Source organism: Periplaneta americana, chromosome 3 (assembly GCF_040183065.1).
Source record: "Periplaneta americana isolate PAMFEO1 chromosome 3, P.americana_PAMFEO1_priV1, whole genome shotgun sequence".
Classification (NCBI taxonomy): domain Eukaryota; kingdom Metazoa; phylum Arthropoda; class Insecta; order Blattodea; family Blattidae; genus Periplaneta; species Periplaneta americana.
Window position 1 is genome coordinate 38,488,986 of NC_091119.1, and position 72,089 is coordinate 38,561,074.

The window sequence follows — 72,089 nt, forward strand, 5'->3', positions numbered from 1 at the left end:
AGGCCGACGCCAGTAAATTTGTTTTGTTTATGCCACGAAAGATATTTTTATTGAGAATAAAATCTTTTTTCTTTCCATTTGCAGCCACAATATCATAATGATAAAGTCATGGCATAATATATTAATGAACCTGATGTTAATTACTAAAATAATCGTAAAAGAGAAAGGAGCCATTATGTATAGTTTGTCTCTCTCAAAAACATAACAAAAAAGAACATAAAAAGCACGAGGTTGTAGTCGAACGCAGGACCTCACGAATAAGAGGTCTGAACGCTACCATTACGCTATCGAATCACAGAGAGAATACTTCAATTATAACTGTAGATATCAGGCAACGTGGTCCAACAACATGTAACATCGCCTGTCTCCGAATTATAGCGAAGATACCCGAAGGGAACTTTGTTTCAGGAGAGCGGCCACTTTTTCTTTTGACAGCTGTACACTTTTACATACAAAAATTTTTCTTTTACATAATTTTGCTCTGTAAAATTTTTATACAATTGAGAATGGTACCAGAAGGAGGATGAAGTGAACAGATCCCTTGAAATTATGTCTAAATTGTTTATAAAAATTATTTTGTTCATAATACAACTTGAAACATGATAGCTCATTTAGTTTTTAAGTTAGAGCCAAAATTTCTTCACTGTTTTATAGCTAAAACTATTCTTTAGTGCCTGACATAGAGCTATTTTTTATTTTCATTTACATTAATTAAATATTACCATATATGTAACTTATACTAATATTTTATGTTGCATAAATCATGTAAAAAATCCATAGATAATTATTAGCTATATTAATGTTATTTTACTCATTGTCAGGCACTAGGGGACATTTCAAGCTTCAAAATGACACCAATATCTTCTTGGTATCACCATATTTGGCTGAGATATCATGTTTAAAAGAATTAAATATTCTAAAATTACTATTTGCAGGAAATGAGCCACTAACTTTCAGAGCCTAGAAGACTCCATCATCATGTCACCCCTTAAGCAGCTTCATGTCGGTCCAGTTTCAGCTTCTTTCTGCCTCTCAAATACCTCCTCCTTGTTTTAACTTCAAGTGTTGAATGTTTTTTTTTTGGCATTTTTGTCCTTATTTTCCACTGATGTAACATATCCTGCGATGGTGTTTGTCCCAGGGTTTATGCCAATCCTCCTCAGAATTTTAATTTCTACTTTTGGACTCTTATTAAAATGACGTACAACACCACTGACACACAAATTTACAGTTTTATGACTAACAGTAAAAGATTATAAATTACTTCATTATGTAAAAACGTGTTTTCAATCTAATGATCATGCCTTGATATCTATGCATCTATTTTGGGACTAGAAAGAAGTTTATTTTGTAAGCAATGCTGGACGAGGGGATTGACAGTTACGAGGATCACTCCAAAAGTAAAAAAGTAATCCACAATATTTATTTAAAAATTACATTTTTATCTTACAGCTTTGCTATTTTCATAGAATGTAGATACATCCTTCAGAAACAATACATCACTTTTCCACATAATCCCCGCATCTTTCAAATGACCTCCATAAATTGTAAAGGTTTAGAATAAAAAATAAATTTAAAAAAATGTTGTGCATTGTTTTTGGAGTGATCTTCGTAGAAGTGACCGTGCCTGATGACGCAGAAGTTTGGAAATTGGGACTTATCTGGAAAACCATGAGGCATAAATCGAAAATTATTATATCAATTTAAAGGGGAGAAAATTCTCTATTCAAATAGTTATATTTTTAAAATTGTAATTTTTCATCATTTTTTGCGTTTTGTGGGTGTACATAGACCTTAAGTACCAAAGTTATATTTACTCAAGCAAGGAAAAAAAAGTTTAAATTAAATATAATCATGGATACATACGCAGAAAAATGATGATTTAATCATTAGCTATAATTCTTTATTGCCTATTTGTAATTTCCAATATTATTGAATAGTTCTCCTGCAATTTAAATTGCAAATTTAAAATAGTGAAACGATGTAAGTACCAATGTATTTACATGAATAGTGGGGTACGTTCACTAGGAACAAAATAAATAATATGATGTATGTACCAGAGATATTAATCAAAAGTTGTATTAGAGAACAAAATAATTTCACTCTTTAACACAGTACAGACAGATTATTTTGTCCTGACAGCTCGACGACGCAAAAGAGGGGAAGTAACAGGAGTAGTGGGGAGAGCTCCGGACTAAAGATAAGAGTGAGCGGTCAGTAAAGAAGTGAAATACAGCTTAACTGTACTGAAAACACATCGCTCTACCGCATACGTGACATCCGATCTCTCTGAATGCAAGAGACTGACTAACCCGAACACCCCTTGGCGTAACTTTATGGACTCGCCTGACCCAGGCGCACACTGTCGGCGATTGTCAGGACTAAATAACACTACTCAACAAATTTGAACTTTTTTTTCATAACAGTAATAAAATAGGCTCATCTTAACTAATTTGCATGCGCTGAACATGAAAATGACAATGAAAATTTCGTAACACGTCACGTTTTTATGCTATACTTACTTGATACATTGAAAAATAAGGATTTTTGACCTATTACAAATTACCGGTACTTTGTTCTCATTTTTTGTGTATAAATTTCCAAGGGCAGCTTAGATATGATAAAACTGATACATCAATAACTGACCAGCTATTAAGACTTATAAAAACCACTCTTCGTGCAATAAAATAGAGAAAGATAAAAAAAATACCTTCATTTTTTCTCTTATAAGAACTGGAATCTTCCCTTTTTAAAAACTGGCAATAATCGCCCATCATCGCTGGATCCCATATTCCTAGATCGCGATTTTTGGATTTTTACATTGAATTGTAAATATTGTTGTGAATCATTTCATCAAGTTTCACCTGCATATTCCGCTTCTAAGAGATGTTTTTTTAAAGTCGTGCTCTACCTACAGTATTTTAATTCCACGATGGGTCATGCCTACTCCTTCTGCAAGGCTTCTCTTCTCTTTATTTCAAAATTACTGTGGGTTTTCTTAATTTTCTAATACTTGTTTGCACACTGAGACAAAGAGTCCGTTTCAGATACTATATATGTGTCCAACTGATAGAGTTTCAAGATGTATGTAGAATACATAGAAGCTTTGGTGTCTATTTTCTCGGTTTAAATGTTTTCTACGCATTCTCTTTTCCAAAATCTATCTACTCCCACATTTATTAACATATTGTTCTGAATTTTTTTCTGCTGTTTCAGTGTATTCCAATATTTAATAAATTAGCATTCAGTATTGTGTACTCGTAAAGTATGGTTGGGTATAAAAATGTTTAATTGCCTAAATTGCATGATTTTTTTTAAATTCTGAAATGATTAAATTAAACAATTTTTAATTCAAAACAATATTTAAAGCTTGAGCAAACTAAATGCCAATTATATTTTACCATATCATAAGCTACCTTGAGAATAAATATTATTGAAAAGTTTATGAAATTATGGCACAAGATAGGAATTATATTGATATAACAATGTACTTACTTGCTTACAAATGGCTTTTAAGAAACCTGGAGGTTCATTGTCGCCCTCAAATAAGCCCGCCATCGGTCCCTATCCTGAGCAAGATTAATCCAGTCCCTACCATCATATCCCACCTTTCTCAAATCCATTTTAATATTATCCTCCCATCTACTTCTCGGCCTCCACAAAGGCCTTTTTCCCTCCGGTCTCCCAACTAATACTCTATATGCATTTCTGGATTCGCCCATACGTGCTACATGACCTGCCCATCTCAAACGTCTGGATTTAATGTTCCTAATTATGTCAGGTGAAGAATACAATGCATGCAGTTCTGCGTTGTGTAACTTTCTCCATTCTCCTGTAGCTTCATCCCTGTTAGGCCCAAATATTTTCCTAAGAACCTTATTCTCAAACATCTTTAATCTCTGTTCCTCTCTCAAAGTGAAGTCCAAGTTTCACAACCATACAGAACAACCGGTAATATAACTGTTTTATAAATTCTAACTTTCAGATTTTTTAACAGCAGACTAGATGACAAAATCTTCTCAACCGAATAATAACAGGCATTTTCCATATTTATTCTGCGTTTAATTTCCTTCCGAATGCCATTTATATTTGTTACTGTTGCTCCAAGATATTTGAATTTTTCCACCTCTTCGAAGGATCCGGCATTGGGATGGGAATCCGGTGTGGCTTAGTGGATAAAGCGTCAGCACGTAAAGCTGAAAACCCGAGTTCAAATCGCGGTGCCGAAGAGAATTTTTCTCTGTTCCACTCTTCCATCATTAACGGCTAGGGTTCAAAGTCCTGATCACACGATAGGGTACTTTCATTCCGGTTGGATGGTCGTTCACCTCTCCTGAGATATGTGGACGTGAGGCCAGCAGTCGGCCGGTTGGTCTTGGCTCTCCATGGGCTGTCATGCCATCAATTTAAAAAATATATATACGGTATTATTGTTTGTTGTGTTCGGGCTAAATCCAGACAAATCACAAGCTATAATAATGGGCCACCAACGAGCATTAAACAAGATATATCTAGCCACTGTATCAAATACAAAAATAAATAATACTACAATTACATATAGTAAGACAGTAAAAAATTTAGGGGTATATTTAGATTCAAATTTAAATTTTAAAAGTCAAGTGGCCTACATATGTAAAAAACTTTTTCCATAATTCATTCCCTCAGACACTTAACCAACGTTTTACCTCTCAGCCTTAAAAAGAACCTGATCCAAACTTTAGTGATGCCCCATTTGGATTATTGCGATTTTTATTCACGAATCTAAATACTGATCTTGCCTATAGACTACAGCGTGTTCACAATATCTGCGTTCGTTTCGTTTGTAACATTAGAAAATTCGATCATGTAACACCGTCACTAGAATTATTGTTGTCTTGGAGTCCACTTAAAGAAAGAAGATTCTTCAACTCCCTCTTACTACTATTTAAAATCATCCACACCTCCGCACCCTCTTACCTAGCATCTCGTTTTGTTTACCTTTCACTACCTCCAACCCGGAACATGTACCTTCTCTCTATTCCTCTGCACAGAACATCCTTCTATTCATCCATCTTTCAGCACATCTATTCCACGCCTCTGGAATTCTCTCCCTGACCATGTCAGAGACTGTCGGACAATATCAAAATTCAAATTTAAATTAAAAAATCACATTCTAGTTCATGGAATTGCTTGTTGAACACCTGTCAGGTTGCGCAACTTCGACTTAACCCATGGCATATAGTAGGGTAAACATTGGTAATTTCGTGGCAGTGGTTATTTCGTAATACTTTTTTTTTGCTCTTTTGTGAACTAACCAATGGTGTTACGAGATCCAAATTTCCGCCAAGGGATTGCATATGATGTCCAGTTTCCAGAAACATACAGCTAAGCTTTGTGTGACTATTGTAGTTGCTTCAGTGAGCTTTTATGTTTGGAGAGAGCAAGTTTGCGTCGACTTCTCAGGCATACAAATTTTGTGAATGTTTGTAATTACATTACAGGCTTATTACTAAAGGTAAGCATATGATATTTGGTACAAAGATTTATTGTATCTTCATGAAATTTTAGGTAATGTTTTTGGAATTTCAGATACCTCTGTAGTCGCCATACAGGCTTAGCTTTACTGATAGAAATCTTAGCTTTTTGAGGCGAAATTTTGTTGAGCATTAAGTGTTACAATTTTTAAAATAGTATAAAATGTATTACAATAGAAATTTTAGATATCTGAAGACAAGATGTGATAACAAAAAAGAAAATGGAGACGCAATGGGTTCAGTATAGCTTCTGTTTGATTTGTTATCATGCTAAGTGCCAATGATAAGTGCTAGATGACTTGTAAGAATTGTGACAGCAGATGGAACATGGCTCCACCATTTTGGACCGGAGACAGAGGCAGACAATGGAATGGCATCATGCAAATTCACCAAAGAAATAGAAATTCAAAAGTACACCTTCGGCAGGAAACGTTATGGCTACTGTGTTTTTCGATTCAGAAGGACTCTTGCTTGTGGACATCATGCCACACGGAACCACCATTAATTCTGACGGGTATGTTGCAACTCTCAAGAAACTTCAAGTTCGACTGAGTCGTGTTCGACGACATCGGGAGAAGCAGGATGTTCTGCTATTGCACGACAACGCACACAGCCATATGTCAGTCACAAGTCCACAGGCCAGATCAGAAAATTCGGGTAGACAACACTGAAACAGCCGCCTTACAGTCCTGAACTGGCACCGTGCGATTACCATCTCTTTGGTAAACTGAAGGATCCCTTCGCGGAACGAGGTTAGAAGATGACTCCCTTGTGCACGCTGCTAAAGAGTGGCTCAGACGTGTTGGTCCAGACTTGTACCGTGCTGGTCTACAGGCCCTCGTTCCTAGATTACGTAAGGCAGTTGAAAGGGACAGGGATCATGTGGAAAAGTGACATTTTGTTCCTTAAGGATGCATCTATATTCTGTGAAAATAGCAAAGCTGTAGGATAAAAATTTAATTTTTAAACAAACGTTATGCATTACTTTTGGAGTTACCCTAGTAATATAGGCTATAGTAAAGTCCGTAATAAAAGTGTTCACCCTTTCAGGGCAAAGAAGATCCCTTTTCAATTTCAATTTTTACTTTGATTTCATTCTTATTATGTGTTGATATGTATTTTTATGTTTTGTTGCTATGAATATTAGACGGAATTACTATGTTTGAAGTCTTGTAACAATAAATGAGAATTTCATTTGACTTTAATGAATTTTCCACAATTCTTCTACCTCTCACGAAATTATCAATGCAATATCACGAAATTACCAAGGTTATTATCAAATAACCAACCTTTCAGCTTAAGTTGTAAAAGTGGTTTTTGGGACATATTCAAGAACGTATCCAATCTTTTATGTCTCCAGATTTGTACAGCAAGTTATCGTCTTTTAGATGTAAAAATCGGAATAAGGATATATTTACACATTTGCATTTTAAATTAGTTTTCATGAAATTATCACGAAATTACCAATGTTTACCCTAAATATTGTAACTATGCTGTTGTAAAATTGACAAGTAATATGTAATATAATGTATTTATTATTATTATTATTATTATTATTGTTATTATTATTATTATTATTATTATTATTATTATTATTATTATTTGTTATCAGTTATCACTATCATCATTACTATCTCTGTTTTTCTTTCTTTTTTTTTTCCTTGTATTAGCTCGATGAGAGCTCTATAGTGTTCTTTTGACTCTGTTGACCCTCTATAGGGCTTTAATTTAATGTGTATTATTTTCATCAGTGTTTGTATTTCTTTTTTGTATTTATATGTGCTATCTGATAGGATGGAAGAGAAGGCCTTATGGCCTTAATCCTGTCAGATTAAATAAATAAATTATCATTATATTGTGCACGCGACTAGTCTTCAGAAAAAACACAACATTCAAATCTGTGTTCAAGAAAACTGCTTATACTTGCATTCTAAACAGACAAATAAGCACTCTCCGTGTGAGAATTGTAATGATGGGATCAACTCTGGTCCCAGTCTAATATGATGCGAGATGGCAGAACTCTCCTTTACCGGCCGACCCAGTTGTTGGCGGTCACAACAATACATGTCCAGTAGCAGTTGTCACTTTCACATGTTAAGTCCTTGAAATTGACAAGTACACGATCTGGTAACGTAAGATGTTGTACACCCTCACATACGTCCTCCCCCGTCCCGCCGTGTCTGTGGCTGAAACTCTAGGGTGGGAATTTGGAAGGAACGCCCATCATGTCAGTGTTATCAAATAGGAATCGGCGTAGGCTTGTCGCTAGAAGTCTCGGTTATCGGCTAGAATTGAGGTGAGTATATGGGTTATGTGATACTTATTACTAGTCTAGTACAGCTATCTCAAACTTTTTTGAAGTGTGAACCACTTTTTTAAGTCAGAACAGTTCCGCGGACCACCTTACTCTTGTTCCCTTCGAAAGCAAATTTATGATTTTTGTAGCATATTTTAATACCTGTATACTTATATTTTATATTAGAATTAATTAATTAAAATTAATTTAATATTTTATAACACTTATGCCACATTTACAATCTGTCTATAATAGACAATAAGTAAATATTTTAAAGGAATATGACATGAATGGAGATGTTATCCCATGACAACACTCCAAAAGAAAAATAACAATGTTTTAAATAGTTGTAGTAAAAATGAATGGAAGGTCAAGAGCGTTGGTCCTTTTAAGTCTTCTTATTGTTTGACTATTATCCAGCAAATTTAAAGCATGATGATTCGGATGTTGATTTAATCGGTGTAGGTATCTTTTACTGAACTTGGAGATCTCTTCTTTTATAGTTGAAATATTAAGATCATGATGAATGACATCATTACGTACATACCATGGTGCAGCGACAATGGAATGTAAAGTTTTGGACTGATACCTCTGCAGTATTTCAATGTTTGAGTTGCTAGCAGTTCCCCACAGTTGGATGCCGTATGTCCAGATTGGTTTTAGTATGGCTTTATAAACAAGAAGTTTATTTTCTAATGACAGTTTTGATTTAGGTCTCAATAACCAATAGATTTTTGATGTTTTAAAATGTAATTCTTTACGTTTAGTTTCAATATGTTTTCGCCATGTTAAGCGGCGATCTAAGTGCATACCTAAATATTTAACATCGTCTGCTTCAGGAAGTTATTTGTTGTACAGTGTTACAGGAGGACAGTTTTCAGTTCTGGTTCCAAAAGTAACATGAACTGATTTGTTTTCACTCGCTTGTATTCTCCATTTAATTAGCCAGTCTTCTGTTTCTTTCAATTTATTCTGCAGGTTTTCAGATGCTGTTGATGGATCTTCATGTGAAGCAAGAATAGCAGTGTCATCAGCGAAAGTAGCCACCAATACTTCATTAGAAATTGGAAAATCAGCTGTATAAATTGTATATAGTATAGGGCCTAAGACTGAACCTTGAGGTACATCTGACTTTATATCATAGAATGAGGAGAAATATTCTCCGAACTTTACTTGAAAAATTCTCGATGTTAAGTACGAATGAAGTAATAAATAATAGGGTTGCGGAAGTATGACTTTCAGTTTGTAAAGTAGACCAAGATGCCAGACTTTATCGAAGGCCTGTTGAATGTCTTAAAATACAGCTGAACAATACTTTTTTGTTTCTATGGAATCTTCAATTTTATTGACGACTGTATGAATTTGTTCTATTGTAGAGTGTTCTCTTCGGAATCCGAATTGATGGTCAGGTATAATATTGCTGTCAGTAAGAATTGGAGTCAATCTCTTTAAAAAGAGCTTCTCAAATAATTTAGATAGTATTGGTAACAAACTAATTGGACGATATGAAGCCACTTCATTTGGTAGTTTCTCTGGTTTTGGAATCAAGATAATTTGAGAAACTTTCCACTTTGCTGGATAATAAGAAGTTCTAAGAATTCCATTAAAAAGAGTTGCAATAAACAAAATTGCTTTTCTGGGAAGTTCCAAAAGAATTTTAGCAGTTATCAAGTCGTAGCCAGGGCACTTCTTTGGATGTAGTTCTGTTTCTATTACTTTCTTAACATCGTTTGGAGAAAAACTCGGAATTGGTAAACACATCTGAAGTGGGACACTGAGAAATTCGTTAATTTCGTTATCGTTGGAATTTACTGTAGATGCTGGATTTGGAGTGAAAACATTTGCTAAATGACTTGCAAAAAGTTCAGCTTTCTCTAAGTCACTTCTGGCCCAATCACCATTGCTTTTTCTAATTGGAGGTATCGCTCTCTGAGGACGTTTCAGTTTCTTAGTTATTTTCCACAGGGAATAGTCATCTCTATTTGTAGCACTAAGATTTAGAAGATAATCGTTGAAGGTTTCATTCTTTAATTTAAAGAGAAGATGTTTTAATTCTTTGATACTTTTATTTAGTTTGGTTTTGTCTTTAGGTCGTCTATGATTTTGCCAAATTGCTCGTAGTTTTCTTTTTTCTGAAATTTTATTCTTTATTTCTTCTGGATAATTGATGCAAGTTTCTTCTTTGGGGCTCAGAACTGGAGTAGATCTCCAAGCAGCTTGTTGAATTAATTCTGTTAAATATTCAGTGGCAGTATCAATGTCTGTGTCTGATTTGAGGGGAAGGTTAAGGGTGATATTATTTTCTATCCAACTTCTAAAAGAGTTCCAGTCTGTATGCTTGTTGTAAAGCGAAGGGGAGTGCATTTTCTTAATTACCGTTACACTTATTGTGGCTATAATTGGAGTGTGATCAGAACAAAGATAAAAACAAGATTCGACATCAATATAATTGTTCCCTGTTCCATTGACAATAAAGAAATCCAATAAATCAGGTATTTTGTTTGGAATGCTGTGAGCTTAGTGTGTCTACAAACAAATAGCTGTTAAATTATTTGCTTTAATTACAAGTTGTGGGAGTGTATTATTTTAATTTTATTGTGATTTCAGTTCATAAATATGTTTTCTTCGTGTTTGACTACTTAATTGAAGTGGATTTCAAGATTTGTTTTAAATTAATTATAAAAACTGTTTCCTGAAGTGTTGCCAAGTAAACAAGTTCCTAGCAACCCATTACTCTGAACTCTTTCAAGTATATGTTATACTAGTGGCTTGTGCAGCAAATGCTGCTGCAAACTAAGTTCGTTAGACGTTCAAATAAATTTTTTTCAGATTTATTTTCAATGAAGAATACTTGTCTTTTTGATAGTTATTTGCTTCCATAATAATTAAACATACTCCCTCTGAATGGATTTTTTTTAGGCCAAATACTTTTTCTTGAACCTACCCAACTTCAGTTTTTGAGTTTCAACGCGAAAACGCAAGTATCAATGTCAGGACGATAGCAGCAGCTATTTCAGGTCATTGTGGATTGTAGACAAAAGTTAAAAAAAAAAATGTCAGGTTTGCTAAGCTTTCGAACAATAGCATTTTCGTATAGCTGCTGCATGTAGAACTTGAAATGTAGAGCGTAAAATAATTTTATCCTACTAAGAGATCTTGCTGAAATGCTCTGGAGACTACAAAATTTTCTAGACCTCTTATTTTATTAGTAAGTAATACCTTTTGATCTTTCCTTAGGAACTGTAATTTTTGCGCTCTCTCGAGCCAATATTGAAGACAATGACACATATCAATATCTACACTACACCGCCATTAAGTATATGAAAAAAAGACCCAACCCCACTGGGTTAATAAGTATAAAAATATTTGATTTTTAATAACAATATTATTATCTTACTTAAGTTTTGTAGTTATATATAGCAGCCACTCAGTAAATTATAGAAATGAAGATCTAAATTAAGATTTCTCTACATTTACTTACATAACCTCAAAACGTTTCACTTTCATGTCATCAATATAGTATCAATATTATGTACAATTAATGAAAAATAGACGCATCATGATATTAACTATAATAATATTTAATTTGTAATGGTAATAATGTCATCAAACCACCTCAAGTTTCGTAGATTTGAATATCCAATACACAGCTGTACTCAGAAAATTATACACTGCAGAATCAGTTTTTAATAACAAATTGAATTGAGCTCTAAATATGTCGGCAATCCTGCAGGTCATGGCCTTCGTGTAATAGCCTATTGTTTATTGTAGTGTGTGTTTTGTTCTGAAATTCAATCCCTTCGCTTTTTTGTATACGGCCTAGACAATAGTAATGTTTTCTTGAAATTGGATAATTTCTCAATTCCACCACGAGGCGCTGTCTGCTAAGCTCTGGTGACCACAGAAGAAATACTCAATATGAATTAAAATAAATGATTAAAGAGTAATAATAACACTTATAAATAATAAATAAGAAAATAATAAGTGTTATTATGTTTAGTTCTGTTAATTATGGTAAAAGCGTGAGTTTAAAAGCAGGGAATATAACACATAGTAACCTTTTCAGTTTAAGTAACATGATGACAGAGGTGTAATTTTGTAGTTCATTCGCTGAGTAGCACCCCTAGCCTAAACTGCGATGTTTCTAAATAATCATTTAGGGTAAATATTTACCATAACTTGTACTAAGTTTTATAATTTCACTCACTGCACTGGTACATTCCACTTGATATTGCAGATTCAAGAATCATAGTTTCAGGATTTTGCGACTCAGTGGATTATAAGCCACATTCTTCGAAGGAACAAGCTTTTCAGTTAAAGCTGGTGCAATGTTATCTAGAAGTGGCCTAACAAATTTCACAGTAATGATATTAGCAAGTCGTTTTTGGCCGTCTTCGTCACAAATTGGGCATTGCAAGAGAGGGCACCTACACAGTAACGGCTCAATTTCCGAACACAAATTTTCTAATATATTCTTGTTTGGTATGAATGGTACTGCCCGTTCAACAAAACGATGAATGACTGATAACACTGAAACAAAGGTAGGTTTCGGATATAGCAGAGCTCCTAAATCTTGATTTGCAATAAGACTCATCAATGGAGAGCTATTAGTGTTTTCAGCTATACAATCTAAGCACCCTATGCAGGAGACCCTTTCTTCCACTATTCGTACTACATAGCCACCAATGTATGTCAAACTTGCTGTTTTCATTGTTGGTAATGGTATGTCTGTAAAAAAATCCATTACTGGTTTACAAAAAATTGCAATAATAAATAATAAAAACCACAGAAAATTTTAATGAAACACTGTAACAGTTACTAGTAAATCAAATGACTAATTGTCATTGAATATGTCTGTAGCTTACCTGATTGGTTTAGTAGCTGTTGCAGGATGTTTAAAACTGACTAAGGAATACTATATGGTGCAGCAGCGGTATCTGGCATATCTAGTTCTTGAATAGGTCGTCCATCTGTGATGTCAGATGCATGGTTCTCTACACTGCTAAAGTTTGACATGCACAAAATACCCGTTTTCAATATCTTTTGCAAACTGAAGTTCACTGCCCTTGCATCCAACATGTCATTTGATCCGGACATACGGCGCAATGTACTAAAGAGCGACTCAACAGGATCATTTGAAAATGCTCTAGTAAGAACATAATGGTACCCATTTTCTAAAAGATATTTAATGCAGAGAACAGTCGATTTTGTTGTCAACGTGATAGCTTCATATGTCTCGTTAGTTAGGAAATCTTTTTGACGTGTGCTACTTGCACACTTCGTTGTATGGATATAAGAAAGGAAATAATTTTCTAGCCAATCTAGACGATAATTATCCAAAGAGAAGAACTGTTGCTTATCATGATTTCTACTTTCCACATGATAATGTGTATTGCTAATATCATGCATTGCGAACCACTTGTTGATATTTTCCATAAAAGTCAATGTCGCATCAGAATCTTTGAATTTGTGGGCTTCAGGGTGTGAGCTTGCATTTTCTTTCAATGTTCTGATAGCAACAATTACACATGGAGAAAATATTTCTTTTGCCCTTCGAACGTTCATTTTTTCAAATGCAGTAGGCTCAACGTGTTTTTTCGTGAGATATCTGACAGGTTTCACTGTATCATCTTTTTGGAGTTTGTGTAACAATTTCACATATTTCTCTGATATTGTTCCAGTACCATCAGACATTTCACGTTCCAGGAATTAGGTTCTGATGTTTTTCAATATGTGGCACTGGTCAAAACTTAGAAATAACTTTCTGTTTCCATCACAAGGATGTGTGGTCACGGGTTTCAATGAACCACCTGAAAGATGCTTCATCATTGTAGTATTGCTTTTATGGTTGTCAGAAACAATTCTAATAACTATAAAACCACATTTCTCGACTTCACTAATCACTTGCAATGTTAGTATATGTAACTCTTGCCCTGATAATTGTTTTGTGAAGAAAAATGCACATGGTATACGGTAGCTGGTTGAGAGCCCCCTTAAAACAAAACACAAGACTCGATTAGCCACTACTTCTTACTTGGGAATATCAAGTATTTCATCCTCATTTCTTTGTGCTTCTGTTTCCCTTATAGCCAAAAAAAGTATCAAGCTTGCGATCGTATATTATCTTGGGATTGACTGCAGCCTCGTCTACAATAAGTGATGAAAACCGCTCAACTACAGTGAGGTTTTTTGCTTCTAAGAGCAACCTTTCTTTAATCAAAGGAGTGACACCAGACGAGCAATCCGTAGGGCCAGAATATCTCGTGAGTGTTCTCTTAGAAGGCAGTTTAAAAAAAAAAACCTCTTGATCGTATATGGGAATAACCTTTAGGAGATATGTATTGCAGTATTATGCATTCTCTGATTGTCTCACTATTCCACCTTGGTATTCTCTTTCGATGATTAAGCAGCTGATATAGGATAAATTTTGCATGAATACTGCCTTCATCTGCCTCTTTCTTTACATTTTCCAGTTCCTTATGTAACGGATCTCTTTCAATTAGTTGGAGTTTTTCGGTTGTTTTCGTTATCTCATCTTGCTTCTCTTGTAACACCCGATTAAGTCGTGTAATTTTCACACGCAATCTGTTAATATTTCTTTTTAGCTCGTCAATGTTGACAGCGTCTGTTTGAGTCGCTTTATGGTCATTTTCAACTGGCAAGAAGGAAATGTCACTAACTAATGTTGAGCCACTCGGGACATCTTGCTCAAATAGTGAAAAACCTATATTACTAAAAGATTTGCGTTTCTTTGGTGGAGGGAGATCAGTTTTAATAATCGTTCGTCTTAGTCTTTTGATATTTGTCACTTTATACATAGGATAATGATGGAATATTGTTAGCACAGCATTTGGTTTTAATCGTCTAAATTTTCCATTATTAGAATAATCTTCTTCCTTGAAATGTAAACTACAAACGACTGAAGATGGGGAGTTGCTGTTTGGAACGAAGTGAAATCACTTTAAGCCATTTTTCGCATCTTTCCCTATCACTCGGAAATTCGTGGAATGATATTGTTCCTCCACTCCTTTTTCTATTCGAAGTACACAATGGTACAGGGCAATTCCAATGAAAAGTTGACATGATCGATGAAAAAAAAAGTTCTGTTATTAAAACAAAAAAAAAACATCCTCCAATTAAGAGATGATCTGTAGTTTCTAAAACAAGAGTTGACAATAATGTATCACATGACATGCTGCCATATTGCTTCATTTCAATAATGACATCAGAGTTTCAGTTGGACACTGATTATTATCACTGATTATCTTCTGTCCTTTTCTAGAAAAAAGGTAAGGGACTGAAACTAATATGGTACTGAAGTCAAGCTGAGGAAATGTACTTTCAGAATTGCTATGTCGATAAGTAGTGTGACATGTGGTTTATGGATTTATGAAAGCATTAAAATACCACATATTTGATGTTACGTCAGTTACGATTTTCGATAATTTTTTTTATATTTTAGCACTCAAGATAGGTATATTTGTGATAATTACCAGACTTCTAATGGATTATGTAATGATTATGGAATGGTATGTCATTTGTTCATAACTCATTTACTTTGGTAGTTATGAACTGTAACAGACATAACATACTTAATGTAACAGACGTAACATAGTTTATGTTGTATTTGTAGCATTAATAACATATGCCCCATAACCTATAAATGCAAAATAAGCTTCCTTTCCCCCAGATGGACCACATGCCTATAGAAAATACTAAAAAGAAACCAATGACACCTGCAGAAAGAATGAGAAAATACAGATCCAGATTGAGTGCAGAAAAGGCTTAAGAAATATGGAAGCAAGTGCAGAAGACCAGAGAAATAGAAGATCTGGATGGAATCATAGCAGAAGACGAGCAGAAGCAGCGAAATCAAGAAACAATGGCAGAAATGCGGAAACATAAACAAGCGAGTGACAATCAACAGCAACTGACAGCAGTCCCTCAAAATCATTTGCGTCACCACAGTCCTTTGGCAAAGCTCTGCAAAAAGTGAAGAAAGTGCTATCCCAATCTCCAAAAAAGAAAGAAGCTGTAGTGAAAAAATTGTCTCAATCTTTTGGATTTATAAACCGAGTGACACACAGAAGGCTACCTGATGAAAATGCAGAAACAAGAAATAAGGTTGTTAAATTTTACGAAAGTGATCTCATCTCCAGGCAATCTCCAGGAATGAAACATTTTATCACTATAAAACAGGAAGGAAAGAAGACAACTGTGCAGAAGAGAATTTTAAATATGAATGTCATGGAAGCATACAGACTTTTTAAAGAAGAAAATCCGAGACTGAAATAGGGAAGTCAACTTTTGCTAATTTAAGACGAACTCATGTAAGGCTATTGTCTGAGAAGGACCATGCCGTTTGTTGCTGCAAGTATCATGACAATTTTCAGTTCCTGCTTGATTCATTTAATGTACTTGGCTGTAATCTTCTAAAGGTAGAAATTATTGTCAAAGATTCTAATGCTTGTGGATAGCAAGTTGCTGTTTAGGTGAATGCAATAAGTGTGCAGATGCTGAAGCTTTTGTTTCAGAACAGGTGAAGAATGTTTATCTAAATGCTACTATTACCTACTATCAATGGAATGCAGAAAGCAAGAAGACTGCCATTTCTTGTACTGTTCGTGGGGCTAATATTGCTCTTCTTGAACAACTGAAAATAATGAGGCGCTACTGTTTCATAGCAAATACTCAATTAAGAGCTATCAAATAAATGAAATCATTTCTTGCACATGATGAAACTATCATTATGTCGATTTTTCAGAAAACTTCAATATACGTCAGCAGAATGAGATTATGTCTGCACATTGGATTACACAAGGGGTAACACTCTACACATGCATCATCACAAAAGACAATCAATCTGCATCTTGTGTTGTAGTAAGTGATGACTTACAACATGACAAACCTGCTGTTCTTGAATTCAATCGAATCATTCTTAGTACCCATGAAGAGAGTCATCCAAACATTAAAAAAATTCACCTGTGCTCTGATGGTGCTGCAAGTCAATTTAAAAATCGATATACACTGACTAACTTATAGTCACAAACCCAACTCTATTGCACTCAGATTTGAAGGAAGTAACCTGGACATTTTTTGGCACTGCTCACGGGAAAGGCCCAGTGGATGGCTTAGGTGGTACCATAAAAAAGGCTGTGTGGAGAGCAATCCTTCAAAGGAAAATCACAATCACAAGTGCTACGGAATTCTTTGAAGCTGCACTGGCAGTGTCTGAGAAAATCAAAGTTATTTTTGTACCAAAGTAGAAAATAGATTTATACATACAGCAGAAGCAACATGAATGATCGAAGACTAACACTGCCCCCATTCATGGTCTTAAGAATTTCCACTACTTTCTACATGACTCTACAAGTAACATATTTCAAGCTTGTGAAATCAATACTAAAGAATACCAGAGACTATTTAAGGATATGTATGTCTCTCGCCACCAGATACAGAACAAAATGTAGGCTTCAATACCATATTTAAAAGAGATGATTTTGTTGTTGTAATTAATGAAAATAATGAATTTTATGAGATTGTGACTGATATCAATGGGAATGGAGAGTTCCGAGTACGGGTTATGCATCCAGCCGGATGTGGATGGGTATGGCCACAAATGGAAGATGAAATATGGTACTCACCTGATGACATTGTTAGAAAGATAAATGCACCTATACCTGGCAATACAAGAGGACTCTTTTCATTTTCAACATAAATATTCAGTTGTTACGTCCGTTACAATCGTTGAGTTACGTCCGTTACGCTTACATTTCCTTGAAGAATGCTAAGGTAATCAGAGTGGTATACTTTTAAAATAGTACCAACATAACTTGTATGATGTCTACTTTAAAGTAAAAAAAAAAAAATTGGAATAAATATCTGCTGTACTTTCAGAGAAATCAGACATTTAATTTAGTGTAGAAATTACCTTGTCCTTTCTTTGTTACATCCGTTACGTTTCAGCTATATATTATTATATAAAGACAATAATGGTTAGGTCCATTCACACTTCATACATGGATGCATTGGTATTAGATACATCTGTGGTAAAATTTGTTTTTATAGATGTGTATTAAGTTTGAAACAATCCAGATGTTTTCCCCAAATAACAGGTCTGAGAGTTACGTCCGTTACTTTGGAATTGCCCTACACAACAATTCGTCATTTTGAATCACATCACAATAAACTCACTTGCCAGTAGAAAGAAGCACAATATTTTAGTATAATTGCACAAGAAACCATACACACATTCCTCAGCGAACCTTGGCAACTAATGCCATCTGGCGGAAATTTCACATTTTCTCGATTACAGCTTTAACACAGGGATCAACATGAATTGTCAAGGCCGGTAAGGAAGAAGCAAAGCGAGCATCAAGTCGGCCGTGATTATATAAAATTAGTTCTCAAAACTGACAACAGATGGATTTTGGAAAATAGGAAAATTATGTAGGAAAATTGACATTTTACTGAAAACTACTACTTTTTTGAAAAACTTTGGGTTCCAAGCTTCAAAATGAGGGGCCATTTATTAAAATCCGTTCAGCCGTTTTCCCGTAATTTTCATTACCAGTTCAAATTATATATAGATTATTTCCAGTGTTACATACTATTTATTATAATTTTATTAGTGAATTATCGTTATTAATATTATTCATCATGACCACTAATGTTAATTTAGGCCTAACGCCACATACTAGTGAGTCTGCACATGTGCAGTCCCAAGCTATCAATGCTTCAGATGACAATGAATCCGATTCCGATGAAGGTTGGCAAATAACAAAGACTTATAAAAGATCAAGACAAGGGTATCCCAAATCCTTGAAGACTACTGTTAAACGACAGCATTTAGAAGATTCGAACCAATATGCAGTGCTAGCTACTGACACTGTAAATGAAATGCAACTTGACTGTGGCACAGAACCTGAACAAGTAAGTGATAATGTTAATAAGAATTCACAAATGTCAGAAGATCCTAAACCCCCTCCAGTGTTTATTCCTGGTGTCACGAACATTGTCAAATTAATTCAGCATTTATCACTGAATGGTATTGATACAAAAAATGAAATTACATATAAAATATTACGTAATAATGAAATTAAACTTATGGCGAAAACAATTGACAGCTATAGGAAGCTAGTAAATTTTCTTTCAAAAGATAATGCAGAATTTCATACTTATCAACTAAAACAAGACCGTGCCTATCGTATTGTGATCAGGAATATACACCCTTCTACTTCTATAGATGATATAAAATCAGCAATTGAAGAATGTGGCTATAAAGTAAGAAATATCGTCAACATCGGACATCGAGCTAGCAAAGATCCCTTGCCATTACATTTTATCGATCTTGGACCACATGAAAACAACAAAAGTATTTACAATATGGAATTCCTCTTAAATGCCAGAATTAGAGTTGAGAGCCCACGCTCAAATACAAATATTGTCCAGTGTCATAGATGCCAACTGTATGGCCACACTAAATCTTACTGTAAAAGGTCTTTTCGTTGTGTTAAATGTGGTGGGGATCACGACACTGCAACGTGCACCAAAACCAGAGCAACCGCAGCAACTTGTCTCCTATGTGGCGGAGATCATCCTGCGAATTACAAGGGCTGTGTCGTGTATCAACAAATTCAGTACCGCAGAAATATGCCAAATAAAACTAAACAGTACACCAATAGATATCCACCAGTAAATGAACTAACCAATACTTATAAATTGTCACAATCATCAACACCACCAACTCCTGCACAACCAATTTTGTCTGACAGGCCTTTATATTCTGATATTCTGCAAAAAACACGCATAGATGTAAATAGTTCTACTCAGTCGGATACTGCAAATATGAAAACCATTTTGCTATCCTTCAATAGATTGGAAGCTACAGACGTGGACAAATTAACAAAATTGACGATTTTTTTATGATAATTCTATTTACAAAATTTGACTTTTCAATTTAGACTACAGTTGACAATTTTGCATATTTCCTTCATTATTGAAGACAGAAATATGCAAAAAGTCAACTGTAGTTTAAATTGAAGAGTCAGGTTTTGTAAAAATATATAATAAAAATTTTCAATTTTGCTAATAATTTGTAAATTAGCAAAAATGTTAACTGCATTGAAGAGTCAAATTTTGTAAAAATATAAAACAAAAATCTTCAATTTTGCTAATAATTTGGAAATATCCAAAATGTCAACTGTGGTCCAAATTGAAGAATCGAATTTTGTAAAAATATATAATAAAAACCTTCAGTTTTGCTGGAAAAATATCAAATGTAGTCCAAATTGAGAAGTTAAATTTTAAAAAATATACAATACAAATCTTCAATTTTGCTAATAATTTGGAAATGCACAAAAATGTCAACTGTAGTCTAAATTGAAGAATCATATTTTGTAAAAATATATAATAAAAATCTTAAATTTTGCTAATAATTTGTCCACGTCTGTATAATACAAAAACAAGCCGAGCAAACTATTACGTTAATAAACTTACTAACCAGTAACCACAGTCATTTCCAAATTAGCATAATGGCTCAGTCTCTTCGTATTGGATTGTGGAACGCCAATGGCCTGGCTAATCGACGCCAGGAGGTTGAGTTCTTTTTTAAATATACATAAACTGGACGTATTACTTATATCTGAAACCCACTTCACAGATAAAAATTATTTCAATATTCCAAGATATACAATATACGATACAAAACACCCAGATGGAAAAGCACATGGAGGAACAGCAGTGATAGTTAAATCAAATTTACGCCAATACGAATCGTGTAAATTTGAAGATCGGGATATTCAAGCAACTACCGTCATAGTAGAAGACAAGAGCGGACCACTAGCTGTTTCAGCAGTATACTGACCTCCCAAGTATAAAATCACTAGCGAACGTTTCGATGATTTTTTCCAAAATTTAGGTCACAAATTTATTGTAGGTGGTGACTACAATGTAAAGCATCCAATGTGGGGCTCAAGATTGATAACTCCAAGGGGAAGGGAATTACAACAATGTGTAACAAATAAAACATTTGAAACTCTTTCTACAGGCCAACCTACATATTACTTTAATTCAATTGATTTTATATTAGTATTAGCTAATTAAGTTAATGTTAATAGAAGAAAATTTATTTATTTATTTTTTAATAATTCAAAGCTGTTAGAGTTTGGATAATCTTTAACTTATTAACTAAAAGAAAATAAATGTTGGTACTCACATTAATGAGATGAATGATCCTGTCGATTCTTCCACAGTTGTTCTAGACCTATATTTGAACGACTAGATATTTCTTTAATGGCACTAGAATCACTGATATTAATATCTTCACACACAGCTTCTGAACTATTAGCAGAGTCTAAATGAAGCGTATCATCACGTTCCTTTCTTTCAAAGATCCGGATCGAAGCCAGTTTTTCATTACTGTATGTATAATGGGCACTAATTAACAGAGACATAGACAACTACTAGCGTGTACCACATAAGAAAGATTTAAAGTCATAAATACATGAAAAGGTTCGGTACTTTGGTTTTTTAAATTTTTATTGGGTTATTTTGCGACGCTGTATCAACATCTAGGTTATTTAGCGTCTGAATGATATGAAGGTGATAATGCCGGTGAAATGAGTCCGGGGTCCAGCACCGAAAGTTACCCAGCATTTGCTCGTATTGGGTTGAGGGAAAACCCCGGAAAAATCCTCAATCAGGTAACTTTCCCCGACCGGGATTCGAACCCGGGCCACCTGGTTTCGCGGCCACAGGTGTGGACGGTACTTTGGTCCTGTGTTATGAATTCCGATGGTTCCTGGCTGGATTACAGGTGCAGCACCAGAAGTGCAGGGAAAAGATGGCGAGAAACACCTTGTTCATAGTGCTTTAAATTCCTCTTTTATTACTGAGAGTAGAGTGGGAAGTCAATAGACGGGTAGGGTAATAAATTTTATAAAATGTCAGTACTGGGAGAAAAAGTGAAAGCGATTGCCATGTGTAATTTTCAATCTATGAGATTTTCAGCTACCGGTATAATGTAATACGCAATTCGTTTGAATTTTATTTTTCCTTCTGTCTTTTTTGAAGGACCACAAGGGCAGACCTCGAGGACCACAGGTGGTCCGCGGACCATAGTTTGAGGAACGCTGGTCTAGTATATATAGTCACGAAGCTTGAGTTTATGAGGGTACTAGGAACATTAGACTGTCCAGGTACTATTTCGCATTGTCTGTAATGAGGCGATAGTAGCGATCCTAGTGGTTAGCACCTATCTATGGATGCATATTTCCTACGTATTGAGCTTCGTGACTGTATATACTAGACTGTGGTATTATTACAGGGACATCATTTTATTTTTACTAACATTTTTAATATTAACCTGTCTATACCTTTAGAGAACCGGAAACACCGCTTGCTCCCCCCTCCAAGACTGGACTTCGATGATACTGGCGTAAAACACAAATCACTCTATCAGGTATAGGAAGGAAGAAAAGTAGTTCATCCATTTACGTAAACTAGGTAATATCGCGATTTTGAGTTTGATAATTTTCATTAGGTTTTTCTTTAATCAAAGTACAGTACTGTATTAAGAATAAGTGTTTTTACTCACGAAGTGAGTTATCCATGCGAACGTATTCATTATGCAGTGATTATTATACTGTCTACAGCACATTAGGGTACAATATAGAGAATGAAGTTAAATTGAAAAATAATCATAATATGAATATTTAAACACAATTTTGAAAATGGTTGCCGTTCATTTCGATACAGGCTTCAGTTCTTTCGTGCATATTATCGCACTATAGACTATTGCATCTCATTCCAATTGCCAGTTTCGTCCTTCGTACTAGTAACTCATGTTGAAATAATTCTGTACCTACTCTACGTACTGTAAATTCAATCTTCACTTCTGCCCGACCCGAAAATATAAAATTACTCAGACATGCTATCTACTGTCCGTCCAAGTGGTTATGCCGCAGGATTGTAGAAAGGGAGGAAATCACGTGACAGTTAATTACTTAACGAGGCCCTTTTATTTAAGTTAAATTAAACAGCTGTATAATATTACGTAAACGTCCAATTCCTAAGAGAAATTAATGTTTTCAGAAAAGAGCTAAGACAGCCCAGCTATTACAGAGGGGCGAGCAGAAGCAGGTGGGGGAAATCGGGATGCGACGTAGGCAAACGGACAGTACCTGTGCGAAAATATGATTCAATATTGAAAGCTCTTTCGTCACTGGAAAACGCGAATATATTTCTGGAACGTACTATACTAGTAACTCAGTACTGCTTACTATCTGCGGTCTTGGTTCTGTGTGGAGTTGGAACTTCCTTAGTAGAAGGGGTGGGAGTGAAGTACATTAAAAAACTCAGGTACAATAAAAATTGAAGTAAAAATAAAATGATGTCCCTGTATATAGGTCTACATCTATGTACAGTCCCGCGTCCTAACGTCGCGGTCTAAGGCACCATGCTTAAGACTCATGTTACGTAATGCGCACTGGCATGAGGTCCCACGAAATTTCGGCCAATGTATGGGACAGTTGTCCACCTAGCATAGTGATAAAATTGGAGAGCTACGCTAGGTAGCGAAATCCGATCTCGGAAACCAGCTTTAGGTACCATCGTGCTGACCACAGGATTCCTCCTTACTGGTTGAATGATCGTTCACCTCTGCCGAGGCATGTGAGGTGAAGACAACAATTGGCTGGTTGACTTCTTTGGCCCTTCATAGACTGTCGTGCCACGAATTATTTACTTTATTATCTATCTAAACGATAAATGAGGTTCGTGTATTTTCTTTTCAAGATCTCCAATTGAAGCATTGGGCCGAATAACGGTCTATGTTACAATCTGCTAACTGTGCAGGAGGAACAAAACGTTACATCGTAATTCCGCTCATAAATTTACTATCGGATGGGCAACATAGACCGTTATTCCATCAATATTTTTTGTACACTAAGCGGAGTATACGATTGTTTGTTATTGAAAGTCATATTACACATCATAGACGTTTGTAACACTTTTAACTCCACAGAAATGCTACTGAGGAATACAGACAAACAGTTTTATACGATCAGAATATTGCGAAATATACACAATCAATAAAAAGGTCAAATTATGAACAAAATGATTATGACATTTATTTTTAAATGCTATATATTAACATGACTTAACACGATGTAATTTATTATAGTTACACTCAATGTCATATTATGAATAAACATACAATATTGATCAAATAGTAACACTATTATTAGAAAATAACTGCAGTATTGAGATGTAGGGACACAATTGAATTAATGAAAGTTGTAACAATAACAAATGAATAAAGAAAATTAAATATTACAGTTAAGAAATTGTTAGGGGATGGAATTTGAACCCCTGTCCCGAATATGCAGTATCAATCCCAAAAGATGGCTTATCTGTTAAGTATACATTTTGGAATATGTATGGTAAGACTTTCCTGTGTTAAATTTCAATGTACCTCGTTTACATGTTTCGACCTATTTATGGGTTATCTTCAGAACTGGTCCTTGTTGGTCTTGGCGCCACTTGTTCTGTATCCTATGAGGGTGTGTTCCTGTGGTATAGTGTAGAGTCAAAGAGTGTGTGTGTTTTGAAGTTGAGTTGTGTGTTGAGAATTTCGTGGGGTGTGTTTTTGTGTGTCTATATATTTCATATTGTTCTAGTGTGTTTAGTTGGCTTTTTGGTTGGATGTGTAATATTTCCATGTCAGTGTTGATGTCTCTGTGGATGTGGTTAGCATTTGTGATGTGTTCTGCATATGTGGAGGTAATTTGTAATTTTTTTCATGGCTGTGATGTGTTCTTTGTAACGTGTTTGAAACGATCTGCCTGTCTGTCTTATGTAGAAGTTCTTGCAGGTGTTACATTTGAGTTTGTATACGCCTGTGCAAACTAAACACACTAGAACAATATGAAATATACAGACACACAAAAACACACCCCAAAGAAATTCTCAACACACAACTCAACTTCAAAACACACACACTCTTTGACTCTACACTATACCACAGGAACACACCCTCACAGGAAACAGAACAAGTGGCGCCAAAACCAACAACGAGCAGTTCTGAAGATGACCCATAAATAGGTCGAAATATGTGAACGAGGTACGTTGAAATTTAACACAGGAAAGTCTTACCATACATATTCCGAAGTGATACAGTGTTGAATAATTTCGAGGAAAAAATTGTTCCGGGGCCGGGTATCGAACCCGGGAACTTTGGTTTAACGTACCAACGCTCTACCAACTGAGCTACCCGGGAACTCTACCCGACACCGATCCAATTCCTCCCTCTATATCCACATACCTCAAAGTGGGCTGACAACCGTCAAGCAACCAACTTCGAGTGCACACTAACTCCGTGTGACTTACAGTACATTGTGGTTTTCTGTTAACGAACAGTGACGTGTATTATGCAAATCAAGATTTCAGGTATAACTCCCTGTAAAGATGATTTGAACAATTTCGACGGCCGGGTATCGAACCCGGGACCTTTGGTTTAACGTACCAACGCTCTACCAACTGAGCTACCCGGGAACTCTACCCGACACCGATCCAATTCCTCCCTCTATATCCACATACCTCAAAGTGGGCTGACAACCATCAAGCAACCAACTTCGAGTGCACACTAACTCCGTGTGACTTACATTGTGTGCACTCGAAGTTGGTTGCTTGACGGTTGTCAGCCCACTTTGAGGTATGTGGATATAGAGGGAGGAATTGGATCGGTGTCGGGTAGAGTTCCCGGGTAGCTCAGTTGGTAGAGCGTTGGTACGTTAAACCAAAGGTCCCGGGTTCGATACCCGGCCCCGGAACAATTTTTCCCTCGAAATTATTCAAATCAACTTTACAGGGAGTTATACCTGAAATCTTCATTTGCATGATACAGTGTTAAAAGTTGTGTAATCAAGATGTATACATTTTATTAATAATGAAGACAATAACAATCACAGTTTTCAAATGTTGACAGTAAGAGAGTAATACATTTTAAACAGCTCCTTTCTGACATCAAGAGCAAGCTGTGAGCACATCTCCTTACAAGAATTTCCACATATCTGTTCCTGAAACGAAATACCGTGATGAAATTAAGATAAACTATAGTGGCAAAACACAACATAGACCAACTAACACAAGGTAAAGTATAAATTAAAATAAAACTAATAAAATACTTAAAAAATAACAGAGAGGAATTACATTACTTGGGGGATCTTTCGCACTAACTTGCGACTTCGTCTTCCTTGTTATGTAGGCGTACTTATGACCACTATCTCTCAGCGACTTTCGTGACACATCTTTCCACTTATTAACACTAATTTGTCTGGATTCTTTTTGTTTTTAGATTTATTTAGCCGATCAATATCTACCGTAGAAATCGTCACTGTCTTGCAGTCGTCCATTTTACGTAACAGATCAACCGAAAGCTAATATACAGAATTTAAGTACCCAGTATTCGTAAAGAGAAACTCCCGTGCAATAACTCCCGATACGATGTAAACAATTGATATACGCTAGAACTGACTAGTGACATAGACCGCTGTTCCAACCAAAAAATTCACGGTTGTAACTCGTGTAGAAGTACCTCTCATACAGATGTTGAAAAACAATTTTTGACACAGCTGTGTGAGACTATACAGAGCAACATTCCATTAAAAACATGATTTTGAAATATTATAACCTAGAGTGTCAATTGATGCCCACAGGAGCAAGCGCGCGCTTTAGAGCCCAGGAGAGCCTGAGCGCTTTACAGTGGAAAGGAAAGAGACAGACGAAAGAGGTGGTATATGGTGCTTGGTCGAGCTATATTCAGGGATGGCCAGCAATGATTCAATAGATAAAGGGAAGAGAACTTATTAAAACTGTATCCATGTTAATTTTTAGATTTGCCTGAGAAGTATAAGTGCATTATAAGAATGTAAGTTTTAATTTTAATGCTCATTTTTCACAAGTTTGATTTTTTTTATTCAAAAGAAATATTTTCTCAACTCTATTTTATAGAAAAGTGAAATTTTCAGGTATAGGCCTATTTATTTAGTAGCCTTACAGAATGTTTTCGTAAATCTAATATACCGTATATAGCTACGTATTACTGAAGATAGTGTATTTAAAATTTTGAAAATATTCTCATGGAAATTGTTTGTAAGGAAATGAATTAACAAAGCAACTACTGTTACATCATAAGTAAAAGATATGTGCCCATGTCTTGTAAAAATGTCAGCTCTATAGCTTCAGCAGATTTCGAGAAAATAATTTAATATTCTGATGATAGGAAGTTGCTCACAAATATCACCTTAAAAGCATAATGCGATAAGAGTTTTGTTATGTAATATTAGTTACACTTAAAACAGATACAGTACCTAGGTAACTTTGTTTTGTACTGTAATATTGTTTTGATTAGTTTATTGATTACTGTTGTAAGGCTAAAGATACCATCAATATAAATTCCAACTTATCATGTCATACTCAAGCTCTTTCTTTGGAATATCACTTTCTTTATGAATGATGTGTTTCATCCACTTAATACACTATAATATTATACTACTATGGAATTTAAGTGAATATTCCTTCTTAACGCTCTATTATGTTATTAAGATTTAAAACACAAGTGCAATATTAAGAAATCAGTGTTAGCACTTTTGTTTTACAGACAATATAGATCATATCAAACAGAAAGAAGCCATATAAAAATAACGACATAAAATTTCACGTTCCGTTTGAAGTTTGTGCACCACTATTTTCTTAATCCAACAGGTTGCTTATTCATATACACAACCCTTCCTCTTTCCATACTTAGCGCTTGCTGCCCGCGCACGACGTCAAGGTCAGAAAAATGCGCTTGCTTTGACATCGCTGACGTACACCGTTATTGGGCCCAACGCTTCAATTGTAAAATTCACGATTTTTATAGGCTATTTGTTTTCTTTTCTTCCTTTTTGCTCTTCTCTCGCTCATCACGTTTTCTTTCCTATTTCTCTCTCTTAATTTTCTTATTTTTCTGTTTTTCTTCCTTCAATTATCAACTTTCATTTCTTTCCTCATTCCATTTTCTTTTCCATCATTCTTTATTTTTCATTGCCTCTTTCACTTTCTTCTACTTCTTTATTGATTTCATCTTTGTTTTCTACCATTCTCTTTTTTATTTGCTTTTTTTTTCTTCTTCACCATTCTCTCTCATTAATTTATTCTTATCTTCTTTCTTTCTGCCTTCCTTCTCCATTTCCCCTTCTTTTCTTCATTTTATCTCCTCATTTTCAATTTATTTTCTTGTCCTTTTTCCTTCTGAGCCTTCCTTTCCTGCACTCTCTCTTCTTTTTTTCGATTATGTAAATCCGTTTGTCTTATAACTTTGTGGCAAAATATCTAATAATGGATATTGAAATAACGTGCAAAGTCACTTAACTTTGTTAAATGTATTACAAAATTCTGCCCAGTGGAAGGCCGGGGATCTCAAGGCGGAACTTAAGGTATATGTACAGCTGTCAAAAGAAAAAGTGGCCGCTTTCCTGGAACAAAGTTGCCTTCGGGTATCTTCGCTACAATTCGGAGACAGGCGATGTTACATGTTGTTGGACCACGTTGCCTGATATCTATAATTATAATTGAAGTATTCTGTGTGTTATCGATAGCATAATGGTAGTGTTCAGGCCTCTTATTCATGAGGTCCTGCGTTCGACTACAACCACGTGCTTTTTATGTTCTTTTTTGTCCTGTTTTTGAGAGAGACAAACTATACATAATGGCTCCTTTCTCTTTTACGATTATTTTAGTAATTAACATCAGGTTCATTAATATATTATTCCATTACTTTATCTTTATGATATTGTGGCTGCAAATGGAAAGAAAAAAAATTTTATTCTCAATAAAATATCTTTCGTGGCATAAACAAAACAAATTTACTGGCGTCGGCCTTAAAACATTCAAACAATTAAGCGTTCAAAAAACAAAACAAAAAGCCACAATTCAATATTTAGTCTATCTTCCTCTTATCTCGATCATCTTGGAGTCGAATGGGCATGGAATTGACTAGTTTTTGCAAATAGCGACTGTTTTTAGACACGATATTCCAGGCATTCTGAACATACATACATAAGTGTTCTGTCCATGGGCAGGTCTTTCATTGCAAACCCAGCAATCTCCAATCTTTCCTATTTTCTGCCTTCCTCTTAGTCTCCGCATATGATCCACATATCCTAATGTCGTCTATTATTCTTTTCAACCAGAGACCCAAACAGTTACTTTTTATCTTTCTAATATGTTTCAGCATCATTCTTTCTTCACTCACTTTTTCAAACACAATTTTATTTCTTATTCTATCTGTCCACTTCACACGCACCGTTCTTCTCCACATGCACATTTCAAATGCTTCAATTCGTTTCTCTTCATTTCGTCGTAATGTCCATGTTCCTTCCCCATACAATGCCTTACTCCACACAAAGCACTTCACTAGTCTCTTCCTTAGTTCTTTTTCCAGAGGTCCGCAGAGGTCTATTAAAAGCTTCCTTTGTTCATGTTTGCAGTTTTTCTTGGGAAGGATAGGCATAAATGCGGTAACATCCCGTTGCTTTCCGCACACCACTATCTCTTTCGCATCTTATTACATTCCAGGGGGCCCAAGCGTGGAGATGAGGAGAGTGGATTTGACTAATTGGGCCCTACGGACTTCACCAAAAGTCACGGCAAGGGTTAAATATTAATTCTATCAGGATGTTTGACCCTATCAGAGATCGGGAAATCTCAATTAGCCTTTGCCCCCCGCATCCTGGACTAGCTTCTACGAATCATCAGAAAATCTTAGAGTGTGATTGGGCCAATTTTTCCGAAAATGTTTCCACACTTTTGCCCTCGTAGCTCAGCGGATGAACGTCGGAATTTTGATGTCAACGTCTCAGGTTCAATTCCTCGTTACTTCTTTTCATTTTATTGTGGTTCAAGATAGTATAATGTAATAATACAAAAAGAAAAATTAATAGCAGTATTATGCAACTGGATTTTTCCAAACCTAATATTAAATTTATGTTATTTATATCGCTAAAGAACGATTACAATATAAATAACTTGAATATTATTTATACAGTATCACTAAAGAACGATAACACAATATAAACGATAAATATCGGTTTGTTTAATTAATATAAGATATTATATAATAGGTATTTAATTATCTAAATAAAATAACCTATTTTACAAAGAAAGATGGTTATTTGTGTTATAATAATTACTAACATATAATACAGATTATTTATATTGCGAAAGAACAATAACAATATAAATAACTTGAATATTATTTTATAATGCTAATGAAGGAAAACAGAATATAAATGATAACTTGAATATTATTTATATCGCTAAAGAACGATAACAATATAAAAAACGTGAATATTATTCATATCGGAATTTCACAGATTTATTACAGATGTATTTAAGAAATTGTAGAAGAATATTAATTAGTAACAGTGTCCTATTTATTCTTCTTGGAGCCAAATATGTAACTTTTAAAAGTGTGGTTACTATGTTGAAGTGTATGTGTTGCAACGGATGCTTGATTTGTTATGTATGTGAGTCAGTTATGGGATGCTTGATGTCGTCGCAATGTCGTAATTCTAGTTTGATTGTGTTTGTGTGACTATTGTGTATTAATTTATGATGTATGGTACGGGAAGCTGCATATTTGTGTTACAGAAGTGTTACCTATGTGTGTTGTTAATGTTTTTGTATGTTTCAAATTGATAACTGATATTTGTTTTGCAATCGCAATGCCTAATTTACAGATTGTTTATGTTTTGTTTACATCGCATAAGCTAATTTAATTTTCTTTTCCATTTCTCTTTATGCTTATCTTTTTTTGTGTATAAAACTATAGCCCTAACATATATATGTAAAATAGGGCTAACCCCCATTGGAGATACTGTAGCTACAATAGTAATAATTATTATTCATATCGTTATAAAACGATAACAGAATACAAATGATGACTTGAATTTTATTCATATCTCTAAAGAACGATAACAAAATATAAATAACGTGATATCCATCAAGAACGATAACTGGATATAAATGATAATTAGAATATCATTCACATCGCTAAAGAACGAATAAAAAATAAAATCAAAAATTGAAGAAGGCGCGAACCCAGAACCTTTGCATCATTAAACAAGCACTCTAGCGCTGGTCTGCGAGGAGCAGATATGGAACACTTTCATAGTTCAGGAACTGCTTGTACAAGTACATGCATCGTGTAACATCGCCGCGACCCGAAGTGGACTTTGAAAATATTCACTGTTCACAAGTGCGGCCACTTTTTTTTTTTGACAGCTGTACACCCACAAAACGTAAAAAATGATGAAAAATTAGAATTTTCAAAATATAACTATTTGAATAGAGAATTTTCTCCCCTTTAATTTGATATAAACATTTTCGATTTATGCCTTATGGGTTTTTCAGATAAGTCCCATTTTCCAAAATTCTGCATCATCAGCCACGTTCACTTACTTTTGGAGTGCATTACTTTTGGAGTGATCTTCGTAGCAGTCAATCTCCTCGTCCAGCATTGCTTGTAAAATAAACCTCTTTCTAGTCCCGAAATAGATGCATAGATATGTGGGCATGATCATTAGATTGAAAAAACTTTTTTACATAATGAAGTAATTTATAATCTTTTACTGTTAGTCATAAAACTGTAAATTTGTGTGTCAATGATGTGGTACGTTATTTTAAGTCCAAAAGTAGAAATTAGAATTCTGAGGAGGATGGGCATAAACCCTGGAACAAACACCATCGCAGGATTTGTTGCATCAATGGAAATAGGGACAAAAATGCCAAAAAAAAAAAAACATTTAACACCTGAAGTTAAAACAAGATGGAGGTATTTGAGTGGCAGAAAGAAGCTGAAACTGGACCGACATGAAGATGCTTAAGGGGTGACATATGATGATGGAGTCTTCTATGCTCTGAAAGTCTGTGGCTCATTTCCTGTAAATAGTAATTTTAGAATATTTAATTCTTTCAAACATGATATCTCAGCCAAATATGGTGATACCAAGAAGATATTGGTGTTAGTTTGAAGCTTGAAATGTCCCCCGGTGCCTGACAATGAGTAAAATAACATTAATATAATTAATAATTATCTATGGGTTTTTTTACATGATTTATGCAACATAAACTATTATTGTAAGTTATATACATGGTAATATTTAATTAATGTAAATAAAAATAAAAAGTAGCTCTACTTCAGGCACTAAAGAATAGTTTTAGTTATAAAACAGTGAAAAAAACTGTGGCTCTATCTTAAAAACTGCATGAGCTATCATGTTTCAAGTCGCATGACAAAATTATGAACAAAATAATTTTTATAAGCAATTTAGACATAATTTCAAGGGATCTTTCACTTCATTCTCTTTCTGGTACCATTCTCAATTATATAAAAATTTTACAGAGCAAAATTATACAAAACAAATTTTTTTGTATGTAAAGGTGTACATATAGCCTACCTTAACGATACGTGAGTTAGCGCAAGATGCAGGTTTGGCGCCTTCGACTGTGCTTCACATCCTGAAGGACCGCCTGAAAATGCGGAAAATTGCCTCAAAATGGGTTCCGCATGATTTAACGGACATACAAAAACGACAGCGATATGACGCTTCTCGTACTCCCTTGCGAAGAAGAGGTCTTCTTACGACGTATCATTAGAACTGATGAGACCTGGGCCAGATCTTATGAACCTCAGTTGGAACGCCAATCGGACGAGTGGCGTCATCACGGGTCACCACGAAAAACAACAGTTCGGCAGGTCCCCACCAATGTGATGGCTATGCTGATTCTTTCCTATAATAGGGATGGTGTGGTCTCAAAGCATACCGTTCCCCCAAAGCAGAATGTTAATGTGGAGTACTACTGTTCGCTTTTGCGAAACAATTTGAAGCAGCTTTGAGAAGAAAACGGCGACAGTTTATGGATAACCCAGCCATCGTTCTGTATGACAATGCTAGGGCGCATACAGCAGGAGTTGTGTCTGAATTGTTCAATCGCTGGGGCAGGGAAGTGCTCTATAATCCGCTTTTTTTTTACCTCGGGGATAAATTGAAGTGAATTTTTATGGCAGGCAGAGTAACTATCTCATGCCCCCATGTTTTAAGTTGCTTCCAGTGCACTTCATTAGAACCAGGTACCCAGCTTCGAAGCCGTTAGCCCTGTGAACTTACAGTATAATTATTTTCCCCTATTATCATAATACAGGTTTGTTATCTAAGAAATTAGCAAGTTCCTTGTGATAGTAGAAGAGATAAGAGTGGGGGAAGGGAAGTGGTCCGTGGCCCGTTTCTTTTAGGGCTCATCCCGACATTTGTCTTATTACTCAAGGGAAACCACGGAAAACCCTTGAGCAGAATGAGGTGCCGTGCTGACGACAAGCCAATTAACTACAATGGGGTCATGAATATGTTGTGGTGGGAGGTTGTAATTTAATCATCTTTTGAAGTACTCAAACATTAAAATACATATTAATTAGTTCCATACTCTCCGGATTTAAATACCTGCGACTTCGATCTAATCACCTAGATCAGTCATGTCAACTGATGCCCATAGGAGCAAGCGCACGCTTCAGAGCCCAGGAGAGCCTGAGCGGAAAAGAAAGAGACAGAAGAAAGAGGTGGTATATGCCAATTGGTCGAGCTATATTCAGGGATGGCCAGTACTGACTAAATGGATAAGGGGAAGATAATTTATTAAAACTGTATCCATGTTAATTTTTAGATTTGTCTGAGAAGTATAATTAGTGCATTATAAGAATATAAGTTTTAATATTAATGTTCATTTATCACAAGTTTTTTTTTTATTTAAAAAGAATATTTTGTCAACCTTTTGACAGAAAAGTGAAATTTTCAGATGTTTGTTTAGTAGCCTTACAGCTACTGAAATAATGTTTTCGTAAATCAAATCGTAAATACGTATTACTGAAGATAGTGTATTAAAATATTTGAAAATATTCGCATGGAAAATGTTTGTAAGGAAATGAATTAAGAAAGCAACTACTATTACATCACAAACAAAAGATATGTGCCTATGTGTTGGTAAAACGTCAGCTCTACAGCTTCAGCAGATTTCGAGATAATTTAATATTCTGATAACAGAAAGTTGCGCACCAATATCACCTAAAAGCATAATGCGATAAGAGTTTTATTATGTAATATTAGTTACAGTTAAAACATATACCTAGACAACTTTGCTTTGTACTATAATATTGTTTTGATTACTTTTATAAGGCAAAAGATACCATCAATATCAATTCCAACTTATCATGTCATATTCAGTGTCTTTCTTTGGGATAACACTTTCTTTACGAATGATGTGTTTAATTCACTTAGTACAGTATAGTTGTAGTTATAATGGAATTTGAGTGAATATTCCTTCTTTACTCTTTATTATGTTATTAACGTTTAAAACACAACTGCAGTATTAGGCTAAGAAATAGGTCTTAGTATTTTTGTTTTACAGACAACATAGAAAGCCACCGGCGTGGCTCAGTCGGTTAAGGCGCTTGCCTGCCGGTCTGAAGTTCCGTTCGGGCGCGGGTTCAATCCCTGCTTGGGCTGATTACGTGGTTGGGTGTTTTCCGAGGTTTTCCCCAACCGTAATTTGAATACAAGGTAATCTCTGGCGAATCCTCGGTCTCATCTCGCCAAATATCATCTCGCTATCACCAATCTCATCGACGCTAAATAACCTAGTTGATACAGCGTCGTTAAATAACCAACTAAAAAAAAAACAACAACATAGAAAATAACAAACAGAAAGAAGCCATATAAAAATGACATAAAATTTCACGTTCCGTTTGAAGTTTGTGCACCACTGTTTTCTTAATCCAACAGGCTGCTTATTTCCCCTAACATACCTAGCGCTTAATGCCCGCGCACGACGTCAAGGTCAGAAAAATGCGCTTGCTTTGACATCACTGCCCTAGATGAAGGCTCCAGTTCGCGGGATTCACTTCCGAACAGTTGAAGACGTTTTACAGGCAACCGATCGCTCTATTCGCATCATTAACGGATTAGGTAGTGCCAACGGGATCCAACGGCTTTCGCATCGCTGGTAACACGTTGTACGCAACGCTGGTGAGTACATCGAAGGCTTGTAAAACTTAGAACCATGTAAGTGTGCTATGTATCGAGAAAAAAAAAACGTTGCCAGAACTAAAAAAATCAACCTGTGTAGGCCTATAACAAATTGAAGTAAAAAAAATTCGAAAAAAGAAACTCAGAATATGAAATTTGCTAAAAAAAACGACTCAATATTAATAATTCGGGAATGTCATCATATTTCGCTGCTGATGGACTTAAATTTTCCAGGGAATAAAAAACCATTGCTATTAATAAATACGAAGTGTCTCAATGTCATTCTAACAACTTAATGCATCATCCAAATCTTTAACAATAAATAAAATTCCAATAGTAGAGTAGAGAATAGTGTATAAGGAAAAGAACCCTATATTATACTAATATTTGATTTCGACATATTTCTCGGATTCAATTCACACATTTTATTGAAAACAAATAAATCTACATCGATATTAGCAATAAATATGTTGCTGACGTATTTGTACAAAAAGCTGCCAACTATTTGCAATTTAACTGTATTAAAACATAAAGATATTTCTTAAATATGAAGTATATAATTTGTTACCATTCGTACAATCAGATTTTCTACTCAATTTCAACTGAATCCAAAATTCTCAGTCTCAGTTCGAGGACAATGGTTAGACGTAGTGGCGTTCGTTGTTGTCTGCCACTATGTGTCGCTCGTTCTCTGCCCTTCGTTGCGCTTGTTCTGAGCTCCTGTGTTGCGCTTCTTAACTGCCTCTATGTGCCGCTTGTTCTTTGCCTCTATGTGCCGCTTGTTCTCTGCCTCTATGTGCCGCTTGTTCTTTGCCTCTATGTGCCGCTTGTTCTCTGCCTCTATGTGCCGCTTGTTCTTTGCCTCTATGTGCCGCTTGTTCTCTGCCTCTATGTGACGCTTGTTCTTTGCCTCTATGTGCCGCTTGTTCTTTGCCTCTATGTGCCGCTTGTTCTCTGCGTCTATGTGCCGCTTGATCTCTGCCTCTATGTGTCGCTTGTTCTCTGCCTCTATGTGCTGCTTGTTCTCTGCCTCTATGTGCCGCTTGTTCTTTGCCTCTATGTGCCGCTTGATCTCTGCCTCTATGTGCCGCTTGTTCTCTGCCTCTATGTGCCGCTTGTTCTCTGCCTCTATGTGCCGCTTGTTCTCTGCCTCTATGTGCCGCTTGTTCTCTGCCTCTATGTGCCGCTTGTTCTTTGCCTCTATGTGCCGCTTGATCTCTGCCTCTATGTGCCGCTTGTTCTCTGCGTCTATGTGCCGCTTGTTCTCTGCCTCTATGTGCCGCTTGTTCTCTGCCTCTATGTGCCGCTTGTTCTTTGCCTCTATGTGCCGCTTGTTCTCTGCCTCTATGTGCCGCTTGTTCTTTGCCTCTATGTGCCGCTTGTTCTCTGCCTCTATGTGCCGCTTGTTCTTTGCCTCTATGTGCCGCTTATTCTTTGCCTCTATGTGCCGCTTGTTCTCTGCCTCTATGTGCCGCTTGTTCTCTGCCTCTATGTGCCGCTTGTTCTTTGCCTCTATGTGCCGCTTGTTCTTTGGCCCTTTGTTGCGCTTGTTCTCTGCCTCTATGTGCCGCTTATTCTCTGCATCTATGTGCCGTCTGTTCTTTGCCCTTTGTTGCGCTCGTTCTCTGCCTCTTTATGGAGCTCGGTCTCTGCCCCTTTATGGAGCTCGTTCTCTGCCTCTTTATGGACCTCATTCTCTGCCCCTTTATGGAGCTCGTTCTCTGCCCCACTATGGAGCTCATTCTCTGCCCCTTTATGGAGCTCCTTCTCTGCCCCTTTATGGAACTCGTTCTCTGCCCCACTATGGAGCTCATTCTCTGCCCCTTTATGGAGCTCCTTCTCTGCCCCTTTATGGAACTCGTTCTCTTTCCCTTTGTTGCAATTGTTCTCTACCTCTTTTTTGCGCTCGTTCTGTGCCCCTTGTTGCGCTTGTTCTCTGCTCCTATGTTGCGATCGTTCTCTGCCCCTTTATGGAGCTCGTTCCCTGCCCCTTTATGGAGCTCGTTCTCTTCCTCTTTGTTGCGTTTGTTCTCTGCGTCTTTTTTGCGCTCGTTCTATGCCCCTTTGTTGCGCTTGTTCTCTGCCCCTTTGTTGCGTTCGCTCTCTGCCTTTTTATGGAGCTCGTTCTCTGCCCCTTTATGGAGCTCCTTCTCTGCCCCTTTATGGAGCTCCTTCTCTGCCTCATTATGGAGCTCCTTCCCTGTCCCTTTATGGAGCTCGTTCTCTGCCCCTTTATGGAGCTCGTTCTCTGCCCCTTTCTTGCACTTGTTTTCTTCCCCTTTGTGCCGTTCGTTCCCTTCTCCTCTCTTGTTTTCGTACTATGCCGCTTTAATATCTTTCCTTCTCTCCTCTTTTGATGTTGTTCTCTGTGGCTTTAATTTGTATCCTTCACTCCTTTTTTGTTGTCGTCGTTCTCTGTGGCTTTAATTTGTCTCCTCTCCCCTTTTGTTGTCGTCGTTGTCTGTGGCTTTAATGTAGCTCCTTCTCTCCCCTTTTGTTGTCGTCGTTCTCTGTGGCTTTAATTTGTCTCCTCTCCCCTTTTGTTGTCGTCGTTGTCTGTGGCTTTAATGTAGCTCCTTCTCTCCCCTTTTGTTGTCGTCGTTCTCTGTGGCTTTAATTTGTCTCCTCTCCCCTTTTGTTGTCGTCGTTCTCTATGGCTTTAATGTAGCTCCTTCTCTCCCCTTTTGTTGTCGTCGTTCTCTGTGGCTTTAATTTGTCTCCTCTCCCCTTTTGTTGTCGTCGTTGTCTGTGGCTTTAATGTAGCTCCTTCTCTCCCCTTTTGTTGTCGTCGTTCTCTATGGCTTTAATTTGTCTCCTCTCCCCTTTTGTTGTCGTCGTTCTCTGTGGCTTTAATTTTTCTCCTTCTCTCCCTTTTTGTTGTCGTCGTTCTCTGTGGCTTTAATGTAGCTCCTTCTCTCCCTTTTTGTTGTCGTCGTTCTCTGTGGCTTTAATGTAGCTCCTTCTCTCCCCTTTTGTTGTCGTCGTTCTCTGTGGCTTTAATTTGTCTCCTTCTCTCCCTTTTGTTGTCGTCGTTGTCTGTGGCTTTAATTTATCTCCTTCTCTCCCTTTTGTTGTCGTCGTTCTCTGTGGCTTTAATTTATCTCCTTCTCTCCCTTTTGTTGTCGTCGTTGTCTGTGGCTTTAATTTATCTCCTTCTCTCCCTTTTGTTGTCGTCGTTCTCTGTGGCTTTAATGTAGCTCCTTCTCTCCCCTTTTGTTGTCGTCGTTCTCTATGGCTTTAATTTGTCTCCTCTCCCCATTTGTTGTCGTCGTTCTCTGTGGCTTTAATTTTTCTCCTTCTCTCCCTTTTTGTTGTCGTCGTTCTCTGTGGCTTTGATGTAGCTCCTTCTCTCCCCTTTTGTTGTCGTCGTTGTCTGTGGCTTTAATTTATCTCCTTCTCTCCCTTTTTGTTGTCGTCGTTCTCTGTGGCTTTGATGTAGCTCCTTCTCTCCCCTTTTGTTGTCGTCGTTCTCTGTGGCTTTAATTTTTCTCCTTCTCTCCCTTTTTGTTGTCGTCGTTCTCTGTGGCTTTGATGTAGCTCCTTCTCTCCCCTTTTGTTGTCGTCGTTCTCTGTGGCTTTAATTTTTCTCCTTCTCTCCCTTTTTGTTGTCGTCGTTCTCTGTGGCTTTAATGTAGCTCCTTCTCTCCCTTTTTGTTGTCGTCGTTCTCTGTGGCTTTAATGTAGCTCCTTCTCTCCCCTTTTGTTGTCGTCGTTCTCTGTGGCTTTAATTTGTCTCCTTCTCTCCCTTTTGTTGTCGTCGTTGTCTATGGCTTTAATTTATCTCCTTCTCTCCCTTTTGTTGTCGTCGTTGTCTGTGGCTTTAATTTATCTCCTTCTCTCCCTTTTGTTGTCGTCGTTCTCTGTGGCTTTAATGTAGCTCCTTCTCTCCCCTTTTGTTGTCGTCGTTCTCTATGGCTTTAATTTGTCTCCTCTCCCCATTTGTTGTCGTCGTTCTCTGTGGCTTTAATTTTTCTCCTTCTCTCCCTTTTTGTTGTCGTCGTTCTCTGTGGCTTTGATGTAGCTCCTTCTCTCCCCTTTTGTTGTCGTCGTTGTCTGTGGCTTTAATTTTTCTCCTTCTCTCCCTTTTTGTTGTCGTCGTTCTCTGTGGCTTTGATGTAGCTCCTTCTCTCCCCTTTTGTTGTCGTCGTTCTCTGTGGCTTTAATTTTTCTCCTTCTCTCCCTTTTTGTTGTCGTCGTTCTCTGTGGCTTTGATGTAGCTCCTTCTCTCCCCTTTTGTTGTCGTCGTTCTCTGTGGCTTTAATTTTTCTCCTTCTCTCCCTTTTTGTTGTCGTCGTTCTCTGTGGCTTTGATGTAGCTCCTTCTCTCCCCTTTTGTTGTCGTCGTTCTCTGTGGCTTTAATTTTTCTCCTTCTCTCCCTTTTTGTTGTCGTCGTTCTCTGTGGCTTTAATGTAGCTCCTTCTCTCCCCTTTTGTTGTCGTCGTTCTCTGTGGCTTTAATTTGTCTCCTTCTCTCCCTTTTGTTGTCGTCGTTGTCTGTGGCTAAATGATGAAATAAAAAATAAACATAGATAATTTTAAAAGAAACAATTATTGAAAGTACAATTTTCAAATTTGAATGTTTTAGTGGTAGGGGTTCAGTTGATGTTATATTGGACGTGTGCGTAAATAAGTGAACTCGTTGGTGTACATGGTGTATCCCTCCACTCATTCAGGATTTCCGAATGGTGCTCTTCATATATGACCAGTGATCTTTATTAATTCTTGTTTTTGAATGCCAAAATGCGAGTCATATTTGAAAGTGATGTGCATCGACTGGAGTGGTTTGTAATTTTCTGTTTTTTTGACGGCCAGACAAGTGCAGTTTGAAATGTTGGCAAACAAACAAATGCTAGGGTAGTGATAAAAATAAACAAATGCTAGGGACGCGATAAAATTAAACAAATGCTAGGGACGCGATAAAATTGTGCGATAAGCGGCCATGATTGGTTGAAAGACGTCCTTTGGTACCGTCGAAAGTAGTGTGACGTAGTAAAAGTGTAATAGTCACCATTAAATCGAGAAAAATTCGTTCCGGGACCGGGAATCGAATCCGGGACCTCTCAGCTCTGCGCGCTGAGGCTCTTTCCAACTGAGCTATGCCGGGACACGATACACGGTGCCGGTCGAACTCCTCTCATTGTACTGTTTACGGCCTACTACCTGCATTTAAACCTATACTTGGCTCGGAAACATGACGGCCTCTCTTCTTGGAATTGGTAATCTCTCATAAACCCCCATCCTCTACTCAACCCCTAGCCGCGTGGCAGAAATACAATAGATCCCAGCATTGCCAAATATAGCAGTCATTGCCTCTACCTGTTGGCTTTCACCCATTCTCAGTGTCTTTGTCGACGTGTTGTTTTATACCGTTGTGCGCTTCAATATGTCTAATTTATTCCGGCCATGTTTAATGAGTGTTGGAGCAGATGATCCGCAGCCAGGCCTCCTGATACACCTGAAGATCACGACAAGAACAACAAATAACACCGTCGAAGAAAACAGAATATCTTATTTGCAGAGGAGCGTAGCTAAGAAAACAAAGTGTTAAAATTGTGTCTAACGTTAGAAATTCTATCCATAAAGTAATCGAAAGTTCAGGCAGTTTAATAAGTATAAATCTTAATCAACTAACATCGGACGCAACCGGCGGAGTTGGATATATGGGCATAGAAATTAAGAATTACGGTTCACCAACTAAAGAGAAAATAAACAAATTAAAACAGAATTCGGTAAGATAGACGATTTTATACGTGATTTACTTCGCCGAACAGTATGTGATCAGTACGCGAAAGAGATATCGCCAACAGCAACACCATCCTTAGCAACCTAAATAATGACATTATTCACAGCAGTGCTTAAAAGTTTTCTAACTTACAGCAGTGAATTAAATGCTTTTAAACCACTCTACATGACAACCAACATATTAGCAACAGCAAAATGAATATATATGAACTTCTTCGCCAAGAACACAGTACAAAGAAAAGCCCTACAATTTAAAATTAAATTTATATACCAGTAATGAATAAAATATTGTATAGCATACTAGAGTAAACAGATTTTATGCGTTCGTGAAAATTATCACCCAAGGCGAAGCTGATAAAATCTAACTTTACTCTTTTGTACTATAAATTCTATAACTATTCAATGATCACAGTTTCAGAAAATTTTACCGGCGCAACATTCTTAATTAAGTATAAAATTCTGGAACTTCAATAACATGAGAATTTAACACTTATTATAGAAGTCTGCATTTTTTTGTTTATTTAGGCAAAACATCATCATCATCATCATCCTTCACGAATTAGGCCTCTGTAGACCTGTTTCGGCCCCATCTAGCAGTCTTCTTAAAGGTCTTCCTGGTCGACGATGTCCTCTAGGTTTATACTGCATCATAATTTTTGGGATTCTTGAATTTTGCATTCTTCTTACATGATCTAGCCAATTGAATTTGTATCTGCTGTTTTTTTCTTCTACTGACTCTACTTCTAATTGTTCTAAATTTTCTTCATTCCTTTTTCGGTCTAAAAGAGTATATCCTGCTGTCCTCCTCAAAAATTTCATTTCCGTTGCTTTGATTCTGTTCACGTCTTTTTTCTTTAATGACCAAATCTCGCTTCCGTATAAAAGGGTGGGTAATGCTAGTGTATTATATATTTTTATTCTTGTAGATTTTTGTACTGATTTAGCTTTTAATGCATTGTTTATTATTCCTAGAATTTGTGTAAATTTGGTAATTTTCTTGTTCACATCTTTTTCATTTTGATAAGATATTTCACAACCCAGATAATTGAAATTTTGCACTTGTTCGAGGCATTGGTTATTGTGTATTATCTTACTTCTGACTGGGTCTTGTCCTAAAAATGCCATTACTTTTGATTTTTGTGCTGAAATTTCCATCCCAAAATCTTTTAATATTTTATTTAATGTATACAATCCTCTTTGTAAATTATCTTCTGAATTGGAAATTATGACTTGATCACGGCATAGAGTAAGGTATTTAATGTTAGAGCACTGGTTATTTTGATTCCTGATGTGTAGATTTGGTTCCATTTTAAAATAATTTCATTTATATAAATATTAAATAAAATTGGTGATAGTGGACAACCTTGTCGAACTCCATTATTAACTAATTTTCTTTCGGATATACAGTTATTTATTTTGACACTTATTTTGCTGTCTGTGTAGATTTCTATTATATTTTGCAATAGCAAATTTGGAATATTTTTTTCTTGTAATATGTCGAATAAAAGGTCTCTTCGGACTTTATCAAAAGCTTTCACAAAATCAATAAAAACACGTTAGTGAAAATATAAAGATAAAGTGTTTTTAAAATAAGTTTGTTCATTTTTATACCAATTTTGTTTTAGTAATTATAAATTAAGATATATTTACAAAGATAATATAGTCTTTCTGAAAATCGCGGTTTCACGGAACACAGTTTGAAAAACGTTCGCAAATCACAATGGCTTCAAGAATTGGCAACTCGGCAAAGGGTTTATCCCTTGCGCGTGCCTGCAGTTAACTGGTGAAGGGGATGAGGGAAGGTCGTCATGTTTTCGTGCGAAGTATAAAAATCATTTAAATATGCGCTCCTGCATATTGACTTACATAGGTTTAAATGCAGGTAGTAGGCCGTAAAACAGTACAATGAGAGGAGTTAGACCGGCACCGTGGATCGTGTTCCGGCATAGCTCAGTTGGAAAGAGCCCTCAGCGCGCAGAGCTGAGAGGTCCCGGGTTCGATTCCCGGTGCCGGAACGAATTTTTGTCGATTTAATGGTGATAATATTGGGCAACGGTGTAGTATGTTTTAGTAACAAGTATGATTAGAAACAGTGTGTTCGATATAGTCTAAGTGAACTGAAAATCAAGAAAGGAGTGATAAAAGTGTTAATTTTGAATGAATTAGAGGAGTGTAATAAGAAGTTAAGTAAAACGATAGAGATAATGAAAATAGGAGAGGAGTTTGGCGGGGGGGCTAGCTAGGATAGCGAAGTATAACATGTAGAAAATTAGTGACATCTGAAAATGAAATGTACTCAACAAACAGACATAACGAACATATTGGGAAATGGTGTAATATGTTTTAGTAACATGCATTATTAGAAACAGTGTGTGTTCGATATAACAGAGTCGTAAAAGTGGCAATTTTTTAATGATCTAAATTAAGTTGTTAGGCTTTAAAGGTGAGAATACTGATAAATTTAAATGGGGTCGAAAGTTTAATAACAATAATAATAATAATAATAATAATAATAATAATAATTTATTTTACCTGGCAGAGTTAAGACCGTAAGGCCTTCTCTTCCACTCAACCAGCAAAAAGAGTATATACATATGCATGAACTTACAAAGAATTCAACAATTTGATTTACTGTAGATGAGAGTTACATGTATACAAGAGTTATTTACAAATTAAACAACAAAATACTATGAACTATTAATTAAACATTGAAATAAACTGTGTAGCAGAATTAAGCTAAAATACATAGAATGTTAATATATTTAAAATAATATTAGATAATAGAAAGAGATTATTATGAGACAATTTCGGAAATACAGCACAATCAGGATGATGTCCAAAAGAAAGAAGTAACAATGTAGTCAGTGATAGTTTAAATCAGTATGATTGGAGTGAAATGCTAATAAGGTTATCTTTTAAGGTGTTCTTAAAGGTGTTTATTGTCTTGCAGCCCCTAATACTTTGTGACAAGGAATTCCATTGACGCGAGGTGGATACTGTAAAAGATGATGAATAACAAGATGTTCTATGAAGAGGTATACTTAGCGTGCCACAGATAAGTGATCTGGTATTTACGTCGTGGTTAGGGTATTTATTTATTTATTTTTATTTATTTATTCATTTGTTGATGAACATAACAGGCAAAGAGAAGATAAGAGAAACGAGACGAAAGGTAATTTGGTGTTATAAGAGCGTCTACAAAAGGTATATTTGTAATGAATGTAATGTAACACCGGATACAAAATTGTGAGGTCCACATTACATGCATGTAAATTTTGAAGGTATTTTTCTTCATTTTTTCATAGATCTTTATACTTGGCGTAACTGTATTTACATCCTCATACTTTATTATAAAATGTCGATAGTTTCCTCTGTTTACATTTTTATTTTATTTGTGTAATTTACATTCTTAGTTTGTTTTCTGTAGTTGTTATTTATTTAAAATTATATTTTATGCTCGACCATGCCTAAATGTAGTAATTATACACCTGGTAGCAGTCCTTTAATGCATGTCATTAAAGTACACCTATTCATTAAAGTTCAGGTTTTCGATTATTCTCGGATATGCAATCGAAAGACGAGGGAAACGTCACGGAGGCTGGAAATCCAATACTGTCGCAGAAGGTTATGTTCTGTTACTATAATAATTAGAGTTAATTGTAAATAATATTCAAATAAATTCAAATTTGTCATCTCGTTTTTCATTTCTAAATCAATTTCCAGGTTATACATTCTCTGCATTACATCAAGGTCAATGACATTATTGTACTTCGGAGAAAATCGATACTTTCGCGTCTGCGCACATCTCACAATTTCGAGCTATGAACAAGGTCATTTCCGATCTTCTGTCAGATACAAATAAAATGAATATTTCTGAATAATTTCAAGTTAGAAATATGGTCGAGCATGAAAAGTCGTATGAAACTTGCCTATAATGGTAATTAAGACGCTCGTATGAAAATTATGAATCTCGCTTGCGCTCGTTTCATATACAAACTTACTTGCGTCTTAATTACTATCGTTATAGGCTCGTCGCATAATGTACTATTAAAAAGTTTATAACAAATCATTTAGGACAACAGTAATGTTATGATGATTGGCTGAGTTAAAACTATAAACTGGCTTCCTGGGCATCTGAAATATTTATAGAGAAGCAAGATAGATAATCGCATAAGATAATATTAAAATGTATCCGAGACCTTTCACGCTACAGGTGAAACACCATGAAGTTGCAAAACATTGTCAATTTGCTAGCCACAAATTTGTTAATTCAATGGAACTAAAGAATACTGCGTAGGAACCTACGTCTTTATTCCATTATTGATTTTATTATATTCGGTACAAAGAATATTTTATTTATTTATATACCTTTGTACTATGAATAAAAACATGTTTTTTGTCATTATTTTAAATGGCAGTCTTTGTATGTAGGTTGCCTGCTTACGCCGTATTCTGAAGTATACCTAACTGATTGCAATAAAACACTATTTTCGAATCCGTAATAATTTACATCACCACTCCAAATCTTGATCACGAGACTCTACGGACAGCACCGGCTCTCGGCTGGCGCATGCGCACTAAATTTTGCTTTATGACCGGGCATTTAAATCTCTTGCAATTTGTTGGTGGAAGAAAGTGAAGAAAGATGTTTCAGAAGTGCAATGCTGTGGGAAGTAGGTGTTTGGTATTAGGTTTGAATATAGCGAAATAAATTCAGTGATATTTAAAGTTAAATCTATTTTGCAATGGCAAATAAAATAATTCTTGGTACTAACAGTATCTAAGTGTTTATGTTTACTGTAATCGAACTTACGTCATATGTACTGTAAATGTTAAGATAGGAATCATGGTCATTAAAGGCATATTAGAATATGCTTATTTTCTAAAATAACAAAATACAGCACGTACCTTGGGATGACGCCGTAGTTTTCAAAGCTGGATTTAAAATGTTCATGTAAAAGAACAAATCATTCACAACACGATTTCTTAGTCTTTAGTTTTGTGGTGATATGGTACGGTGCGTGATAAAATACTATAGCCCTATTAAGCCTATACAACACGTGCCTCCATACAAAAGCTTACTTCTTTCCACAAGCATATCTATATCATTTTTTTAAATTGTAATTATGTTCAATGCATGGGATAATAAAATTTCACTAGTCTAGAGCCTATTACCTAGAGGCCCTAATACATAATATGTCATTGATTAAAGTTCTCGTTAACACTTTGTTAAAACATAAAATTTACACTGTCACACGTTAAAAGTGTTAAAATTGTTTAAAAAGGTATTTACCTTCGACAGACGGCCCGTTTCAACGCTATTTGTCGTCGTCTTCAGTGTCTCTTGAACCACTGCTGATTTTGGCTCTGCGATGTGCAGTTGTCGATGGTAGGGGTGGGGGTGTGTTGTTCCTATGGTGGGGGTTGGCTGTCTGTATGCTATGACGTACTATGATGTCAAACAATGTGTGCGTATTGAACTGTAGTTGCGTATTAAGTATGTAATGTGGGTGTGCTATTGTATTCTTATATATTTCGTATTGTTCTAGGATATTTAACTGTAAACTTTTTGGTGTGATGTGTAAAATTTCCATATCTGTTTCTATATTATTGTAGTCATGATTATTGTCGATAATGTGATCTGCGTAATTTGATGTAATGTAAGGTTTGGTTATAGCTTTAATATGTTCGTTGTATCTTGTATGAAAGGATCTTCCTGTCTGTCCTATGTAAAAATGTGGGCAACTATTGCATTTTAATTTATAAACTCCAGTTGAATTATATATATTTGAATGTTTAGTGTGGTTATTTAAGTATTTCCGTGTTGTATTATTTGTTTTGTATGCAATTTTGTACTTTAGTTTTCTGAATTAAGTTGCGATTTTATGGGTATTCGTATTGTGATATGTTAATGTTATGTATTTATTCTCGCGTGCTGTTTGTGTTGGTTTGGTCTGTTTTTGTTTTGCCTTTTTTATTAGTGTGTCTATTATGTTAGGGTTGTATCCATTGTCTTGTGCTATATATTTTATTGTGTTTAATTCTTCCGTGTAGTTGTCTTTGTTCATTGGTATATTAATTAATCTGTGTGTCATTGTACGGAAAGCTGCATGTTTATGTTGTATGGGATGATTTGATGAATTGTGTATATGTGTTGTGGTTGTAGTGGGTTGCCTATATATTTTGAATTCGTGTCTGTTATTTGTTTTGGTTATGGTGATGTCTAAGAAGTTTATAGCTTGCTTATGTTCCATTTCTACTGTATATTTTAATTTGGGGTGTATTTTGTTGAGTTGTTGATAATATGTAATATAAACTCATAAAGTTAACTGCACAAACACCAAAATCAAATCACGATGTTACGAAACGAAACATAAAATATGTAGGCCTAATGTCAATAATTTATACTATATTATATAAACAAAAACTGCGTGGAACCATAACAATACGTGAAATAAAACAAATCTCAATTACGCAAAATTTTCACCACAAACGCAAGCATATATAATAAAACTAACAAACATAAAAATACTAAAACTTTCTATTATAACAGAAACACAGCAAAACAAGCACAAAAATACCACTTAAAATCCGCGCGAAAACACGTTTGACTCTTTCCTCCCACCCATCAACAAAGCAGAGCGCATGCGCCAAGAGGGGAGCCGGTGCTGTCTGTAGAGTCTCGTATCTTGATCTTACCTTTGTGCATTAAGTAATATTGAAAAAATACACGTTACGTACAACGAAACCAATGAGCAAGCACAATTACAACAATGTCACTTTAGAATCTCCCGCCTCCACTCAGCGCTGCCAAACATACCCATGCTCCGGCTTGTAACTGAAGAAGGCTCTGGCATTTATCATTAAATAGGCACTAACGGTCAAAATAAGCATTTATAGACACTAAGAATGCCTTTTATTCTTCATAATTCGACACAAAATGATTTTTAACTTTACTCTGCATATTTAGCAGTTACAGAAACAAATACGCATTTTAGGAAATATCCCCAGCTTAAGACATGTTTCTCTTACTACTGTGCGTAGCAACGACGGCAATGAGACTGGTTGGTAGACGTGATGTCACCAATCCCAGCTGTGCTGGATATACCACAAGCATAACTCGAGAATGATGTCAGCTGTTCCTTGTGTTCTTTCAATTAAATCCCCCAATTGACAACATTACTTACTGGCTTTTAAGGAACCCGTAGGTTCATTGCCGCCCTCACATAAGCCCGCCATAGGTCCCTATCCTGAGCAAGATTAATCCAGTCTCTATCATCATTTCCCACCTCCCTCAAATCCATTTTAATATTATCTTCCCAACTACGTCTCGGCCTCCCCAAAGGTCTTTTTCCCTCCGGCCTCCCAACTAACACTCTATATACATGTTTAGATTCGCCCATACGTGCTACATGCCCTGCCCATCTCAAACGTCTGAATTTAATGTTCCTAATTATGTCAGGTGAAGAATACAATGCGTGCTGTTCTGTGTTGTGTAACTTCCTCCATTCTCCTGTAACTTCATCCCTCTTAGCCCCAAATATTTTCCTAAGCGCCTTATTCTCAAACACCCTTAACCTATGTTCCTCTCTCAAAGTGAGAGTCCAGTTTCACAACCATAAAGAACTACCGGTAATGTAACTGTTTTTAAATTCTAACTTTCAGGTTTTTTTGACAGCAGACTGGATGATAAAATCTTCTCAACCGAATAATAACACGCACTTCCCATATTTATTGTGTTTAATTTCCTCCCGAGTATCATCATTTGAAGAGTCCACTGCAAGAATGATGGATGTCACTTTCTTGTCGAAAATGAACCAAGACTGTCAATGCATAGCTTAAGACATATAGAATGCACACAGACAGTTACATGGCATTAACACTGATAGTCATTGTCCAGTAATGATCGGAAAACCACAGTTGAGCTTTGAGCGCTAAGCATTTCAAACTTTTAATCGCTTCTCCTGCAAAATGTATTCCAAATGACATCCATTTTTCTTGCAGTGGACTCTTCATTTATATTTGTTACTGTTGCTCCCAGGTATTTGAATTTTTCCACCTCTTCAAAGGATAAATCTCCAATTTTTATATTTCCATTTAGTACAATATTCTCGTCACGAGACAAAATCATATACTTTGTCTTTTCGGGATTTACTTCCAAACCTATCTCTTTACTTGCTTCAAGTAAAATTCCCGTGTTTTCCCTAATCGTTTGTGGATTTTCTCCTAACATATTCACGTCATCTGCATAGACAAGAAGCTGATGTAACCCGTTCAATTCCAAACCCTGTCTGTTATCCTGGACTTTCCTAATGGCATACTCTAGAGCAAAGTTAAAAAGCAAAGGTGATAGTGCATCTCCTTGCTTTAGCCCACAGTGAATTGGAAACGCATCTGACAGAAACTGACCTATACGGACTCTGCTGTATGTTTCACTGAGACATATTTTAATTATCGAACTAGTTTCTTAGGAATACCAAATTCAATAAATATATCATATAAAACTTCTCTCTTAACCGAGTCACACGCCTTTTCTAATCTATGAATAACTGATGCACTGTATCCTTATACTCCCATTTTTTCTTCATTATCTGTCGAATACAAAAAATGTGATGAAGAGTTGATCTATTACGCCTAAAACCACAGTGATGATCCCCAATAATTTCATCTACATATGGAGTTCATAATTGACAACATTAAGATACATAAATCATGTGTGGAGACTGGAGAATGCTGGGTTTGCAGTAAAAGACCTGCCCTTGGGCAGAACACTAGGAATGAATGAATTGATTTTTATCGTTTCAGAACTCCGGCAAGCTTTTTGTTAATTGTCAATGCTGACATTTAAATAGTATTTATTTTAACAATTTTTCCGTTCCCGTTGTCGTTGCTGATTCCGTTCCAAGTTTATTGTGGACCAGATTTTATACTGTTTAATCACAGGAACTTACCTCCTTCTACATCAAGCGTGAACATTACGAAATATGGTGTTCTTCTGCCTCAAGCTTGTTCATATTGGAATATCTACGGCCATCCTTTATATTAAGCGTATTCATAATGAAATCTCTACATCCTCTGAAACAGTTTCTATGGAAACATTATAATGATTGTCTATGTTTAATTCTTTCTGTTCTTTGTTTGGATCTTAATATTTGTTGAAGAAGTAAAGCATTGTTCTTGAGATTCTGATATAAAATATCTTAGGTTGCGATATATTACGATTTGGAAATTTTGGAAGTACTGCGAAGAACACGAAGCTACTTTATTTAGTATTTTTACATTTTTCTGTCATTAAATTATACTGCCTGTTTTTTGTGCTTCGTTATTTGTAAAGTACCTACTCAATCGTGATTTTCGCGATCTCCATAAATACCCGGCCCTGGCGATTGCAATTTTAAACGGCAATACGCATCTTGTGATATCAGAAATGAATTGTAATAATTTCTATTTATATTAAATTGATACTTCTGAAAATAAATCATTACGGTACATGGTATTATTTACATGTAATTTCAGACTAAAAACGTTAAATTAACGTAAATGTTTCCTTTTTAAATAATGTACCAAATTGAAAACAATATGTGGAAAGGGGAAATCAAAATTAATGGTCTACATTAGTCTACATATAGACCATATAACAGAGAGATAGAGAGAGAGAGAGAGAGAGAGAGAGAGAGAAAGAGGAAGGGAGGTGAGATGGAGAGATGGGAGGAACAAGAGTAGAGGGAGAATAACATCTTAAATTTTGGTGCATCGGTCCCCTTCCACCCTGTAGGCCTATATAATGGAACATTTTACAATATACTTTAAAGTTATTTTTCACTAATTTACAATTCATATTGGGAAGGTTCAGATAAGTCTGTGATCAAGATTCATATAAAGATGTGTTTAATTCCGTCAACGACTTATCAAATTATAACATCTTAAGAACAAAACTCTTTATATGTTATAATGAAGGGTTCAGAGCCATAGTGGGCCAAGCGCCAAATATAAAAATGGAGAAAGCAAGGGTTAAGGTTAAGTGAATATCATTGTTTAATGAAGATTGATGTATCATTTACGTTTAATGTGCGTACTTTATATTACTTGCTATATGTTTCATTGAATTATGGTATTCACTTAATTTTAATCCTTGTTTTCTACGTTTTATAATACATGGCACTTGGCCCGCTATGGCTCTGAATACCGTAGTTTAATGAAGATTGACATATAATTTATTTTTAATGTGTATACTTTATATTATTTTCTATATGTTTAATTGAATTATGGTAATCACTTAATTTTAACCCTTATTTTCTCCGTTTTTTATATATGGCGCTTGGCCCACTATAGCTCTGAATACCATAGTTTAGTGAAGACTGAAATATTTATTTTTAATGTGCGTACTTTATATTACTTGCTATTATTTACTATTTCATTGAATTATGGTACCGGTATTCACTTAATTTTAACCTTTGTTTTCTACGTTTGTAATACATGGCACTTGGCCCACTATGATTCTAAATACCATAGTTTAATGAAGATTGACATATAATTTATTTTTAATATGCATACTTTTTATTAATTGCTATTATTTACTATTTCATTGAATTATGGTATTCACTTAATTTCAACCCTTGTTTTCTACGTTTTTAATACATGGCGCTTGGCCCACTATGATTCTGAACCCTAATGTGCATGTTTGTATTAACGTTTTCGTCAAACCTTATGGCACCACAGATACTTTTATTTGCAATAAGATAACCTCATTTATGTACATGTAATAAACTAAATGTAAGGTATAATCATATAAAATATATTTAAGCTAAAATTAATATTAAAACTTAACAATTTTTTAAGTAAAACATCAATTTAATTTGAATATTAAACATAGATTTGCTTTATAAATCTTGTTTATAATGTGTGTTTATAATTCTTCATAAATTTTTGGAATGTTTGAGATATGTATAAGTGAAATTTCGGTTACATGGAATATTTAGACGTAATTTTAGAGAAGGTTTCCTTGTCCGTTTTAATATGAAGACTACATATAGTTGGAGCCGACAGATTTTCATTTAATTATCGGTGAAGCAGGTTGCAATGCCCGTGGAGCTAAACAACTTAGCGAGCAACGTTCTTCACAGACATTCTAACTGGAAGTTATCCGTGTCCGTAGGTAGGTGCTTGAGAGAGAATGGGTTATTTATTTAAAAAAAAAACAGAGGGCCACTTTGCTAGAAGAAAGATTCGCAGTACTTTCATATCTGAAAGTATTCATCTTAATTTTCTGCTGTCTACATCAGGGAGTGTCAATTGACTACACTCTGGTGCGTATAGTCCGCGTCACCGTTTTTGGCGTGTGAAATAAGTAATGGGAACCTTAAGTGAGAGTATTTTACATTTGCCGCAGTCAGTCTGACAACCGTGTTTGGCAAATGGCTGATGTGACGTGTATAGGAAGTGGTACCATTCTCAGCTGCACTATCAACACGCTCAGAAACTGGGCACTATATATCTAGGACACACGCCAAAAACGCTGGCGCCAGCTGTACGTACAAACCCTCAAGCCCTGACGTACGGCTGCGGCAAGGGTAGCTGCGAAACTAAGAACTTGTATGTGAACCGAATTTGTGATAAGAATATAAATTAATTTCAGCTTTTAATTGAAGCACACTTTCACTGTTAATTGCACTATACTGAAAACAGTACTCTATACAATTTGGTACAGTTAAATAACTATATACGAAATATATTTTTGCATGTTTGCATAACAACGAAACAAAACAAAATATACACGTTTATACAGATTAACATACTACAAAATAAAACTGTTCACTGTTTGTCTTCTTCTCATTACTATACAGTTCAATTAACAAAATGAAACAATAGTACAAATCTTGTTATTCAAATACAATTCTCTAATTATAGTACTTTTTCTTATACATCAGAGATCCGCGGCGATTTTTGCAGTTTTCTGTTAGTAGGCAGCTTTTCAATTCGCGGAGCTATTGTTTTAGTACCACCCAATCACAAACATGCTTTCAAGTGTTCATCACTTAATTGGCTTCTGTGATGTGACTTTGTACACTTCATTAAAGAAAACAGTGTTTCGCATACGTAGGTTGTCCCGAACATTTACAACGTTCTTGCAGCAAGATTGTACTGAAACCTTTCTCGTGGAAAACAAGTATAGAAATGGTTAATACTTTTTCTGTTTTGATACTTATCCTTTAGCTCAATATCGCTTTGTAAATCAAGTATTTCTAATTGTAGTTCAGCAGGAATATCCAGGACACTCACTGAAAAGGTGTTGCAAATATCTGAAATTGTTGTTCAAGTTCTCTAATTTCCTGATATCTCCGTTCGAAGTCTTCGCACAATTGTTGCATTATTCTTATATATTCTTCCATGTCCAAGGCTTCTAACAGGTTTCCCATGTGCCTATATCCATAAATAAGGCAACATATATACAATGTGCCTACAGCGCTAAATTACACATCAAATTACACAGAAAACTTCAAATAATAATATGGCACTAAAAACAAAAAATACCATTTTTTGTCAAATTTCACCATTTAATCTCCCCTTAATTCCGAAGTGGGAGAAAACGTTCCAGAACTTTTCCTCGACTTAACCACCTTACCTCGGTGTGGTAGAGTAAATCCCCATACTCACTGTTAATATCATCAAGTAGTGCCCTGAACTCCATGTGATTAAGTCCTAGACTTTATAAGAAAGTAATTGTTCGCACAACAAATCATATTTCACAAGATAACTTACCTCGTCTTTATCATGGCCCTATCCCAATCACAAAAGGAGGAAAAAAAGATATCTAATTGAAATGTCAAGTTTTCTTCCTCTTGGTCATGGTTACTCTGAATTCTACCACGGCTTAATAACAGAATAAAGAAAAAAAAAAGTATTCTTGTGTGTTTAATATTAATATTGATATTGTATGCCTAAACATTTAATCTAAGTTGTGTAGGCCTAATTTGTTTCAAGTTCTTATGATATAAATTATTATTATTATTATTATTATTATTATTATTATTAAATGTACTAAAATGTAACAACCAAAAGAATTTACTAGGAAATATGGACAGTATTTAAGTTTCTTTGCTTTACAACGTTATTCTTCTGGACTGACATACAACGTTTTTCTACAGTAAATGTTCGAAAAGTTGTGTTATTTGGAAGATGAAGGCAATATATATCAGCCACAGGCGTGGCTCAGTCGGTTAAGGCGCTTGTCTGCCGGTCTGAAGTTGCGTTCGGGCGCGAGTTCGATCCCCGCTTGGGCTGATTACCTGGTTGGATTTTTTCCGAGGTTTTCCCCAACCGTAATGTGAATGCAAGGTAATCTATGGCGAATCCTCGGCCTCATCTCGCTATCACCAATCTCATCGACGCTAAACAACTTAGTAGTTGATACAGCGTCGTTAAATAACTAAAATAAAAAATGTGTATATATATATATATATATAAATGGTGTGAATACTTACTAAAGTATTAATACAGACCTCACATTGCCATATTTTGTAATATTTAACAATATTAGTATGGAATAAGCATATTTTTAGTTTCCTGACAAACTGTAAAAACTGACTTACAACGTTATTCTAAGCAGCCATTCAAATATTCGTGGTCCAAAATGCAGTGTACACCGGTGACCCCAAACGACCTCGATAGGTTCCACCACTGATAGACTGCAGTGTGCAACTGTACTGCCTGCACTGGAAGCCGTAAGCAGGCCTGTACGCCCTCTCGTGATCTTGAGTCGACCTGGAGGAGCCTGTAGATTCTACATCATTTTGGCTCCGATCAGTTAAGACATGCTGTACACTGGGTTTCTGCTAGTCTATTTCTAGTCCCCACTCTTATACGATTAGCCTAATAAATTTTTCTCCTCAGATATTCAATATATTCCACGTATTATGCAACGTCTTTCATTCCCTTCACTGATCTTGCATGACTTATGCACACAAAAAGCTTACAGATCAAGCGATTGTTTCGTTGGTCTGAAATTTGCTTTAATTTCACACTGCAGACCAATGGTCCACCCTCACATGGAAAGTACCTTAATAAAGGTGTACGTCGGGCGGGTCGTATGCAGAGCTGGACGGCACACGCCCCCATTGTGCAAGTGCAGATTACAACTTGCTGCAATTTCCGACAAATGACCAGTCCAGCGTATTAAGAGCACCGCTCAGCCGTGCAGTTGGCTGCGATAATTACTTGTTCGAGAGGAATGTCACCCAGACAACACACTCACTGTGCGACAGAGGTACCATGCTAACCACATTACTTAACGACACTTACCAACTACTAGGTTATTTAGCGTCGATAAAATTGGTGATAGCGATATAGTGTTTGGCGAGATGCATTTTCTACTATGAAAATACAACTCGTAGAAAGAACTAAAATTCAATCATCTTTTACTGGCATTACAGCAATTCTCCAGAAATACGAAGAACCCCAATTTCAGAAAGAACCTGTTAGCAAAACGAGAGGTCGATGTATAATAATAATAATAATAATAATAATAATAATAATAATAATAATAATAATAATAATAATGATTTATTTTAGCTGGCAAAGTTAAGGCCGTAAGGCCTTCTCTTCCACTCAACCAGCAAAAAGAGTATATACATATGCATGAACTTACAAAGAAAATGCATGAACTTACAAAGAAATGCATGAACTTACAAAGAAATGCATGAACTTACAAAGAAATGCATGAACTTACAAAGAAATGCATGAACTTACAAAGAAATGCATGAACTTACAAAGAAAATGCATGAACTTACAAAGAAATGCACGAACTTACAAAGAAATGCATGAACTTACAAAGAAATGCATGAACTTACAAAGAAATGCATGAACTTACAAAGAAATGCATGAACTTACAAAGAAAATGCATGAATTTGCAAAGAAAATGCATGAACTTACAAAGAAAATGCATGGACTTACAAAGAAATGCATGAACTTACAAAGAAATGCATGAACTTACAAAGAAATGCATGAACTTACAAAGAAAATGCATGAACTTACAAAGAAATGCATGAACTTACAAAGAAATGCATGAACTTACAAAGAAATGCATGAACTTACAAAGAAATGCATGAACTTACAAAGAAATGCATGAACTTACAAAGAAAATGCATGAACTTACAAAGAAAATGCATGAACTTACAAAGAAATGCATGAACTTACAAAGAAACGCATGAACTTACAAAGAAATGCATGAACTTACAAAGAAATGCATGAACTTACAAAGAAATGCATGAACTTACAAAGAAATGCATGAACTTACAAAGAAAATGCATGAACTTACAAAGAAATGCATGAACTTACAAAGAAATGCATGAACTTACAAAGAAATGCATGAACTTACAAATAAAATGCATGAACTTACAAAGAAATGCATGAACTTACAAAGAAATGCATGAACTTACAAAGAAAATGCATGAACTTACAAAGAAATGCATGAACTTACATGTATGGCATGTGGACGCAGGAGAAGTATCGAACCACAATGAGGCGCGAATCGTAGCGTTGTTCTATTTATGAAAAGTGTCCACTCGGAAATAAAGAAACAAATAACTTGTTCGGTTTCGAAGAAACAGACATGTAACTGATAATCACTAAATGTGTAATTTGATTCAACAATATTACAGTGCGTGTGTTATAACACGTAAGCTTATACAGGGACATCATTTTATTTTTACTAACATTTTTAATATTAACCTCTCTATACCTTTAGAGAACCGGAAACACCGCTTGCTCCCCCCTCCAAGACTGGAGTTCGATGATACTGGCGTAAAACACAAATCACTCTACTAGGTATAGGAAGGAAGAAAAGTAGTTCATCCATTTACGTAAACTAGGAAATATCGCGATTTTGAGTTTGATTAAAGAAAAAGCTAATGAAAATTATCAAAGTACAGTACTATATTAAGAATAAGTGTTTTTACTCACGAAGTGAGTTATCCATGCGAACGTATTCATTATGCAGTGTATATTATACTGTCTACAGCACATTAGCGTACAATATAGAGAAAGAAGTTAAATTGAAAAATAATCATAATATGAACATTTAAACACAATTTTGAAAATGGTGGCCGTTCATTTCGATACAGGCTTCAGTTCTTTTGTGCATATTATTACACTATAGACTATTGCATCTAATTCCAATTGCCAGTTTCGTCCTTTGTACTAGTAACTCATGTTGAAATAATTCTGTACCTACTCTACGTACTGTAAATTCAATCTTCACTTCTGCCCGACCCGAAAATATAAAATTACTCAGACATGCTATCTACTGTCCGTCCAAGTGGTTATGCCGCAGGATTGTAGAATGGGAGGAAATCACGTGACTGTTAATTACTTAACGAGGCCCTTTTATTTAAGTTAAATTAAACAGCTGTATAATATTACGTAAACTTCCAATTCCTAAGAGAAATTAATGTTTTCAGAAAAGAACTAAGACAGCCCAGTTTTTACAGAGGGGCGAGCAGAAGCAGGTGGGGGAAATCGGGATGCGACGTAGGCAAACGGACAGTACCTGTGCGAAAATATGATTCAATATTGAAAGCTCTTTCGTCACTGGAATACGCGAACATATTTCTGGAACGTACTATACTCAGTAACTCAGTACTGCTTACTATCTGCGGTCTTGGTTCTGTGTGGAGTTGGAACTTCCTTAGTAGAAGGGGTGGGAGTGATGTACATTCAAAAACTCAGGTACAATAAAAATTGAAGTAAAAATAAAATGATGTCCCTGTATTATATATATTGCTTTGGAAACATTGATTTGACATGTAAAGAATTAATTTCAGTAGTGCACGAAGTGCGCATAACCACACTAATGTAAGTGAAAATGAAATTTTCACGTAAGTCCGAAATGAATGCACTCGAAAATACAGCGATCTGACGGGGTTGTAGGGTAAAACTACACTCGATCAAATGTGAAGGACAAACATCTAACTTCAATGTGTTTACGATTCACACCGAGGTCAGAGGATGTCACCTAGGTATTTAGCATTCAAGGCGAATCATTTACTTGGAGGCATTATATCAACTGATCGGAATGCGTCAGCAGATTCCAGAAAAAATCAGCAATTCTCAAACAAACGCGTCTTTCTCTCCGACGAAGAACTGCCTGAAAACCACATAAAGCACTTGCTGTAGCATAACAGTGAAGGTTTTGCAGCTAGACCGTTACATTTTAAATTATTACATGCTTATTTATAAATCTACATAAAGATTAATTTTTGGTCCCACAGAATACAGGGTGTTAAAAATAACGTTTACAACGTTTCAGGAATGATAGAGAAGGTAAAAATAAACTCTGTTTTAAGTGAAAAAACTTTAGCAGATGCGCCGTTTTGCCGCTAGATGTCCTGAAGAATAGATGACTTGACTTCCGTCACAACACACACTGGTTAGTTCTGTTTGTGTAGGGCCTTATCTGTTTCCTAACAGTCTCCATGGTGATAATTATTTTGTTTTTCTGCGCGACGTCCTACCGGAACTTTTAGAAAATATCCCATTGAACATCAGAGAACGAATATGGTTTCAGCATGACGGTGCTCCTCCACACTTTGATCGTCGTGTCAGGAACCACTTAATGCTACATTCCCCGACCATTGGATTGGCAGGGGTGAGCCGGCACCGTGGCCACCTCGATCACCGGACCTAACACAATTGGATTTCTTTTTGTGGGGAGACGAGAAACGTTTTGTGTATGAGACACCAATCGATACGGCAGAAGACTTAGTTGAACGCGTTGTTGAAGCTGCACATGTTATTAGAGACAATGTTGGCCTTTTTGAGCGTTGCAGACACTCCATAGTACGAAGGTACAGTTGTACAATGCCTTCAATGGACAGCAGTTTGAACACCACCTCTAAAAGGACAATTGGTCTTGTTCTTTATGGATTATACTAACACTTACGTACAGAATAAAGTGCGCATCTGCCAAAGCTTTGTCACTTACAAAAAATATTTGTTTTTACCTCCTCTATTATCCCTAAAACGTTGTAAACGTTATTTTTAACACCCTGTATATCCGGATTCGATCCCCGGCTCCGGAGTGAGTTTTTATCCTCTAATAATCATTATTTATAAATGCTTATTAGAAATTGTTTACTTGTTTTCGTGAATGTTATCCACTGTAAAAGTCCGTAATTTGACTCAGAACACACTGTATAATAACACACAGATCGCGAAGTTTAGAAATACCAGTATTAAATTATACATTGACTTCGCTTTTCGAAGGCCGTACCTTGGACGGGTCCGTACACTTAGGCAAACTTGGCTCTTTGTGCGCCTCATAATATGTGAATCGTTTTTTTTTTTTTTTTTTTTTTTGAGAAACTCCATAAGTCAGATTTTAACAAAATTGAGTTTATTGCTAATTTCTGTTCTATAGGGATAGATATACCATTTTGTAGAGAAATACCATAAGTCAAACGGTATTTCTATTGTTTTTATTTTGTTATTTTTTATTTTAGGGTAGGTTATTTTACGACGCTTTATCAACATCTTAGGTTATTTAGCGTCTGAATGAGATGAACGTGATAATGCCGGTGAAATGAGTCCGGAGTCCAGCAAGAAAGTTTACCCAGCATTTTCTCATACTGGGTTGAGGGGAAACCACGGGAAAAACCTCAACCAGGTAACTTGCCCCGACTGGGAATCGAACTCGGGCCACCTGATTTCTCCTCCAGACTCGCTAACCGTTACTCCACAGGTGTGGACATTTCTGTTGTGATACGTGCACTTGAAAATAGGTTTCGTGGAGAAGACCCATAAGTCAGTTACAAGGCTGACACAGAAGGAACAAAACTATGGCCTAAGCTGTTGTGTTTGGTAAATTAATTATTTTGTGTCTGAATTCTGGATTCTGAATAAGAATAATCTTGTCGTATTTTGTGTAATGCATTTTTGTATTATATTATTTCATGCAGAACTTTATTATTTATGTCATTAGTGACATTTCGCATAGGGTAGAGTAAAATTTGTTCACACGAAGCAAAAATTATGAAGTCAACTTCTAAATGCTAGTTTTGAAAATCAAATTTCGTATTATTTTTAACCAAATTTTCAATTATTTCATGAAATAAAGAGATTGTTTTGTAAAATCTTCACCAGATTTTCAGAAATCCCATTTTGAATAGTGTAGGGACATTTAAAGAATGAACATAAATTATAAAGTAAAATTGTGGCCACATGTTCTTAAGTAATTCAAAATGCGTTGTTGTCTTCTGATATAAGAATCCCCTAAAACAGTCGTTTAGTCTTCCTTACCAGCTTGTAAAAATATAAAATTGGAATAAAATAAATATCTACACGTAGTGAAAACTTGCATGTAATGTTTCGCTATAGGCTGCATCATAAATTATTTTAGTTTTACCTTGTAGCTGCGACGTCCAAAACATAAACCGACGTCGCTACAGGTGTCGCGATGCACAGTTTGAGAACCCCTGCCCTAAAGGATAAATGTTGCCCCCCTCTTTTTGTTTCTACAAATTCACCCTCCATAATTTTTTATACATCCGAAACCTTTATAATGTTTAAGCAAAGACAAGTAACTACAGAGTGATTTATATAGAACTGACACATTTCTTTCTTTAATTATTCCGTTGGAAATTCATTCAATGACCCAATTTTAGCACCAAATTAAGCAGAATGTTCTGGAGTTTCGATTTCTTGTCACTAGATGCGCAGATGTTTATGTTTTATTCCTATTGTTGGCAGCACTGACCAAATTTTAGCACCAAATTAAGCAGAATGTTCTGGAGTTTCGATTCCTTGTCACTAGATGCGCAGATGTTTATGTTTTATTCCTATTTTTGGCAGCACTAGATGCGCAGATGTTTATGTTTTATTCCTATTGTTGGCAGCTGTTTTCGACATTTTGTGTCAACGTGAAAATGCAGTACACATCAAATCAACGACTCTTCCTTGTGAAGCAATACTGGATTACGAATTCAATTACAGCTACTCAAAGGGCATACCAGAGAGAATTTGGTGTTCGCAATCCTCCCAAAGAAACACAATACTTGGACTGGTAAACAAATTGGAAACAACTGGATCTCTGGTGAGTGAAAAGGGCAAGCATCGTTCATATAGGCTTCCCACGGTTGTTGACGTAAGAGCACGACTGGAGCAGTCACCCAAAAAAAATCATTAAGATGTTTATCGCAGGAGACAGGGTACACCTACTCAATGTGTCAGAGAGCTGCGAAAAGTGCAGGCCTAAAGCCATATAGGGTTACGGTTGTTTCTTTGACGACCGAATAATTTCCAGGAACCTGTGGCCACCGAGATCTCCGGATTTGACAACGCCGGACTTGTTTCTATGGGGTTACTTAAAAGACAGGGTTTACGCCACACGTCCCCAGACATTGGACGATCTGAAGCACAACATCACACAGGAGATTCAAGCTATTGACAACAGAGTCCTCCAACGAGTGGCCAGTAACATGGAACGACGTGTTGAGTTGTGCCTTATGCAGGATAGAGGACATTTTCAACATTTGCTATATAGGTAAATAATCTCCCAAAATTCCTCTACATTTTAGGTATAATAAGCTGTCGCTAGCACAATTCGTTTTGAAACAATTAATGAAAGAAATGTGTCAGTTCTATATAAATCACTCTGTATCACAGGAACTACAGTATTAACGATATGCACAATATAATTACAGTAGAATATGTAAAAAATATGGTATGTGTACAAATGAAACAAAGTATTGTATGCGAGAAAAAGTATATCTAAAATGTTGCGTCAAATTAAATTAGATGAAAAATAAATAAGCCGAATACTTATATGTAAAATAGGTTATGTGTGAAATTACTTTATGTCAAATAGCAGTAGGTAAAGTGCAGTATGTCAGTCCACTCGGAATCGTGACATCGTGCACTGTTGTGACATGGCGGTGTGTTCAGCTGTATTGTTTGTAATTAGCATAACGTAAAAAAATATGTTAATGGCTTATGAACGAACATATCAAAGACAGTATGAAAATTTCACAAAATCTTGCTAGCATACAACTCGTACAGCCGACATGATAGCCATTGAATCTTCCAGCAGTTTTATTCCGCTGCAGCGTGACGTCATTTATGTCCACCGCACCGCTAAGATTCGGAATACACTAAAATTGTTAAAATTATGAACCGGAAAATATCTGAGTTCATCTTTAAGGCAACGATCCATGATAGAAAAAAAAGTTACAAAATGTTTGTGGTTATTGTGTTTAAATTTGCAGTCTTACACTATTGAATAACTTTAATAATACCACACGAAGGCTGTCAACAACAGTCGAACGAACTTATAAGATCTACTGTACGCACCGACATCGGCCAATGCGCTTCTGACATTATTGCCGCATAAAAAATAAAAATATTTCTGAAGGTAGAAAAAAAAGTCCTTATCTAGAATATTCACGGACGCTCAAAATGACCTTTGAGGAACCCCGGAGATCCCACTTCGAGAACCACTGATCTATTGCACTGTACCATGATTTGAAAAGGTTCAAAATGGCCACTTTCAAGTATTACAGATTAAATTAGTAATAAAAGGTAATATGGCAGACTATTTTATTACGAAAAACCTATTTACAACTTTCCTATTACAAAGCTATAAAAAGTAGCTTGATTCTCTACCTGTCTAAACCACCCAAAATGGCAAGGCATGGGTGGAACGCAGTTTAATCAGTAATGTTATTTAAGGTACACCTGCTGAATGATCAAGGCACAGAGTTCCACGAATCTGAAAATTAAGCTGTGCACAAGGTGGGGCCCATGCACTCCGCCCAAGAAAACGCGAGTCTGCCTGCAGATTACCTCACGGACGGAGCTACATCCGCGCGCTAACGAGGCCAGGGTGCTCACTTTCAAAAATCATAATTCACGCGCTAAGTGGGCTTCAAATAAATCTATCACTCTGGCATTCGCAGATCGCTGGGAGAAGATAAGAACCAGGGACTCCGCGATCACGAAACGGGACCGACACGCACTTCTAATCAACAACTCCACCTACCAAATTCTTCTATGGACCTGACCTCCGAAATCTTGACCCTTCCCACTCTCTGACATAATTTCTAAAGAATTTACAGCGTCAAAATATTTTGCATCTATAGAGCTCTTTCTTGTTCTTTAATTAGTACAGGGAGTGTGATTTTGATCCATGGCAAAATAATTTCTGATTTCTGTACATTTCAAGTACTGTCCGTTACTCAGGAGAAGACGAGCGGAAAGAATGTGACCTTCTTGACTATCGCTGCTGATTATTATAAACATCGCTCAGATAAGCATCCCAGTAGCCAGGTTATTACTCGTGCAGGAAACATGAGTAACAATGCGTATGGAAATTAAAGCTGAGTTGAACAGAAGGAGACCTAATGTTTCCGCTTAGTGCAGTACAAATATTGCACGTGTTGTCGTACGCTATCTGTTCACATCCCTTCCTCCTCAGTCCGCTCTCGTCTTCTCCTGAGTCACCGACAGTAGGAGTCCAGAGTAAAATATTCAAATATAATTTTGAGCATATTTCTTTTTAATACGGATTAATTTTGATCGCACGTTGGAATTCTTTGACAATGAAAGGAAATAAAATTTAATATTTATTCGTACAATACTTCTTAAATTAAATGTTTCCTAAATAATTCCAAACAAATCTTGAAAAGCTAATACATTAAATTTTGAAAGAGATATGTAGATACACAGGCCTATTAATTTATTTGTCACATAAATGCAGGCAGTGCCAAGTCAATTTTTGGAATTGAACGGACCTATGCAACAGTTAGTTCTTTTCTTCACCAACTCTAAAGAATATAATGTAATCTACTCCCCTACAGAGCTGTAGTGGGCAATTTCTTCCATTACCAACCGATAGGGTTATATTTAAAATATAAGAAACAATATACAACTCACTTTACCAGAAAAGTACCTTTCAATTCTCACCTATTCAAATGTAAGAAGTTATGGTCGATATTCAATACTTATTGTTCACTCTCTATATCGAGTAGTTCATCTGTATTTTTATCGCAATGTCTTTCGCACTGTGCAATCCGTATTTCAAATTTTTATTAATTTCCTGGAATTGTAAAACAATATAAGAATATTTATTGAACAAGTTTCATTCAAAATGACTTATCAGTATTTAAAAAACAACAAATATTTATCCATATAAGTAATTCATTGAAGTTAATAATATGTTGCATTTGTTAATATATGTTTACGAAGAATTTTAAAAATTAGATGGCCAGATATAATCACAAATTCAGAACTATGGAAGATAACAAATCAGAAAGAAATCACAATAGAAATCAAAAGACGAAAGCGGAATTGGATAGGGCACACAATCAGGAAAGAAGATGGAGCAGTAGAAAGAATGGCTTTGGATTGGAACCCCCAGGGTAGTAGAAGAAGAGGAAGGCCAAAAAATACATGGAAGAGAACAGTTTTGGAGGAAATTGCTAGGGAGGGGAAAACATGGAGCGAAGTGAAGAAGTTGGCTACAAATAGGGTCCGATGGAGGCACTTTGTGAATGCCTTATGCTCCTCATGAGGAGATACAGGAGTTTGATTGATTGAATAATATGTGGCTAACGTTTTCGCCTATTTAGTCATCTTCAGGCACATATTCAAAACATCTCATGTAGTGCATTAAAATTTTACTTATGTTGGCATAATCATTAAATAGATAATTAAACAATCTTAAAATAAACATATTAAAATAATACATACAAATAAATAAACAAATGATAATTGTGTTAATTATTGCTTTCGATTAATTTACTTGTTTAATGGTTAAAACAAAACTAATATTCGGAATCTACTTCAATTTTATAACGATAATTAAAACAACTATTAATACACATAAGAAAATTACAATAATTATGTACATTAAAACAGGTTCAATGTCTATTAATGTTACACCTGTATTTAAGGTTCATTAATTCAGAAATTATATCTTTATTAATGTACTGCACATGATCGTAAAACTGTTTATGTATTTTGCAAACTAATGGTTTGTGTCGTTGTGTGTCGAGCATTTGTTGCTTTATTAAAGTTATAACTGTAGCAAAGTAATGTGATCTTGTTGTTCATTTTAATTCCAATATTAAACTTCATTACTTCATTTATTAGTAGACGTCGGAATTGTTTCAAATAGATTCTTCGACTTGGGTTGCAAATTAGATCGTAGGTATATTTATTAACTGGAAGTTGAGCTTAGTCGTGATGCATTTCATTGTTTAAATTCAAGTTACAAAAGTAGTTCGCAGAATTATGGGCTGAACAGACCTTGTATTTAAACGTTGACTCGTGTATGTATCCAGTAATGAATTTTAAATTTATTGTAATTAGTGTTTGGGATTGCTGCTGGAGATGCGTTGACTTCTAAGTATCATGACGACTGTTTCAGTGTGAGTCTATGTGTGAGTAAATATTGATGTCATTTTGACTGAAACTCGTTCAATAAATATTCTTATATTATATTTGACTTATCTGAATACCACTACAATGTTTTCTAAAATAATTGTAAAATAACTACAGATTTTTGTGTATCACAAAACGTTTCATCTGCCTCGGAACCTATCCCTGGACATTTTTCCAACAAGCATCCGGAATGATGATAGATTACAAGGCTGACACCTGAAATCATTAGAGTTATATAAATCTTCTCAAGGTGTTGGGAAATTCAAGATCGCATTCGTAACAACACGAAGTAAGACAAATTCGCGTCTTCAGGAGGTAAAACCATAATTTTGAGGAACAAATTAGCACAGAACACGAACACACATAAAATTATCCGAAGTAACTTTTATTTGTTACATTTCAAAAATATTTTTAACAGAGGATTTAGATTTAGAGCAATACAGGCCACTATTGAATTCGAAATATTCCATCTTCACCAAAGTAACTGAAATGAAGCAAGTACTGTAATTCCTATTCTTTTGGAATTAAATTATATTTTTAAAGTTTAACAGAGCTGTAATCATTTCAAGCATATCCAGATTTCTTAAATAATCCTAATGGTGATGATCTACCACTACCACCACCACCACCACCACCACCACCACCACCACCACCAATATTTATTTACTGTTGTTGAATAATAATAATAATAATAATAATAATAATAATAATAATAATAATACCACCTTTATTTTTCAATATATATATATATACACACACACACACGCACGCACGCACACACACAGAACAGCATGAATGCGATGTTTATACACATGCATTACTCCACAGTATGTATGTATGTATGTATGTATGTATGTATGTATGTATGTATGTATGTATGTATGTATGTATGTATGTATTCACACTGCAAATGGGTATATACCCGGTGGCAGTGATAACTAATTACACTCAATAATGACAATTAATAATAAACACAATTAATAATAATAATAATAATAATAATAATAATAATAATAATAATAATAATAATAATAATAATAATAATAATAATAATAATAATAATAATAACAGGGAGAATCCTAAATTAAATGAAACATGATCACTTAAAATAACATTTAAAGTAAATTTAATTTTATCTTAACCCTAAGTTCGAACTAAAACCCACGAGTATGATATGTTCATACCTGCACAAGTACCTTTCAGCACTACACTCATTTCGCTGACAACTCACTTACTGCACTGGAACTACGACACATTTCACTGATTCTATCCTGATTTCACTAACACTTCAAAAACATTTCAGTGTTCAAATACTTTGCACTGCCACTATAAACTATAAAGCTTCACTGACAGAAACACACTTCACTGACACAACACACTTCACTGATACAACACTTCAATAACAAAATATCAATTATACCCTTTAAACAGTGATTATAATATACTACCGACTATTAGTAAAGTCCTTAAGCCTACTTTAAATACATTTTTGGTTGTTAGTAAAGTCTTTAGTATGGCTACTCTACCACAATACCTCCTGGCTAAGTTGCCTCATGAGTGATGTCTTACTGGTGTCACTTCTGGAGTTCCAACTAGTCTTAGGACTGCGGTTTTCACGAGAGCGTTTTATGCAAAAAAAAAAAAAATCATACTGGACTAGAGTCCAAACCAGCGTTATCCCTGCAATGCTCCCCGAGGTGACTAGTCATTCCAAATTACCTCATTTTCTTCTGTAGTTTAGTCTAATACCCTAATAATAGCTTGGGCTATTCAACGGCAACAAAAGTTTCAATTACCTGTAGTGGAGAAAGGAGAGAAAAGTCGTGTGGTATACAACATACCCCAGGTGATCAGTAATGAGTCTAAAGAAGTGTGAGCAGTCCAGGGTTATGAACTACACTGTGATTGTAATACGAGTATGGTTTTCATGCAAAAAGAATCGTAGGCCTACCAGATTCGGGTCAATACACTATAGATTAAATATTCTTAAATGAATGGATTTGCGAGTGATGCAAAAATCTTAATTTTCCAAGCATTGATCAAGGGTATAATAGGCGCTATCAGTAAAGTAAAAGTATCTGGCTAATCTATTCATAAGTTTGTTGTATTTTCTGTTAATCTATTACAAACCTTTGTTCCCATTAGCTAGACTTCTTTTCAAAGCCATCAGAGTAGCTTAGGGCGGTATCTTTTTTACCTGCTGGTCTGGGTTGCGCTCGGGTGTGAATTCGATTCCCGCTTGGGCTGATTATTTAGTTGTTTTCTTTTAGAGTTTTTTTTATCCACTGTAAGGTGAATTTGAAGTAAATCCTGGCGTATCTTCGGCCTCATTCAGCAAATATTATTTCGCTATCATCAATTCCATCGACGCTGAATGAACTAGTACAGCACTATTAAATATTCGACTAAAACCATTTCTTTTAAATTAGTTTCAGCTCATGGCCAGTAACTACAATGGAATCTTATCTTCTTATATAATAGGTACGCAAACCAGAATTTCTTGACAGTGGCAATATAAATTTATCAAAAGTAACGTCACTAGAAGTTTTGATTTATCTAGAGAAAATCAAAACTCGAGTGGAATTTAGTTGACTATTGCACGATTAGAAGAAAGTATATAAAGATTAGAAGAAATAAAGTACTCCAATACAATAAAATATTAAGTGGCTTACTGAAATTATATTTCAATAATGTTAGCTTCACCAAAACGTTTGAACGGAGCCGCCATTTTCAGTTGACTGTATATGCTGTAAACAAATGACGATCGCAAAGCACGTTTTATAGTACCCTATTTTTTATTTTCTCAGATAGTACCGTAAAGAATTTGGATTTTTTTTTTTTGTATATTGTAATTATTTTAACAATTGAGGGGGTTGCCGGGAAAAGGGCGTATACGTCAATTTGACGAATTGAGATACATGCAATCTAAGATTATAAAACGCATCTGAATAAAATGTTATACAGGCACTCAGCCCTGCCCTGCAGGTATGTACAGTACAATCAAAACAAAATTTCGCTACTATAATTAGCGAATTATTCACTACATTTTAAACCGTTTTCCCGAAGAAGGGCGTTTAGGTCTATCCACCTTTCTTCCGGCAAAGCCCTTATGTACTTTTGGGAGATTAAAATATTGGCAAACAAAGAAACAAATGGTAGGGAAGTGATAAAAACAGAAGAAAGTATATAAAGATTAGAAGAAATAAAGTACTCTAATACCACAAAATATAAATTGACTTACTGAAATTTTATTTCACTAATGTTAGCTTCATGAAAACGTTTGAACGCAGCCGTCATTTTCAGTTGACTATCTATGAGGTAAACAAATGACGATGGTAAAGCATGTTCTACAGTACCGTAACGAATGTGCAGTTTGAAATGTTGGCAAACAAAGAAACAAATGCTAGGATAGTGATAAAATTAAACAAATGCTAGGGAAGCGATAAAATTGTGCGATAAGCAGCCGTGATTGGTTGAAAGACGCTCTTTCGTTTTTTTTTTAAGTAGGTTATTTTACGACGCTTTATCAACTGCTTAGGTTATTTAGCGTCTGAATGAAATGAAGGTGATAATCCCGGTGAAATGAGTCCGAGGTCCAACACGGAAATTTACCCAGCATTTGCTCATATTGGGTTGAAGGAAAACCACGGAAAAAAAATCTCAACCCGGTAACTTGCCCCGACCGGGAAACGAATCCGGACCTGGTTTCGCGGCTATACGCGCTAACCGTTACTCCACCGGTGTGGACACGTTCTTTCGCGGTATGGCATAGTTGTGCCCCGCTTTCAATTGGGAGGCCTAGGCATGGCATAGTTGCGCCCCGAATAAATCAGGTAGCAGAATGGACAGGGCATAGTTGCGCCCCGATGGGCATAGTACACACGAAAGTGACTGTCATAAAATAAATAAATTACTTAAAAATATTACAGTGATAGCTGCAATGAAATCAGGTAGGCCTAGCATATGATCAATTTTGCTATTTAAAATAACACTTTTTTTTATCGATCACACACAATAAATGAACTGCATTTTTTGTTTGTACATCGATATCTTAACCCTACGGTACAGGGTTTCGAATACTGAAACTTAGAACCATTGTGAATTATTAACTCTTCACCCTTTTCACTAAACTTAACATTCATTTTAAATTAACCTCACTATACGCCACAGACGGTGTGAAAATCACTAATAAAATGTCAACACTGCTAAGGCCCCATATTCCAACGGCTCACTCATTTGAATACGTCAGTTAATAAAGTACTGCCAACTTCATGGTGTTCATTTTAACAGTAGGGTATTGATATTCACTGCATAAACAGTAGAAAAACAATTAATACAGTACTGCCAACTTCATGGTGTTCATTTCAGCTGTATCGATAATGAATATTAAATCGAATAAGAAATCAATAAGTTTAGTTGATTACGAGACTCGAGTTTCCGTAGTGTCTTTTTCTCTACCTATTTCATCGGGGCGCAACTATGCCATGCCCCTTTTGCTACCTGATGGGAACGGGGCGCAACTATGCCTACAAAACAGGGACCCTTTTTTATCTGCTGCATCTTATCTGACCGTGGGGCGCAACTATGCCCTGCCCGTTCTTTCGTACCGTTTTATTTGTTAAAAGTAGTATGACATAGTAAAAGTGTAATAGTCAGTGTAAATAATTTTTCTGAAAATATGGTCTATAAGCTAGGATGGGTCATTATGTGTAAATATGTTAGTAACTTACTTGCTTACATGATTCATTATGTTTCAATGTGGACAAGTACGTAATGACTTGAACGTGATGATAATTAAGCTGGAGACGTTACAACAATAGAGCTACGTGTACAAGAGGATAGCATGGTGAGGTGTAAAGTCGTCACAAAGAAGCTCTAGTTGTTGCAGACAATACCCTATGTATTCCTGTCACAATCCAGCAATTTGGAATAAGCGTGGAAAGCTTATTGGCATGATTGAGCCAGAGCCAAGGCCTCCTGAATCGCGGTATTGGATTAGAAAACATCGTCTCAGGCCGTGCAATGTTTTCGCAACGCGTAATACAGTCACTCTCTCTTTCTGGACTGCAAGAGTGCGGTGGTGGGGAATAAGCCTGAAACCCCCATTGCTTTAACTCTCACACTCTCCGAGATTGCTCACAACTTTCAACTTTTGTACCAGTCAGTTTAGTCTCTCGCTAGTAACACTTCTAACTGCTCCAGTATCTGTGTGTTGCCATGGATAAAATGTGCCATCAGTTTGCGAGTTCTGTGACGTACAACTGTTTCTAAAAACACCCGTCCGCCGTGCTCCGAAACATGGTGTAGCGTCTACCTCAGCATCAACAACCTCAAGCACTGGGATATAGTGGAAGGTCATCTTCTTTCTGGATGCGCCGTTGCGGTTAACGTTACTCACTCGCTATTAAAGGTAATGAGTTGTGATTTATGTCTAGTCATATGAAAAGATGAATTTTATTTAATGCCCACGTTGTACTAGAAATAAATACTGCGTCCGAGACGTATAATAGAAACGCGATCTGGTTTTAAATTTGTGTGTATTAAAAAGAAAACAAACGAGGTCACACAAATAGCAAATCCGCTGTTATAGCAACGTAATAAGAGCAGCATAAACATTAAGTCCTGGACGTTGAGGTTTATAATATCTTTCTGACGGTAATTATAAGTTTGTTTTAATTATTGAGTAAGTGTAAGAAACGAAATTGGCACTTATAGAGGTTATGTGGAATTAACCTCTTACAACAGTGATTCTATAAGGAAATGCGGTCACGTGTTTGTGTTACCTAACAAATGGAAATTTTGATTAAATTAAAACAAACCATTACGTGTAATCTTTGCTTTTACGAACTTCAATTATCAGAAGATAGGAAGAGAAGAACTAATTAAAGTGGACATTTTACACAAACAAAGGCACCACAGCGTATTAAAAACAAGTGAAAGTGGACGAAGACATCAAAATATCAAGATATCTGCAAGCTACAATTATCCATCTTTCATTGTGACATCGGGGCAACACATCCACAACAACATACCCGTGAGAGGTGTATCATGAAGCAGTCTTAACTCAGGTAAGTACTATAGTTTGCCAAAATGTATTTTATGTAGAAGTGAAGGCTTACAGTAGATCGAAGACATTGTAATATACGTATTTAAGAATATTATGATAGAACCAAAAGAGATTAAACATTTTCCATAAAATATGGGAACTTTAGAATGGCCTTGCTGAAATAAACTAGGGCGGGAAAAACTTTGCCAGATGTAGGAGTGAAAGCTTCGATCGAAGACGTTGTAATAGATTTAAGAATATTATGGTATAACCGAAACAGATTTTCCACAAAATATGGGAACGTTAGAATGGCCTTGCTGAGATGAACTAGGGCGGGAAAAACTTTGCCAGATGTAGGAGTGAAAGCTTCAATCGAAGACGTAATATATTTAAAATATTATGGTAGAACCAAAACAGATTTTCCACAAAATATGGGGACTTTAGAATGGCCTTGCTGAGATGAACTAGGGCGGGAAAAACTTTGCCAGATGTAGGAGTGAAAGCTTCAATCGAAGACGTAATATATTTGAGAATATTATGGTAGAACCAAAACAGATTTTCCACAAAATATGGGACTTTAGAATGGCCTTGATGAGATGAACTAGGGCGGGAAAAACTTTACCAGATGTAGGAGTGAAAGCGTTTATCGAAGACGTAATATATTTAAGAATATTATGGTAGAACCAAAACAGATTTTCCACAAAATATGGGACTTTAGAATGGCCTTGATGAGATGAACTAGGGCGGGAAAAACTTTACCAGATGTAGGAGTGAAAGCGTTTATCGAAGACGTAATATATTTAAGAATATTATGGTAGAACCAAAACAGATTTTCAACAAAATATGGGAACTTTAGAATGGCCTTGCTGAGATGAATTAGGACGGGAAAAACTTTGCCAGATGTAGGAGTGAAAGCTTCGATCGAAGACGTAATATATTTAAGAA

At 35.8% G+C, this 72,089-nt stretch overlaps 2 non-coding genes across 2 annotated transcripts; both read left to right on the plus strand.

The window, feature by feature from the left end:
* The first annotated feature begins 25,567 nt into the window (after nucleotides 1-25,567).
* Nucleotides 25,568-25,640, plus strand: TRNAN-GUU (transfer RNA asparagine (anticodon GUU)). The gene has a single exon. It is a non-coding gene; the product is annotated as a tRNA-Asn (tRNA).
* A 16,968-nt stretch (nucleotides 25,641-42,608) lies between these two features.
* On the plus strand, nucleotides 42,609-42,684 carry TRNAC-GCA (transfer RNA cysteine (anticodon GCA)). The gene has a single exon. It is a non-coding gene; the product is annotated as a tRNA-Cys (tRNA).
* The last annotated feature ends 29,405 nt before the right edge of the window (nucleotides 42,685-72,089 follow it).